The sequence below is a fragment of the Capricornis sumatraensis genome, chromosome 4, assembly GCF_032405125.1.
Source record: "Capricornis sumatraensis isolate serow.1 chromosome 4, serow.2, whole genome shotgun sequence".
NCBI classification, from domain to species: Eukaryota; Metazoa; Chordata; class Mammalia; order Artiodactyla; family Bovidae; genus Capricornis; species Capricornis sumatraensis.
In genome coordinates, this window is record NC_091072.1 from 119,965,560 (window position 1) to 120,035,424 (window position 69,865).

At 52.8% G+C, this 69,865-nt stretch overlaps 2 protein-coding genes across 4 annotated transcripts; both read right to left on the reverse strand.

Annotated features, from left to right (window-relative positions):
• Positions 1-13,601: 13,601 nt before the first annotated feature.
• Positions 13,602-29,096, reverse strand: MFNG (MFNG O-fucosylpeptide 3-beta-N-acetylglucosaminyltransferase). 2 transcript variants are annotated; one of them, XM_068970725.1, is made up of 8 exons: positions 28,643-29,096; positions 24,099-24,147; positions 23,635-23,737; positions 23,036-23,189; positions 20,014-20,099; positions 17,985-18,150; positions 16,172-16,257; positions 13,602-14,512 (listed from the first exon to the last, which is right to left on the reverse strand). In XM_068970725.1, the coding sequence occupies exons 1-8, from the start codon at positions 28,895-28,897 to the stop codon at positions 14,449-14,451; spliced, it is 963 nt and encodes a 320-aa protein (XP_068826826.1). In that variant the 5' UTR covers positions 28,898-29,096; the 3' UTR covers positions 13,602-14,448. The 2 variants fall into 2 exon arrangements, with proteins under 2 accessions (XP_068826826.1, XP_068826827.1); XM_068970726.1 differs by lacking the exon at positions 24,099-24,147 and having other exon boundaries at positions 28,636-29,096.
• Positions 29,097-33,136: 4,040 nt separating this feature from the next.
• Positions 33,137-59,462, reverse strand: CARD10 (caspase recruitment domain family member 10). Of its 2 annotated transcripts, XM_068970425.1 has the most exons (21): positions 59,439-59,462; positions 59,015-59,266; positions 58,064-58,201; positions 55,503-55,828; positions 51,230-51,421; positions 50,189-50,344; positions 49,459-49,584; positions 48,221-48,412; positions 46,415-46,549; positions 45,955-46,070; positions 45,121-45,149; positions 44,549-44,672; positions 39,059-39,218; positions 38,530-38,638; positions 37,840-38,083; positions 37,585-37,654; positions 36,455-36,557; positions 35,218-35,376; positions 35,008-35,123; positions 34,449-34,561; positions 33,137-34,220 (listed from the first exon to the last, which is right to left on the reverse strand). In XM_068970425.1, exons 2-21 carry the CDS (start codon positions 59,247-59,249, stop codon positions 33,980-33,982), a joined length of 3,084 nt encoding a protein of 1,027 aa, XP_068826526.1. In that variant the 5' UTR covers positions 59,250-59,266; positions 59,439-59,462; the 3' UTR covers positions 33,137-33,979. The 2 variants fall into 2 exon arrangements, with proteins under 2 accessions (XP_068826526.1, XP_068826527.1); XM_068970426.1 differs by lacking the exon at positions 51,230-51,421.
• Positions 59,463-69,865: the final 10,403 nt, after the last annotated feature.

Consider the following 69,865-nt stretch of genomic DNA (forward strand, 5'->3'; position numbering starts at 1 on the left):
GAACTGGAGGGGCCCTCACCAACCAGTGTCAGTGGTGCTCCATGCTGGTCACGGCGGCTGGAGCTGTTGACAGGCACAGGTGAGACAGCAAGGTGCTGGGCTGAACACAATACCTGCTGCAGAAGTAAAGGACAAGCTGGAGAATATTTGCATACCACAAAGAGAAAACACACGAAACGAATACTAGCCACATGGGGTAAGTCTCTTTCAGACTCGTCTTCCCCTGTCTTTGCCATGTGAAAACAGGTTTGTGGGTCTCCCGCAAGAGGAAAGAAAGTGTTAGTAGCTCAGTCTTGTCTGACTCCTTGTGACCCCATGGACTGTAGCCCACTGGGCTCTTCTGTCCACAGAATTCTCCAGGCAAGAATATTGGAGTGGGTTGCCATTTCCTACTCCAGTGGATCTTCCTGACCCAGGGATCGAACCCGGGTCTCCCACATTGCGTTCGGATTCTTTACCATCTGAGCCACCATGCAAGAAGGAACAGCATTAAACCCACACTGAGCCCACCCTATAGGGCTGTCCTACAACTCATGACCTAGTGGCTGGGTAGTAGGCAAGGGTACCAGCCAGCCTGGGTTCAAATTCCCGCTCCATGAACTGTGTGATCTCAAGGCAAATTCTTTACCCTCTTTGTGCCTTAGTTTCTTCATCTCTAAAATGGGCACCCTGGAAGTGAAGTGGTTAAGACTCCATGCTTCCAATGCAGGGAGTGAGGGTTCGATCCCTAGTCGGGGAATTAAGATTCCACATGCCATGCAGCACAACCAAAAAATAAAATAAAATGGGCATCATACGGTGGCTTTGAGGGTTTCAAGAGCTGACCTGGGAAGAGCTTGGTGCCTGATATGTAGGAGGAGATATTAAGTATTAGCCACAGTTGACATGTTTCTGCTGAGAACTCTCCCTCTTTATCACGTGTTTGTTATAGGAAACTGAATTTACTCACCAGTTTTGGAACATTTCATCCGTGGACTTCACACTTGCTGCTTCTGATTGTAATTAATCTTGTGTAGAGTCTCCTGGCACCAGGAGGAGCAACCCAAAGCTTTTCCTCTTGCTTAGGTTTACACAGGTAAAACTAACTGGTGATTATACGCAATTCATTTGTCAAACACAAGGTCAAGAATCTCAATTTGTCCCATGTCACCAAGGCAGCACCAGGAAGCGCCCTACATCCCAAGCCATCTCCCCTCTGACACTGACTGAAATGCCACCATTAGCACCAGAGAACCCCTAGGAGGAGAAGCAATTTAGGAGCAGAGCATCTTGTCTTTGTGTAAATGCACATATCCAGGTCAGCCAGGGGGAGCGAATCCTGGCAAGGGAAGGGAGGGAAGGAAACACCATGGGCAAATTTTTGGACCTTTTTGGGGGTAGTTGAGGATTCTGCAACCCCTAAAGGCTGTGAGCTCAGTCTCACCCACCTATACAAGTACATACACACACACACAGATAATCGCTTTACCCCAGCAGGAGGGGCTTAAGCGGCTATCTGGGCTAGCACCATCCCGCCCCCAGCTGCACCAGCACCTCTGCCCAAGGTGGGGTTCCCAGAGGCTCAGCAAGAAAGCCCTGCAACTGGAAGCTAAGTCCCACAGAGCCAGCTGCTAGCGGGGGTAACATGCAACCCGCTCTCTCTGTCACACACACTCACGTGCAGACACACAGTCGGAGACAAAACACCAGACACAGACGCATACTGAGCTGTCCTCCCAAAGGCAAGACAAATCAGGTGAGACCACACGGAATCGTCCTGTCTCAGAGAAAGCCACAGCTGCACCCTCCCAGAAACAAGGGGTACTTGCACACGGAGAAAACACTCACCCACAGACTGCTCCCTGGGGTCTCTCTGCCCTGTGCCCAGCTGGCGTTCTGCCCTCAGTCTTCTTCTCCTTGGAAGACAGACTTAATCGGGGTTCTCTGTCCTCCCCCATCCCCTTTCCCAGGTACGCGGGCTCCCCAGGAATTGTCACCCTCGCACACACCTCCGCTGCCAGGGGCTGCAGACAGGAGGTGCTCGGCTTCATGCTTCCCCCTCCCCCTTGTCTGGGGTTCACGCCTCAGCTCCTCTCCTCCGTGGAGCTGGCGGCTCTTCTTTTTCCAGCGAGTGCGTGAAAACACAGATTAGAGCAATTAGAGAAAAGTCATTGCAGGGCAAGGTAGAAGCCACCACCGCACCTGATTGCCAGCTCCAGCAAGGCGTGGTGAAGCACTGACTTACTCACACAGATTACAAATTGGAGCAAATTCCAAAGCAGGAAGGAGCAGAGAGGAGGGCTCCAAGTTCCATTTTAGATCTTCCTGTTTCTCTCCAAATCTATTATTTGCTGTTTGCAGCAGTTTTCACAGCCACGCTCCCAAGAGAGGCAGGTAGGGCAGAAATTATTTCAGCTCCATTTTATAGAAGGGAAAACTGAGGCCCAGGGGAAGAACAGTTGTAGCAGGCCCCATCCACCTGGACTGGTCTTCCTGGCTGTAGGTGGGGATCAGGGTGGCCCCAGTCCCCAGGAGCGACCCCCATGGCCCCCATCAGCCCTCTCCTTGCCCTGGAAAGAATCACAGAGGGTTGAGGTAGAGGACAGGCTCAGGATCAGCTGTAGTACACTGTCTGGTGCTTATGATGGCTCAGTATCTGCACACGGGGTGGCCTTGCCTTTCACCAAATGGCAGGATGGTTTCATCGAGGGCCGCTCTCACCAGCTGCTCCTGTGTAAATAGATGTACTGTGTGCTCCTTTCCCCTGTCAGGGAAGAGGGAAAGTTTCCTAGAATCTGAGTGCAGGGGCCCCATTTCCATGCCTCCTTATCCCATGCTGCTGCTGCTGCTGAGTCGCTTCAGTTGTGTCCGACTCTGTGCGACCCCATAGACAGCAGGCTATCAGGCTCCCCCGTCCCTGGGATTCTCCAGGCAAAAACACTGGAGTGGGTTGCCATTTCCTTCTCCAATGCATGAAAGTGAAAGGTGAAAGTGAAGTCGCTCAGCCCCCTGAGGCTCTTCAAAAGCCTAGCCTGGTGCCCCTCAGCAGCATGCCAGCCATCCTCCCCTTCCAGCCAGGCCCACTTTGCCCTGGCCCTGGCCTGGGTGAGAAGCCAGGAGTGAGGCAGGAGTGCCCCCTGGCGGCGATAGCCTACACTACCCACTGGGACTCCACCCCCAGGTCAGCAGTCAGGGCCTGACTGCTTTGGGTGAGGACGACTCCTTTCTGGTTCCAGCAGTAGGGAGTGTGGGAGGCTCCTGGGTGACTGATGGACACTAGGCATAGTCAAACAAGAAGGCAGGGGAGGATGCCCAGTATCAAGCATGGCCCATCAGAGGAGCTCAGGAAATATGGGATGGATGGATGAAAGAATGAGTGAACAGATACAGCAGTGAATTGTTTCCTAAAAGGTGGTATGAATATCACAAGTAATATACAAAGGACCTTTTAGTCAGTAGTTTACTTCTTAGATAGTAGTGTACCTTTTAGGTAATTCTTATTTATTTTAAGAATTATGTACCTATGTTGAAGTATGATAGATTTAATAGATCTGGCCGGTCAAATCCATTATATAAACTTTCTGTTTAAAACAAATGTCTTAGGACTTCCCTGGCAGTCCAGTGGCCTGGGATTTCCCCTTCCAATGCAGGGGTGAGGGTTCAATCAATCCCTGGTCTGCGAGCTGAGATCTCACATGCCTTGTGGCCAAAAAACCAAACATAAAACAGAAGCGATATTGTAACAAATTCAATACAGACTTTTAAAATGGTCCACAGTAAAAAAGTTTTTTTTAATTCACCCCAAAATGTCTTTAGGTGCGAAAAAAATTAGGCAAGTAACATATGGGTATCCTCAGTACCTAGCATAGAAGTTTCAATAAAAGTTCAAAAAAGGTTCAATAAAAATTCGTGTGACAAATGAATGAGGAGATGACCAGCAGGTGATGATGGTCTTTGTAAAGTAGAAACAGATGATCCCAAACTTTGCTGTAAAGTGAAATCTCCTGGGAAGTTTTTTTTTTTTTTTTTTTTAAATCCCTGGGCAGTTATGTGTCTGAACCTCAGGTGGCTGTGGAAGAAGCCAGTGTGTTCTGGACAGCTCCCAGAGAAGGGGAAAGCCCCAAAGCACCCAATTTAGGTGACTTCTAAGGCACATCATGGCTTCGCTGCCATTTGAGATAAATGCAACTGTCATCACTGGAGGAATCAGCAGTGCTTGGGTGATCCGGGGTTCCTTTGTTGGGTAAGAGGTTGGACTGGATGAACTTGAAGGCATCATGCAAGGAAAGAGAAGTGAGTTATTGTTTATGTAACCTAGTTTCTACATTAACACACAGTACAAAGTGAATTGTGTATTTACTATGGTTTTAACATATTATTTCTCATTTACTCACCCCGCACATCAAGTCTTATTTGACATATATATTATCAGTTAATATAAATATTACATTAGTTGCCATGAAGAGCATATAGAATTTGTGTCCTGAGTTGATTTATTAATACATGTTAGTTCTTCATTTACAGGCGTTTTCACCTCTGAAAAAAGTCCCCTTCTTCTTGAAAACTGTGTCTAGTTAATTATGAATATATATCAATATATTAATATATATTATTAATATATAATGTATATAATTAATATTATTATTAATATATGTTAATGTGGCCACAGTCTGTTTATCTGTTTTAATTGGATCCTGGCTTGATCACAACAACTTTCAGTTACTTTCTTAATTAGAAGCCAGAGGAGTGAGGGGTTGGCATTGGCTATGGAAAGTGTGCTGTTTGCTTCTAAATCCACATGTCACCTAGAAAGTGCAAGTTGAGTTAATATTTGATGTGAGAGTTGTTCCATGATCTTGTTAGATACCACTGATAACAGAAAAGAGTTTCCAGGCATGAATTTTCATGGCTGTACCTCTGGGGGGGAAATGGATAAAAATAAATTGTATCCTATTTGGAAAGATTGGCATACATATTGAGATTGAGTCTGATTTTTTAAATATCATTTTAATAGTATTAAGAAGCAGTTTTTTAACTTTGAATAGATTCCTTAAACATAAAACATGAATAGATTTGTCATAGCACAGGGTCAAAAATCACTGTTGATGGCAAGTTATTTGATATTAATTCCATTTTATGAACAAATGCAATTAAGTTGCAAATCCCTTAACAGAGGGCAGTGTTAGGCCAACATTTTAATCGGTATTAGGAAATGTCAGATTAGCATCCCCAAGGAAGAAGAAATCTTTGGCATAATGCTGAAAACTTAGTGTTAGTTTTAAAGCTGCACCTTGCTCTCTTACATAGCTACAGGAGTATAAACTGGTGCATACTTTCTCAAGGGCAATTGGACAGCATCCACCAAACTGACACATGCAACTTTTCTTAAATCCTACTGCAAGAATTTCTCTTCCAACATACTCACACCTGAGCATGATAACATGTGTAGGAGAAAATTCGTTATTGCATTGCTTGAACAACATATGATTGGAAACAACCTGAATACCCATCAATAGAGGACTGGTTAGTAAAAGAACTGTATAACTCTTCTTTGAGATACTACATGACTGCAAAAAAGAATGAGATCTCATCAACAAGAACAACAACAAAAAACAACCCAATTAAAAAGTGGGCAAAGGACTTGAAAAGACATTTCCCCAAAGAAGATATACAAATGGCAATAGGCATATTAAAAGATGCTTAAAATCACTAGCCATTCAGTTCAGTTCAGTTCAGTCGCTCAGTCGTGTCCGGCTCTTTGCAACCCCATGAATCGCAGCACGCCAGGCCTCCCTGTCCATCACCATCTCCCGGAGTTCCCTCAGACTCACGTCCATTGAGTCCGTGATGCCTTCCAGCCATCTCATCCTCGGTCATCCCCTTCTTCTCCTGCCCCCAATCCCTCCCAGCATCAGAGTCTTTTCCAATGAGTCAACTCTTCACATGAGGTGGCCAAAGTACTGGAGCTTCAGCTTTAGCATCATTCCTTCCAAAGAAATCCCAGGGCTGATCTCCTTCAGAATGGACTGGTTGGATCTCCTTGCAGTCCAAGGGACTCTCAAGAGTCTTCTCCAACACCACAGTTCAAAAGCATCAATTCTTTGGCGCTCAGCCTTCTTCACAGTCCAACTCTCACATCCATACATGACCACAGGAACCACCATAGCCTTGACTAGACGGACCTTAACCTCAGGGAGATGGTTCATACCCATTGACAAGACTTCATACTCATTAGGGTGACTGTTACTTAAAACACACACACACACAGAGAAAACATGCTGGTGAGGATATGGAGCAATTTGAACCCTGTACTTTGCTGGTGGGAATGTAAAATGGGGTGGCTGCTGTGGAAAACAGTATGTCAGTTCTTCAGAAAAAAAGGTACACAGAATGACCATATGATTCAGGAATTGCCCTCCTGGGTATAGTCCCAGAAGAATTCAAAGCAGACATGCAAACAGATATTTGTACACCATCATTCACAGCAGCATTGTTCACAATAGTCAAAAGATGGAAGCAACCCAAGTGTCTGTGGATGGATGAAGGGATAAACAAAATGTGACATATATAGGCAATGGAATAGTATGCAGCTGTGAAAAGGAATGGAGTTCTGGTACATGCTACAACATGGATGACCGTTACAAAAAAGTTTTGGTGATGTTTGTACAACATTGTAAATGTAATTAATATCACTAAAGTACACTTACATGGTTACAATGGAAATTTCATGTTATATATTTTAACACATTTTTTAAAATTAATAATGTAATTTCTTAAAGGCAAGGGTGGGGTCAGCCCTCTCGTTGAATATGAGCTGGCCATGGTTGATGTTGCTAGACTTCCTAAGCCAGATCATAAGAGGCAACCCAGCTTACTCTCTTGGCTGGAAGCCCTGAGCCAGCATGTAAGAAGTCCAGCTACCCTACAACATCATCACAGAGAGACCTCATAGAGAGAATAACAATAGCGATTGGAGTCTTCCCCACCCAGGCATCAGATGTCAGAGCCTTCAGATGATCCATCCCCAGCCGGAGCCACCCCAGTGAACACCAAGCAGAGCAGAGATGAAATTTCCTACGAAACCCGCCCAAATCACAGATGCATGAGCAAAATAAGTGGTGTCACTGCTTTAAGCCACTACATTTTGGGGTAGTTTGTTATGCGGCAATGGGTAAATATCACAGTAAACATACTAATGCATTAGAATTTATTTTTATTTAATTTAAAAATAATCAGATATAAATAAAACAGATTTGAACTACATAAATATCTCTTGCAAACCAACTGGTAAATTGGATGTTTTCAGTCTCACGGTCTGTACCCTGCTTCTATAAAATCATTAAAGATGCAGATCTGCTCACACTCAAATACTGAGCAAAGCTGGGGTGGGGGAGGGTCAATGGGCTGGAGAGAGGGGAACACAGATCCATCTGGAGACTTTTCCAAGAAGGCCAGGATATGGGTGGGAGAGAGAAAGGTCACTGGAGCTATGTAGCATGAAGGGACAGGTTTCTGACCCAGCAGGGCCAAATTAAAGACAAACAAACAGCAGGTCCTTGAAATAAAACCCAGAAGGCAGAGTTAAGAGTGACATAGATCACGCAAGACGGGGTTTCAGAAGGCTTGAGAAGGAGGTTATCCAGACAAAACTAGAGAATTTTAGACCAGGACCATTGAGAGGCTAAAAGTTTACTTGTTAAGCTTAGAAGAATTTAAAAATAAATCCATAATGTGTCCTCCAAAGATCCCCCACTGGCTCCTTCCTGCATGTGGCCCTCATCACTGCATCAGTTTCTAGAACTCCTGTTTATTCATTTACCTGCTTGCTGTATCTGCCTGTATTAGTATTAGGGTAGGCTGGGGCTTCCTGGATGGCTTCACCTGTAATGCAGGAGATGTGAGAGACGTGGTTTCGATCCCTGGGTCAGGAAGACCCTCTGGAAGAGGATCCAGTATTCTTGCCTGAAAAAAATCCCATGGACAAAGGAGCCTGGCAGGCCACAAAGAGTCAGACATGACTGAGCACAGACAGAGAGCACAGACAGGCTAAGTGTGGTGACAAACACCCCAAGACCCCAACTCAACACCAGTTTGTTTCTGGTTCTTCTAACAATTCAGTGCAGCTGTTTGGTGGACAGACTTCCACAAAGAGATTCTGGGACCTGGGCTCCTCCCATCTCCAGGCTCCTATAACCCAAAGTCCTCTCCATCCAGCCAGCGATGAGGACAGAGAGAGATCATCTCGTAGGGAAGAATTTTATGGGCCAGGCCTGCAAGTGGGACACATCCATCAGCCAGAACTCAGTCATATGGCCGGCCTCTCACTATAAGGGAGGCTGGAAATGTCATCTCACTGGAGGCCAGGAGTATTACTCTCCACCTCAGTTTACACCCCTTCCATGCCATCTCTCAAGCACCTTGACTCTCAATAGCCTTCACAGTGACTGTCAGCTCACCTGGCACAAATGTAATGTGAATGAATGAATGTGAATCTATGAGTGAATGAATGGTGCTGGGGCTGTGCCCCTGGAACCGGGCTGATGGAAGGATGTAATCACTCCCACTTGTCAGATTAGGAAACTAAGGCTCTGAAAGCTAAACAGCAGGCACAAGGCCACACATCTAGTCAGTGCTAGAACAAGGTCCCAAATCTCAAAAGCCTTTTCTGCCACATGTCTGTTCTCTCCACTCCCCAGGCTGCCTCTCCAGTAAGCACACTCGCTGACTCTGGGTCTGGTTATCTTCAAGGCTGCTATCCTTTCTAACAGTCAATGAACCATATTTGACAAGCTGTGGATTCCTTGGGGAGGCAGCTGTATCTTGCTCATCCTCAGGTGCCCCCTGGCTACCAGCACAGCCCTTGAACACAGTAGGTGCTGCACCACCTTTGGGGGATTAATTTGTTCACACTGGCTCAGGCATCATGCTTTGCTGCTTGCACAGTATGAGGGTCGCTTATAACTTGTAAAGAAATAGAGGGGATATTCATTATCCCGCCTCTTCCTGTGCAGTCAGCGCTGTCTCCCACAGCAGGACCAGTGCCCCCCCCCCCAAAACTCGCTCCTGAAGCACAGACGAGGGCCGCGTCACATGAGGGCCAAGGCCACAGATGTCTCATGGCTCCCATCAGGGTTACACCGTTAACTCCTGTCACATAACATAGAATGTCCTTGCCCCAGCTGGTCCCAGGAAAGAGAGGAGATGGGGCAGCTGTGTGAGGTTCTGTCCATGGTGCTGAACTCACCTCAACTTCCACCTTGTTTGCTAAGCCAGGAACTACTTAGGAACCAGGTGAAAACACAGATTCCTTGGCCCCTTCTTTGGAGATGTGAGTTCCGAGGATCTAAGATGGGGCCTTGGAATCTGTTTTTACCAAGAACCTGTGATTCTAATTCAACCAGTTTGGTACTAGCCTGAGGTTGACTCACTCAACTATTCTTTGGTCTGCGTGAAGTGCCTGCTATGTGCCCAGCACTGTGCCAGATAATATGAGGCACAGAGATGCATTGTGCCGGGTCTCTTCCCTGGGAGAATTTACACAGTCACTCAGGAGGAGATATAGGAAGGGAACGAGGGTGAGAACTCCCTGTGTTTCATGTGGACACAGTGCTAGGTACGTACATACTTCATTCACCTTTACCCTGCAAGGCGAGATAAGTAGGCACATGAAGACAGTAGTACTCACAACCACAACTAACATTTTCACTTTCCTTCGGGTCTCCCTAGACTTAAATGCAAGGCAGGATGTGACACGTTTCATTCATTCTGACGTCTTCCTGGCTCCAGACGGAGACCTTCCTGATTCCTGCTGCCCCTAGAATTGAGTCCTCCTTCTTCTGCCCTATGGTCACATTTCATCATCAATTACATGATAAGCTATGTTTTTAATACAGCTCCAGCTGGGATTTGAGCTCCCTTTTGAGAGTAGGGCTTACACCTGACTCTCCTGTGTAATCCCTAACACAGGGATCCCAAACACCCACACCAGAGGAGTTGAGCAGTAAACTCTTATTGGATAGATGACTAGGGGGAGTGGTAAGCGATGGCTGTGACTGTCACTGTGACTGCCCAAGGAAAGTGCTGCTGGGTTATGAAGCAGCTGGGACCAGTGCTCAGGACCAAAAGAAATCAGGATGGGCCTCAGAGAAACCAGGAAACACGCAAAATGCAAATCAGGAAGGGACCAGCTTCCAGTCAAGGTCTGCCTCTCCTTTCTCTGGTGTTTGGGGAGAACAGGAAGTAGAGTCAGGACAGCAGTGTCTGATGAGAACAGATGTTCTGTGGGCCTGAATGTGGGGCATGGAGGAAGGGGGAGGGGAGGGAGAAAGTTAAAAAAGGGAATGGGGAGGGCCATAGCCAGCAAAATAGAATATCCATAGCACTCTTATTTATTTAATTTTACTTTTTATGATGGAAAATTTCAAACATACACCCAAGTAAAGGAAATAGCAAGAGTGAACCCCCGTGTGCCCACCACCCTACTTCAACAACTATCCCCACTTTAACATCCTTATTTCATTCCTTGCCCCCAAGCATCTCCTTAAAAAAAATTATGGACAATATATCATTTCACCCAAATATATTTCAGAATACATCTCTCACATATTAGAATATTTCTGAAAAAGTAACCTCATTATCACAGCTAATAAAATTAGCAATTTCTTAAAACTATCTAATACGAAGTCCATTTTCAAATTTCCTTATTTTTCTCAAAAAAATGTCTTTTTAGGATCTATTTATTTGAACCAAGATCTTAACAAGATCCAGGCACTGTATTTTGCTGCTATGACTCCTAAATCTCTTTTAATGTCTAACATTCCTTCCTTCTTCCTTTTTTATGGTATTTTAGTTGTTGAAGAAACCAGGTCTTTGTCTGTAGAATTGTCCCCATTGTTGATTTGCTTGGTTGAACCCTCACAGTGTCATTTAACATGTTCTACTGTGCCCTCCCGCCATTTCCTGGAGACTGATATTTAGATCGAGAGGGTTGATATGCGGGGTCAATTACTTTGGCAAGCACACTTCCTGGGTGAAGCTGTGTCCTTCCTAGTGTGCCATATCAGGAGCGCTTAAGGTCAAATTTTTTTCCTTTGTGCGTGATACTAAAAAAAATGGTCAATGTTACCAATTTGATCTTTCCATTATAAAGCTTCCCCATCATCTTGTCCCCAAGGGATTTTAGCACCTTTCATAGAATCTTAAAACTGACAAGCTGGAAGAGCTCTGAGAAGCTCACTCACCCATTTTTCAACTCATCCCACAAATATTCGTTGAGTATGTGCCAGGTAGCAAGTAGCAGTGAGCAAAACCAACACGATCCCTGGGATCACAGAGATAACAGTCAGACAGGGGCGAGCAACAAATATACGAGCAAGCAGATGCACCAACAAGAGACGTGCCTGCAAGGTTCAGAGCCACCTGGGGAGCTACCCCAGGGCGAAGTGATGGCAGTCAGGCAGCCACTTTGTGGTGGGTGATCAAGGAAAGCCTCCCTAGGAGAGGATGTTGGGGCTTGGCAAGAGCTATCCAGCCATGCAGAGTTGGGGGACCATTCCAGGGAGAGCTGGGGCAGACAGAGAAACTGCAGACCCATGAGGAGTAATGAGGAGCAAGGCGGAGGGGGTCTGAGGGGGGGCCAGCGAGGAGGCTGCTATGGTAACGCTCTTCTCACTCCCTTTTACAGCTGAGAAGACTGAGTTCGAGGAGAGCTGGGAGACAGTGGTTACTGAGGAACCACCTGCCCCAGGAGCTTTTTGTGCAGCGTCTCAAAACCACACCTGCAGGCTACGTAGTTACTCTATTTCACAGGTGAGGACAGTGAATGGCGAAGTCAGGTGCTCAAGGGCTGAGAAGTAAAAGAATGGAGGGTTGAGCCCAGCCTGAGGCTCTCCCACCCTCCACGGTTGTCCCGCACTGATGACCACTGTGAAATCTCAAACCTTGGCCCTGGCTCCTAAAATCCCCATGACCTAGACCAAGGGCCTTCTCCCTCTTGGTGCCTCAGTTTCCTAACCTGTAAAATGGGAGTAATACTTGCCTGAGGGGTACAGCAAGGCCAAGACAAGGTGGTTCAACCTGCCTTCCCACCATACTCCCAGCCCCTGCCTGTGGGGCCCGCTCAGGTCACCCTAGCACAGCCTATAGGCAGCTTCTCCCTCCCCACACAGACTCACAAAGGGTTAATCCCAGGCTCCCTCCTTCCTCCATCCCAGTTCTGATCCTTGCTGACTCTGCTCCCCGCCCTATGTAGCTATTCTGAGACAATGGAGGCAGCAGATGGCCGAGTCCTGTTCCCTCCACCCGACCCTCAGGATCTGGGAACAACCCGTAAATCTGCTGTTGCTTCTAAAAGCGGGCCAGCCGGCAGCCCTCCATGCATGGGGTGGAGAGGACGGCGGCTGTAGAGTACACCATCCCATCCCTACAAGGCTGTGAGCCCAGAGGCCGCCCCACTCGGCTCGCAGCCCACACACCCAGCATTAGGTCAACTCAGAAAGAAAGGAAGCCCCACACCTGACAAGCACAGGGTGGCTCCTCTTGCGGTCAGACTCCTCCTTGGAAAAGAAGGGGTCAAGGCTTCAGTGTTCAGTGGTTCCATCTGCCCAGACAGAGCTGCGGCAGGGACAAGGTCCTTCGAGGGCTGGAGGACATGCCTCAAAGAAGCCCCCAGCCCTGGCTGCCTGGATCAAAGCCCCCCTGTCCCTCTGGACCTCTGCTCCCTCCTCCCTTCTGCCCTGAGCTCCACTGTGACCCCCAACCCCCCAACAGCTCTGAGCATGATGTGGGCTGCAAGCAGACACATCCTCTTCCTAGCCCTCCCCACAGACACGACCAGGCCTGAAATTTCACCATGATCACTTTCATTCAGTCATGCAAATTCTTTGGGACGTAAAATTTTAAGGGCACTTACCTTTACCTAGCTCCTACCTGGGCTGTCAAAGTGCCCCTTTATCTGATAGCAGAGGCTGAATCCCTCAGCTCCATTCTGCCTTCCCTGATTCTCTAGCCACCTCAACCCAGGCCCTGAAGGCAGAGAAAAGGAAGTATTGTCCTCAGTAAACCAGCACCTCACGACACACATATATTCACCCACATGCATATCACTCACACAGAGGTGTGACAGAGGTACACACACATCTATACATCCCACACACATCGGTAGGCACAGACAAGCATAGAAGGGTGCACGGGCACACCCTTACACATCCTAGCGCACCATGACACAGCACACACTACTAGTCATCACTGTTCACAGGCCGTTCCTTTCTCCATACCAGACTCTGTGCTATGGCCTTTACAAACCCTGCATCATTTCCCCTACAACCCGTGAAGTAAGTACTGCTTTTAACCCGTGAAGTAAGTACTGCTGTTCTCATCTATAAAATGAGCAAACAAGCCAGAGAGGCCAAGCAGATTCCCCCAGGTCACACAGCCAGCAAGAGCAGGGCAGGGCTGTCTAGGTCGGGGACCCAAACTCAACATCACTGAGACAGACAGATGAAAGATCCTCCCATCCTGCTCAGGAATGACTTTGACTGCATGTAACAGAAAACTGAACCAAGCAAGGCTTAAACAAATAAAGGTTTAATCTTCTTACAGAACCAGATGTTGGAAGAGGCAGCTGTGGAAATGATTGTCTTGGCATTCCCGTCATGGCAGCAAGGTGGCGGCCCTAGACCCAGACATCACACCCACATTTGCGGTAGGAAGATGGGGTATAGGGCTACAAAACTTTCCCCAGAAGCCTCTCTATTGGCTTTGCTTAAGTTGCACTAACAGAGATCTGGCTCTGGCCATAGCTGGGCCATGTAGTAGCTCCTAGTAGCAAGGGAAGCTGGGAAAGTGAGCAACAGGAACATCATGATGGGCTGGGACCCATTCTGATTCATCATCTGGGTCTGGATATGCTGATGCTCCAAACAACATCAGGTGGGGAGCAGGGGCTGGAGACTGGTCAGCAACAACATTATCTGCCACAGACTGTGGATTCTGCCCTTCTTCCACTTGGGTCCCCTCAGTGCTTGAGGATCCAGCCAAGGAAGCCAGGAGTAAATGGCCCAGTATTTGATCCCAGGAGAGGAATGGAGAGACCAGAGCTGCTGGCTCTGCACACCCAGGGGCCCAGGTAATTCTCTTGAGGGTTAGGATTCCTGAGCCCAAGTAGCTTAAGGACCTTCCATCCTCATTCAGTTCAGCCACCCAGGGCCCATGGAGGCCCAGCCATTGAGGCCTCTCTGGCCCTTACTTGGTGCCCCCCGTCCTGGGCTGTGCAACACACCTCCCAGGGGCTTGAGATGCATTTAGCACCAGTCATCATCCAATCCTGGTCTTGCTCATCTCTCAGAGGCCCTGCCAGGGACTGCCCCCTTACACACACACAAGACCTGCCACGGGCCCTCAAGGCTGCCTGGGAGGCTAAGGACAACCAGAGAGCCTCAGCCCAGTCTTTGCCCAGAGGTTCAGGGTTCATCAGGCCACCAGCTGTGGGCACCAGGGAGTATCCGGGTAGAGGAGACAATGGAGGGAGTGAAACCTGTGGAGAGACCAGAAATGAACAAGACAGTCACCCCCACAGGCTCGCAGGGGAGCATGTCACAGAGATGGTTTGGAGCAAGGTTTTTCCACCTTGGCACATGATGAATATTAGGAGCCAGATATAATTCTGTTGTGGGGACTGTCCTGGGCATTGTGGGTGCTCAGCAGCAGCCCTGTACTTCGCTCGCCAGATGCCAGCAGCATCCTCTGAGCTTTTTTTTTTTTTTTAACCTAATTTATTTATTTGGCTGTGCTGGGTCTCAGCTGTGGCACTCAGGACCTTCTATCTTCATTGCAACATGCAGGATCTTTAGTAGCAGCATGTGAGATCTAGATCCTCGACCAGGGATCAAACCCGGGCCCCTTGCACTGAGAGCGCAGAGTTTTAGCCACTGGATCCACAGGAAAGTCCCCACTGAGTCTTAACAATAAAAAATGTCCCCACACACTACCAAGTGTCCCTTGGCAGGGGTGCAAAATGGTCCCTGGTTGAGAATCACTGACGGGTAAACACTTCAAAAGCCAGAGAAACCATGAACAGCTGAGGCCATAGCCTCCGAGTGACCTGAATCCCCATCAAGCAGGAACCTGTGGATTCTAGAATCTTTAGGCTTTGAGAGAATTTAACACCAATTTTAAATCTCTTGACATACAGCCATAGCTTGCACACCTCTACTGATGAAAAGCTCACTCCATTAGAAAGCAGCTCTTTTCCTTTTGAAACTTGAATTCCTGCCATCCCCCCACCCCTGTATTGAGCCAGATTCTGTCTCCTTGTAACGTCCAACTTGTTCAATACAGTCCTGGGCCTGGCAGCCCGGGGACAGTGGTGAGACCTCTGCCTCCAAACAGATGGCTCTGCAGGATTTCAGGGGCAGGAGTGCATGCTCCCTTATGGGTTATGCACTTCAGGCAGGTCGAGAGTCTGGACAGAGCCTAGAAGTCCCAGGGGGTGGGGGGATGTCACCTCCCCAGATGAATCTGATGCCACTTTCCTCTTTTCTCCCACATTCCAGTCGCACTGGCTTCTTCTACTGCCTTGAGTAGGTCTTACTCCCCTGCCACAATATGTCACAGGCCAGGCTCTAAACGTCTCCACAGCAGTCGGTGCTAGGAGTGGGATGGAGGGGGCTGAGCTGAGCAGCCCTAATCTCCCTGGAGTGTGTTTGGGGGGAGAACTGGAGGTGCCTAGGTGGCATTTTAGCCCTCATTCCAACCCTCTGTCCATGGAAAAGTATCATCCAAGAAATGAAGAGTCTAAGAAAAAAATTTTTTTTTAATTTCCTTGGGTGTGGAGTTTCTCCAATGGGTGCCTGGAGTTTCTCCATGAGAGCATCTCCTTTGCTCAGTGAGCACAGTTAAGTCTTCTAGAGGTTCCTGAAGAATCCCAGAGGATCAGGCCTGGGAGATCCCCTTCAGATCCTTGATGCCCAGCCTCCTTGTGCTACAAATGGGGCAACTAAGGTACAGAGAGGCAAGGCAGGCACCTGCCTAAGGTCACACAGTAAGCCAATGGCAGAGCAGGGACTGGAATCCACTCCCAGCTCTGCTATCAGCTACTAGCCTCTCTCACTTCCCTCACTCCTGGTTCCCTTCTTTCTATCCCTGGCCTCAGGCCCCAGTCCTCCCATCCTACAGTATCAGCCCGCAGACCCACCTGGAGGGGTCCTCCTCAGGCGAGAAGGGGCCATGGAGCTTAATGACGTTGAGTTTCCCCTCAAAGACGCCGTAGCTAAGGGTGACCTGCGCAGAGAGAAGCAGAGAAGGCAATGAAGCAGGGCGGGGCAGCAGGGAGGAGTGTCTCACCAGGGACCCCACAAGGGGGCAGCATTTTAGTAGAAACAGAGAAGGTGTCTAAGACATTTTGAGTGGCACAGAAAGCCTGTCTCTGCACCTGAAATTCCACCATCAGTAATCGGTGTTTCACTGGGGGGTCCATCCCCTCCCATTCTCCCATAATCCCATTGGTGCCCCCAACAGTCTCATTTACTAAAGAAGCTGGAATGATCCCCTCATCTACAGATTGGGAAACTGAGGCTCAAGAGGGGAAGGTGCCTTTCCAGGAAGTTGCGCACCTGGATGGAGGTTTCCTGAGACCTACTCTAAGGCCTTAGCAATTCCTCAGGTCATTCCACAAGCAATGAGGCTGCGGATAAAGACTCCAGTCAAAATACAGTCAAGCACCGTGATTAAAGACTGTGGATTTGGGGGCCACCCACCAGGGTTCAAGTCCCTCTGTCCTGAACTGGCCACAGCTAGTTCCACTCTCTGGGCCTCAGTTTCTCCATCTGTAGAATGGGAATAATGTTAAGAATCATCCCCCTATGAATGTTATGAGGAACTAGAGAGTTAAAAAAGATAGGCCCCCAGCGTGGTATCTGGCACAGCAGGGGCTCAAACCCCAAACTTTAGGGAACACCCTGGTTTTGGCAGTCCAAAATCTGCCCCTCTTTCCTGGCTGTGGCCCTAATGGGACCAACCTGCACCCCAGTTGTAGGTCTGGTCAATCAACATAGCTCTAGGCTCTGGTAGGAAACAGGTCATGTGTCCCAAGTGAGCCATGTGACCAGTGAGCACCAGCCGTGCGGTCTGACAGAAGGAGGAGCTCTCTTCTCACTGGTGGGGTGGGGCTGCCATCTTGCCAGCGCAAGTAGCGGGCCTGCCTAAGAAAGAGGCCAGCACAGGGGAGGACACACGAGAGAGGGGACGGGATCTGAGCACCCAGATCTCACCAGATCTAGCAAGTCATCCACACCCGCACCTTCTCAGGTACACGGACCCATAAATGTCCTTTTCTGTTTAATTAGTCCATTGCCTTTCTGTCCCTTGCAGCTAGAAGGGCTCTGACTCATACCATGAGACAGAACCTCCCTGGGGGTCTTCCCAGCCAGGACCCCCTATGGGACTGGACACCCATGAGTTGGAGGGCAGTATCTGCAAGGCAGAGCCAGCTGGACCTCAGCAGAGTCACTACCTGCCAGGTGATGGGAGGGGCACCTACCCCTCCCCCAGCCTGACATTACAAATGGGTCATCCCTACTGAAGACCTGGTCTTTCCCAGTAACACCTGTGTGGGAAGGAAAAGCAGTAAGCAGTGGCCAGGTCGGCTCTGATGAAGGAGGAGGCCGTTGAAAAGTGCAGGACTGGCCCCTTCAGAGGGTGTGGTAAGGATGGGAGGTTGAAGAGAGGTGAGAAGGAAGAATGCAGCGTTCAGGGACCTGAGTGGTCTGAATCTCAAGATGAGCTTCCTCTCGTCTGTGCAGGTCCCTCCAGCTGGCATTTGAGAACCAGATCAAAGAACATTAGCACCACAAATGCCAACCCGTAAGGGTCAGAGGTGGAGAGCACTGAGTCACTGCGTGCCCTTAAGGGGGTCCTTTGCCATGCTGGGACTCAGTTTCCCCATTAAAGGAGAGAGCCCCGCCACACACACACCTCCCCTGTTGCCACCTGCCCCATAGCTGGCTCACCTGCTCTGGGAGCTGGGCAGCCTCCAGCAGCTGCAGGGTCTCCAGGTGGGAGTGGAAGAGGGGGCAGGACTGCAGGTGGCCGCCCAGCTTGCACTCAACGATGTAGCCCACAGTGCAGTCATCGGGCAGCCGGATGAGGGCAGATGTGTCCATGAAGTGGGAGCCACTGAGGAACAGAGCCATGCTGCAGCCAGTGGCCTAAGGCCCTTGATACCTAGAGCCCTTCCTGTCTCCCAGAAGACCCTCCCTCCACCACAGCCAGCTGGGAGAGAAGAGTACAGCTCTAGCATCTGTCCCCTGCATACTGTGTAGCCTCATGCAAGTTATAAACCTCAGAGAGCCTCAGTTTTCTCTTCTGTAAAATGGGCATGATAATAGCCAGAGCTGTTGTGAGGATTTTAAGTGGCGAAATGGTGAAATGAAGCCTTTTATAAATGTATCCTTTCCTTTTCTCTCTTTCTATCCATTCATTCATCCACTCATTCATTCATTTTTGAGTTTGAGCATCTACCTGGTGCCAGCCACTGATGACACAGAAGCTGAGGACACAGAGATGGGAAAGAAATGCTTCCCGCCCTCAACAGCAGCCTCCGTGCTGGAGTGAGACAGACAGATGAGCAGGTCATTTCAGAGGACTGGTGCTAAGTCAGAGGAAAGCACGAGGCCTGGGGACACAGGGAGGGCAAAGCAGGTTCCCAGAGGAGGTGGCAGCCTTTTGTTTTGCTCTTTATTTAATCATGGCAGTAGCAGATTCTAAACAGAGCCTTACAGGATGATCTGCAGTCAGCCAGGTGCCAAGCGGGGGAGGAGCAGTGTTCCTGGCAAGGGCATCACCTGACTGTGCACCCCACGAATGCCCTAGAGACTAGGCTGAGCAGCTTGCCCCGCTGCACAAGATGCCTGAGAGAGGGGTCCAGTGGGTACAGAATCCCATCCTTTGTCACCTTCCCCAGGCTGTGCCTGGGGGCTGCACTGCCCAGAGGGGGTACTTTTTTCTAACTCACACAAATGCACCATAGAGGGGGACAGAAGCCTAGATGGGGTATCCAGGTCACAGGGAGTCCCCTGGTCATGTGTATACACCTCTATCAACAGACCTTAGGACAGCATTCCTGACTCCTCCTGAGGGTACCCCCATCCAGGGCAGGGCAGGGCAGGTTGCTGCAGAGGCAAACCACGCAGGCCCTAGAGCCCAACCCAGCAGCTGGGAGACCTCGGGCCTGGGTGACCTTGAACCAATCACTTACTTAAGCTCTCAGCAACTTAGTTTTCTCAGCCAAGTAGAAAGAAGGCCAACGCCCCTTCCTCCCTGGGGGCTGTGATAATCTTAGCAAAGTACAGGCCTGGCTCAGTCAACCCTCAGTTCAAGGTGGTGACACTGATGTGGCTGTTAGTAACACCTGCCCAGCAGACCTCAAGAGACCTTTGTCATGCCCTCTCTAGAATACCAGTACTCCTACCCAGTACTGAGGGCTTCCACTACTCTCACAATCCCCCTCAGTCTGGCACCACTCTTCTAGGACCATTCCAGCTCAAATGCCACCTCTTCCAGGAAGCCTTCCCTCCTCTTCCCAGGTAGAAGGCCCTACTCCCTCCTCTGAGTGTTCCTCCACTTGGCCTTCACCTCCCTTGTGACAGTGATTGGTCAGAAGTGGGCTGAAAACAGAACCTAATATTGACTGGGCTCCTACCAGGTGCCAGCCCAGGCACTTTCTCATTTAACCCTTACAGTGACCACTGGCCACTGTATCATCAGGTCCATTTTACAGACGGGGCACTGAGGCTCCTAGAGGCTACACAGCTTGCCTGTGTGTAGCAGGGTGCACTAGGCAGTGTACCCCCAAGGGCAAGGCAACAGGTGACTTGCTCACCACTAGCTGTGTAACTCTGATGCAGTGGGAATGGGAGGTAGTGTCTCCTGAGCTCACGCTCAAGCCCCTCCTGCTACAAACACCCCACCCACACGCCAGCCGATTCCTCCTCTCTGCACACCTCTACCTCCCCCATCTGCCTGTAGGTCTCTGCTTACCTGGCCCAGGGGGCCATCTTCAAAGCCAGTTTGCGGTTGATGCAGAAGCCAGCACCCCCCGTGGCAAACCAGAACTGTACCAGCCTCTGTGGGGGAAGATGGGGAAAGCCAAAGTGTAGGGTGAGCCTAGGGGTGGGAGCAACAGCCAGGCCTCCCCTTCCTCACAACCAACACGGCTCAAAAGCTTTATATTTCACATCTCTAGTAGTCTTGCTATGAGGCTTCTCAGACTGCGCTCGTGGTAAAGAATCCGCCTGCCAATGCAGGACATGGAAGAGACACAGATTCGATTCCTGGGATGGGAAGATCCCCGAGGAGAACACGGCAAACCACTCCAGTATGCTTGCCTGGAGAATCCCATGAACCAAGGAGACTGGCGGGCTAAAGTCCATAGGGTCACAAAGAGTCGGACATGACTGAAGCGATTTAGTACGCATGCAGAGTCTTGTTACAACCTTAAATTATGCCCACGAAGGAACAAGAGAAGGGAAGGCAAACATTCAAGGGCTTGGAATGGGATCCGGCACGTGGTAAACACTAGTGGGTTTATCGATCAGCTTGTAAAGCCCTTGACATCTGAACCAATACCACCCTTTTAGGGTGTAAACCGTTTTCTGCCCTTGCCTAGCACCACCATGGCCCAAGATCTCTTCTATCTCCTCTGTGAGGACCTGTGAATTCACCCAGGAATTTCTGCAAGGCTTTTGAGAAACACTGTACCTTTCCAACTGCACCATCTCTTAGTCAAAGTGCCCTAAGGTTACCTTCTCCCAAGTCCACAGTTGCTGCCTCACTGATGCATGTTGCCTCGGGCTGGGCTATCTCCCTTGATTCAGCAGTGAGATGAGCACTGGACAGGAAGCGGGAAAGTCTGACACGGGGCTCCCCCCTCCACTGTACAGCTGTGTAACCTTGAAAGAGTCCCTGCCCCTCTCTGGACCTCAGATACGTCACCTGCGAGCACAACGTTGGCTCCAGTTCTGAAATCCGATGGTTCTCCAGGCCCAGAGGTGTCCTCCTCCTCCGAGATCTCTATGAGCTTACTTCTGGAAACTCTGCCCTCTTAGAGAGAAGTCAGGCCTCAACTAGGCAGAATGAATGGGTTCTTTGGGACCTAACAGGAGGCACCCAATAAACGCTTGCTGAATGAATTAATGAGAGCGGGGCTTCCACTCCCAGAGTAACCACAGTAACATCAGCAGCAACCATGTGAGCGCCTCGCCCCAAGCACTGACCATGTCAAGCCCTGTGCTACAGATCAGGTGACTGAGGTACACAGAACTAAGGTCACCTGCCGAGGTCCCAGAGCTGGGACTGACCCCAAGCCAAACCTCCTGCCCCCTTTGCCATCCGACTCTGGGGGGGCACCCACATTGTGAACTGGCCAGGACACTCTGGAGCAGTCCTGAGATCCTGCTGGTGGAGTGTCTGACAAGGAGGGCATCGGTGCACATTGTGGGCTTGAGGAGTGGGTGTGCCCAGCAGGGTCCTGTGCCTAGCACAGGAAAAACACTGCTCAGAGGTGAGGCTGGGCTGAGTCAGGTGCTCGTGCTCAGCCGCCAAGTCATGTCTGACTCTTCAGAATCCCATGGAGCTGAATCGGGTACTGGTGGAAAATACTCACTAGTATCTACCATGTGCCAGATCCCATTCCAAGCCCTTGAATGTTTGTGTGTGTGCTTAGTTGCTCAGTCATGTCTGACTCTTTGCAACCCCATGGACTGTAGCCCACCAAGCTCCTCTGTCCATGGGACTCTCCAGGCAAGAATACTGGAGTGGGCTGCCATTTGCTTCTCCAGGAGATCCTGGCCCTTGAATAGGTGGCCTCATTTAATTCTTTTGCTCACATCCACTCTGTGAGGTAGTGACTGTTTTCACTGATTCTACAGATGAGGAAACTGAGGCACAGAGAGGTGAGGTGACTTCAGTCAATGTCACAAAGCCAGGAGGGAGCGGGGCTAGGGAATGAGCTCTGGGAGTCAGGTTTCAGAGCAAAGCTCTCAAATCTTTAGATGAGGGAGAGGTGGTATGGGAACCTAGGGGACCCCTCGGCTCACCTGGCATCAGCTTGCTCATGCACACCACCCCTCAGGGCCCAGAAGGATTTAATTAGGGCTCAGAGGCTGATGAGCTGCAGATAATTAAGGTTTTGTGTTTCCTGCTCTTGGTTTCCCTCGAGAAGCAGATGGTGACCCTGAGAGGGAGAAAGCCCCATAGTGGGCCCAGCTCCCGCTCCAGACATTGCCTCTAGAGAGGGGGACCCTTGGCTTTCATGAAGGCCAAGGGTGCCCTAGGGGCCTGGGTCACCCCAAAGCCAGAATCCAGGTGGGTTCTGGGGACCAGGGGAATAACATGCAATATACGTATACTAAAAAATTCTTATTTCTCCAAAAGTCAAATTTAATAAATATCCCGGGCTTTTATTTGCTTCCTAAATCTGGCAACCTAAATCTGTCCATTCAGGTCTGGAGCTGAAGCGGGTGCTGGGGACCCTCTTGTGCCAGGTGCCAATACCCCTGTGGGTGATTAGTGAAATCTGAAGAGAGGAAAGCTGTCTAGGGGAAGGGAGGGTTCAGGGGCTCCCGGCAGCCGCAATTTGCCACCTGGCCCAACAGATTCAGCATTTTAACAATCCGTCCAACTACATGGTGATACCAGGTGGCTAGAAGCCTGATTGTGGAGCCTGGAGACCTCAGCTTAGCCCACTATGCTCACGGTATGACCAGGACAAGCCACTGCTCCTCAGTAATTGAGGCCCTACTCAGTGCCAGTCTTTGCTTTCCTAGCATTATGTCAATCTCCTCTCTCTCCTCTCTCAGTCTCATAAAGGAGGAGACAGGATTCAGAGGAGAAGCCACCAGCCCAGATACACAGTGATGCAGGCAATTCTGAAACCCAGAAAATCCACCCGCCCCCTGCAGAACCCCGCCCCTTCAGGGCCCCGCCCCCTGACCCCGCCCCGCGAAGGGCCTTGCCCCCCGACCCAGCGGCCAGTTCACAAAGGAGGCAACGAGGGACTCACTGTGCGGTTGTGAGGTTGCGGCTCCGAAGCGTGAATTGGCCGGTTCAGGCTAGGGCGGCCTACATAGACGTCGCGGGTCTGGGGGAAGGTTTTCAGCAACTTCAGCAGCGCCCTGGGGTTCAGGTAGTTGTCGTCATCCACATGGCAGAACCATCTGTGGGGATGGAATGGGGGACCTTGAACTTGGAAGGGGTTCCCATGAGCTGCCTGTCAGCCAGACTCCCCCTGCACCCTCACAGTCAGTCAACAAACAGATATGGGCTGGAGTGGGCTTAACACATAAGGCCTAGCCCTGTGCCAAGCAGCATCTCCTGTAAGCTCATAAGGAAGTTGTGCCCATTTCTCAGGTGGGAACCAAGACTCAGGAAGGTTAAGACACTTGCCCTAGGTCACACAGCCAGAACGGCAGGATTTGAACCCAGATGGCCTGACCAGAGGCAGATCCCAGGAGGCCCTATCTACATGTGATTCAGTTCACAGGATCCAGAACTTTACTTTTTTGACAAGACATCCCATTTAGATATGGGATGTCTTGAGTGGCCTGAGGCAAAGGTTACGCCTGCCCCCTAAGACCAAGGTGAAGACCAAGGTAGACTCACCTCAGCCCACTGGCCAAGAAGGCATCAAATTCCGCGGCCATCTTGCAGGACAGGGCAGGGTGGCTGTGCTCCGCAGAGCAGTTGGTGACCACAAGGTGGGACCCTAGAGAAGTAAGGACAAGTCAGCCCAGCTCCTCCCCACAGCCCTGCACAGTGTGAGAAGCAGAGCAAGGCAGGGCCTCAAAGAGCCTGGAGCAGTCCACCCACTCCCGTTTTACACAGGGGAAGCTGAAGACAGGGAGGGCTGGCTTGCCCAGAATCCTGAAACTAATGGACAGCATGCTGAGCTGGGACCCAGACGTTCACGGCTTTCCATTTCCAGGGGAGACTCCTGCTCCCCTCCTGGGCAAAGGGGGAATCCCTGTATACCAAGGGCAGACAGTCATGTTTCCTGGGAACCCCCAGGCAGCCACCCCAGCTTTCCCTGACAACAACTGAGGGGTCCCCATCCCACCCAGAGTTACCCAGTCTCTCCTGGAGGACTTCATCCTGGCTGTCAGTGAAGATGAACGTCTAAGAATGAGAAAAGAGTCAGGGCAGGGGTCAGCCCACAGCCAAGTCCAGGTGGATGCACACACAGCGGACCTCTGTCCTCCTTCAGTGATGGAAATGCACTCCTGTCACAGTCACGCACTCCTTTAGGACAAGAGGACTTTCTCAGCTACCCAACCCCCTCCCCCATACAACACACATAACCCAGCTTTTGTAGACACAACTTCAAGTTGTACATCAGCCCATCAATCTCACATTCAGCCCCCTTACAGACCAACACCCACCAGACCAGAGTCGCACACCCTTGGTAGAATCACACCTTCTTCAACCACACACACATCGCAGTCCCACTTGGCCACTCCACAATCACGTATACACGTGTGTGTCAGCAGACAGATTCTGGGACACCGAACCACTGAGGGAGACAGTCACAACTTTCACAGTCACCCAACCTCCGTGTGCAAGTGTTGGGGCCCTCACATGCCTCCCAGACTGAAGAGGTGCCCCACCCACAGCTTTTACATGTCTGGTCCCCCATGACTTCACTGACTCTCCAGACAGGTGTTGTGATTTGCAGATGGCAAAATGAAGGCTAAGTGATGAAACAAGGCTGTGTGGTTGGCAAGAGGTAAGGACATCTCCCCACTCTTAGCTCCCAGCACAGCCAGACATCCCCCCAGGAGCCCCACCCAGCAGGCACTCAGACCCAGCCTGAGGACACTGAGCACCTGAGCACCCCCAGACCTGAGCTCTTCTCACTCTACCCTATCTTACTGGGACCCAACATCTGGGGGTCACCATGCCTCCTCTCTTTCTCTCACACCCACATCCAGTCTGTCAGCAAATTCTATCCACCCAACTTTCAAACTAAAGAACTAAAGAGCCTCTTGATGAAAGTGAAAGAGGAGAGTGAAAAAGTTGGCTTAAAACTCAACATTCAGAAAACTAAGATCATGGCATCTGATCCCATCACTTCATGGGAAATAGATGGGGAAACAGTGGCAGACTTTATTTTTGGGGGCTCCAAAATCACTGCAGATGGTGATTGTAGCCATGAAATTAAAAGACGTTTGCTCCTTGGAAGAAAAGTTATGACCAACCTAGACAGCATATTAAAAAGCAGAGACATTACTTTGCCAACAAAGGTCCGTCTAGTCAAAGCTATGGTTTTTCCAGTAGTCATGTATGGATGTGAGAGTTGGGGCATAAAGAAAGCCAAATACCAAAGAATTGATACTTTTGAACCATGTTGTTGGAGAAGACTCTTGAGATTCCCTTGAACATCAAGGAGATACAACCAGTCCATCCTAAAGGAAATCAGTCCTGAATATTCATTGGAAAGACTGAAGCTGAAGCTGAAACTCCAATACTTTGGCCACCTGATGCAAAGAACTGACTTATTGGAAAAGACCCTGATGGTGGGAAAGATTGAAGGCAGGAAGAGAAGGGGAAGACAGAAGATGAGATGGTTGTATGGCATCACTGACTCAATGGATATGAGCTTGAGTAAACTCTGGGAGTTGGTGATGGACAGGGAAGCCTGGCATGCTGCAGTCCATGGGGTCACAAATAGTCGGACACAACTGAGTGACTGAACTGAACTGACTGAACTTTCAAACTGCTTGGGGTACACCCTCTCCCTGGGGTACAGCCTCCACGGTCAGCCCACGGTCCATCCCCTCCTCGTCACCTCCTGCCTGCTTTGCTGCAGTCCCCTTTTCCCTGTTCTCTCTGCTCCGTCCTGCTCCTCTCCAGGCTGTTTTCAACACAGCCCCCGGGGGAGCCTGTAAAGTAAGTCAGACTTTTCTTGCCCTGCTCTCCGGCAAACTTGTACCACCAAACAGTCACCAGATAGTGGAACTCTCTCCAGTCTGGAGTGTGGGCCAAATGGGCCAGGGAAGGCCTGGGAATGAGTTAGTGCAGAGAGGGGGAAGGAGAGGTCCCCGCAGCACGGTCTGGGGGCTGAGCAGGGCTCATGAGGCTGGTGTCAGTCCCCGGGAATTCTGAGGTTGGCACAGAGCAGTGGGCAGAGTTTTCTCTGAGCAGAGGGTTGCATTTGATTGTTTCTAGGAGGGATCCTGACAATGGTTAAAACCTTGCAGGAAAACAAAAGGACAGACAGCCTGCTGGGGTCAGGGGAGGGGGTGCCGGGGGCCATCTGCTGCAGAGGAGGGGAGATGTGGGGCTCTCATTGCTACCCCCACCCCTGCCCTCGAGGAATGTGAGGAAGAGAAAGGCTCCTCTGCATCGCAAAACATGCTTCCCCCAAGCCCGCCCCCTGTGCCTGGGACAAAGGCCACGCATGAGCCTGAGCCCGCTGCCACAAAGGCCCACCTGCCACCCGGCTGCCCTTAACCAGCTGGAGCGGGTGCCCAGCTCTGGAGTTAACCAGCTCAGGCCTGCTCCTGATGGCAGCGCTGAGAGAGGCTCTAATACCCTCCTACCCTGTGTGGCTGGGGAAACCAAGGGTTGAAAAGGGGACGGCCTTGGCCGAGGTCACAGGGAGAGATGAGCCAAAGGGTGGAAATGAAGGGGGCCCAGATGTAGTGATGAGGGTGGGTTTCCCTGTCTCCTCTCTTCTTCCTCAGTTTGAGTGTCTTGCCTTTTTTTTTTTCAGATCTGCCTTAAAGGACAAGATTTCTAGAGTCTGCCCATTCTGCTAGGGACAGGGGAGGAGGAAATGGGAATGTCCAGCTGAGTGAATACATCTCCTACCTCTGCTTACAAATGGAAATTTTTAAGTTTCCCCCTCTGAAAAATGGGAATATCAATACCTACCACTCAGGTTATTGTGAGGGTTCAGTAGAGTGATGCACCGACATGCTGTCCCTTAGATGCCGAGCAGTTGCCAGGTACTCACTCTGGCGGCCTGGTTAACATCTGGGATTGAGCTCAGAGCACAGAGAGGGTGTCTGCATGCCTCTCTGCTGCCAGCCTAGTCCTGCCAGGCCTGAACACCCAGGCTAAACGCCCAAGTGACCAGGCAGCCCTGTGGTCCCCAGTCTCAGCAGAGAAAGAAGGACCCCAGCCTAGAGGTGGGCCCACTAAGCTCTGCCCTCTTGGGCCTTTGGGGTGATGCTGGCAAGCTCTTCCTCCTCTCTGGCCTCAGTATCCTCATCCGGAGCAAGGGCACCATCGTAGAGATCAAGACGAAACAGGAAAGGGACTCCGACCACGTGAGGCCATGCTCCCGGGTACACACAGACACAGCGCCATAAACAGGAAGGCCTGCAGGGAGGGCCAGGTTTGGTGGCTTCCGCAAGCGGAACTAGAATCTCCCTCAGAAGAGAAGCTGTGCAGCGTCCCAGGGAAGAGTCTGAGGGGTGTTGGGGGTTCCAGCAAGGAAAAGGTTAATCCAGGGTGCCGGGATATCAGGACCAGGAAATCAGGGTAAAGGTGCCCCCTCCCCAGTTGGCCTTGGCCTCTTCCAGCACCACCTCCCCCCTCCTTGGTCTCCAGGAACCTCCAACCACCGCCCCCCCAAAGGCTCGTCACTTCCTCCCACTGAGCCAGCCGCCAAAGTAGGGACAGTGTATGTGTGTGTGTGTGTGTGTGCGCGCACGTGCGCACGCATGCAAATCTGCCCCTCTACCCCACTAGAGATGACTCTCAACACCCCCAAATCACTGACTTTGCCTGAGGAGGGCACTGGGTATGGGGCTGGAAGAGCCAGAGGGGACTCAGAGCTGCCTCCCCAGAAAGCCACACTCCGTCACACACTCGCCTCTTGTCATGGCACGTCTGACACTGGCTCCATGTGTGTGAGCACACACGCATGTGAACACACATACACATCCCCACCATACATGCCAGGCAGGCCTCTCGCTCATCACTGCTTTCACCACAGCACACACCCACTTCACCCATCCCTCAGAAACTGCCCCACAGGAAATGGAGCACAGGAGGTGAGATGCCACTGCCCTGGGGCACACCCTTGGCAGCAGAGGATGGGGGCAGGGGCTGTCAGGAATTCTGAAAGGATGCCCCCCACCCCTCTCCCCAAACAGGCCCCACCCAGACCATCCCATCCTCAGAGGCTCAGCCCTTGTGCTCCACCCTCAGCCAGGGCAAAGGACAGCACCCAGGGCCTGGCCTGGGGGCAGCCTGGCCAGGGCTCTTGTCAAAAGTCAGGACCTCGCAGAGGCCTCTGTCCAGCTGCCCAACACCCACCATTGCCCCCAAGGCCAGGGTGGGCAGGCACTAAGCCTGCTCCAGAACAACCAGGGAACGAAGGGACCCCCAGAAGGGACGTAGGAGCCCAGAGTAGCCTGGCTCCCAAAAGACCAAGCAGTGGGCCTGAGGAGTGCCTGGCTCCTGGGCTAGTGAGGGACTCACAGCCGCAGGAGACCCCCATCCTGGGAGGAAGGAGGAGCGGGAACACAGTCCAGGCAGGGCAGGTGGAAGGGCAGCTTCTCCCGTGGGGCTGCCAGAGAACCCTCAGGTCAGTGGTAGAAAGGCCTCTGTGAGCACTCAGACCAGGGGCCACTCCTGGGACCCGCAATCCCCCGCTTGTCACCTGTTCCCTGGTCCTGGAGACCCACGTGTTGAGCAGCAGCTCCAGGCGGGAGTGATGGAAGGCCTGGGTCGTCTTGACTGCAATGAAGACATCGTGGAGCTGCAGCTCGGAGGGCCGAGGGCTTGGCGGGCTCAGCTCGGGGGTGTCGGGCACACGCTGCGGGGACGGGCTTGAGCGGTACCGTAGGGAGAGGAGCCCCATGCACAGAAGGGTGAGGAGGACTCCGGCCAGGCCCCGGAGGAGCCGGCACTGCATTGGCCCTAGGGACCCAGACGGCTCAGCTCCCAAATCCCAACCAGACGGGGAGGGGAGGCTGGTCAGGATGGAGCCCCGGCAAAGGCAAAGGGCTGGCAGGCATGGCGGGCGGGCCGGGAGGGGAGAGGTGGGAGTCGGAGCTCCGGACCCGCAGGCCGAGCCACCGTAGCCCCGCCGCCGCCAGCCCTCCACCTGCTTGCTCCCCAGCCCTCCCGCCTGCGGCTCTGGGGCGCCTGGCCCCGCCCCTGCTTCCAGCGCAGCCCAGGGGCGGGGCCGGCCCAGGGGAGCCCAGAGGTGGCTGGAAAAGGCACCCGCAGAAGGCACAGCGCCTGGCTCTGCCAGCTGCTGCGGTGGGGGTGGGGGCAACGACAACCCCTCCGTGCCAGATGGAAGGGAGGGGCCCTCCAGCCTTCCCACTCCCCAGAGACCGTGGGCTTAGCTCATTCAACACCCAGTATCTTCGGTAGCCAGCCTCCCAGGTTTGGCTCCACACAGCTCCTCCTCCCCGGTGCACCCCTCCCTCCGCTAGCCCTGGCCATCCTCACCCACGTTTCGTCTACCGGGCTGAGTTTTATTTGCCTTTTAAGGGCTTCCCCAGTGGCTCAGTGGGTAAAGAATCCGCCTGCAATGCAGGAGACACAGGAGATGCAGGTTTGATTCCTGGGTTAGGAAGATCTCCTGGAGGAGGAAATGACAACCCACTCCAGTATTCTTGCCTGGAAAATCCCGTGGACAGAGGAGCCTGGTGGGATTCAGTCCATGGGATCACAAAGAGTCGGGCACGGCTGAGCAACTAAGCACATAGCCCATTAACAATATCTTATAGATTCATGTGGACAGCAAAGGGACTCAGCCATTCATATACATGTGTACCCATTCTCCCCCAAACTCCCCTCCTCTCTGGGCTGCCACATAACAGAGTTCCCTGTGCTCTACAGTAGGTCTTTATTCATTTAAGGCTTAGGCTCAAGTGGCCCTCCTCCAGGAAGTCTCCCAGCCTCTGGGGCCCCTACGGTGGTTAGCCCAGTTTCTTCCATCTTCACAACAGTGCTAAACTTATTTCCAGTTCATAGCTGAACTTACAAAGCTCAGAATGATCCAAGCTAAGCCAGCAGCTCAGCCACAGAGCCAGTGAACCCAGGTCTCCGGCCCTTGTCTGGCCGACAGAAGGCCCCTGAGTGTCCCTGTCCTGCTGTGACCCACTGCAGTCCATCTTGCTTGGCAGTCATTACTGCTTCCTGCTTCCCTGGTGGCTCAGAGGTTAAAGCGTCTGCCTCCAATGCGGGAGACCCAGTTTCGATCCCTGGGTCGGGAAGAGCCCCTGGAGAAGGAAATGGCAACCCACTCCAGTATTCTTGCCTGGAAAATCCCATGGACTGAGGAGCCTGGTGGGCTGCAGTCCACGGGGTCACAGAGTCGGACATGACTGAGTGACTTTACTTACTTACTTACTTACTCTCCCAGCCAGCCCAGTGGACAGAGGACTTTCTGTAGCTACCACCTCTGTCTTGGGTTTTTAAGTTAATTAATTTATTATTTTTGACTGTGCTGAGTGTTCATTGTGGTGCTCAGGCTTTCTCTAGTTGCAGTGAGCAGGGGTTTCTCTCCTTTCGGCTAGTAGGCTCTAGACCTCAGGCTCCGTAGTTGCAGCTCATGGGCTTAGCTGCTCCTTGGCATGTGGGATCTTCCTAGGTCAGGAATCGAGTCCATGTCCTCTGTGTTACAAGGTGAATTCTTAGCCACCAAAGAAATCCCTCGACCTTGTTTGGTACAAGGTCATTCATGTCTTGTCCTCCCTCTGCTGGAACCCTGATGGCTTCACAAATGCCAGGGATCAACACCTGCAGACCCTCTAAGGGTAGCCCCTGTTACCTCCAGTCCCAGCTCCTGCTCTTTTGCTTCCTCACTCCAAACCCAGTGGGCTGACCAGTTCAGGGACACGTCCACCTCAGGACCTTTGCCCATGGTTCCTGCCTGGGCCTCTCTCTGTTTAGTCGCTAAGTTGTGTCCAACCCTGCGGCCCCATGGAATGTAGCCCGCCAGGGTTCCCTGTCCATGGATGATTGCCCAGGCAAGAATACTGGAGTGGGTTGCCATTTTCTTCTCAAGAGGGTCTTCCCAACCCATGGATCAAACCCAAGTCTCCTGCGTCTCCTGCACCGCAGGCAGATTCTTTACCACTGAGCCCCCTGTGATATTGGTCTGGAGAAACAAATCAACTGGTTCTACCAACATGCTACCAAAAAACCTGAAAGCCTTAGCATTCACATCTCAGACTAGATGGAAGAGACAATTCTCTTTAAGCTACAGTTTCGTGATTATATAGAAAATCACTGACCTTGAGACAATAAATTCCTACTATACTACTACTAAGTATTTTAAAGTGATTTTTACCTCTTTGTAAAGAAGGGATCAAAATAATTAGGATTTTTTAAAATGAAAAATGAGATTCACTGGAAGTTAATAAAATGAATCAGTGACCCAACTCTGTGGACTCCAAAATAATTGGTTCTACCCAGGTTGCCAGGTCTAGAGATCCAGAGATCTAACTCTCCCATCACCCCACCTCCCTCAAGTCTACACAAATATCTTCTACATGAAGCCTTCCCAGACCACTTTATTTAAATTGCAGCTCCTCCCCCCTCCTTCCCAACTTTCCAGGCTCTTTCCCAGGGCCCCTTTTCTGCAGTGTTCTCTCCAAAACTACTTTTCATCTTCCAACATCCTATATATTTATTGTCTGTCTTCCTCATGAGAATATCAGGGCATGAATTTCTTTTTATTCACTGAATTCCTAGTACCTAGAACAGGACCTGGCATTCAAACATGGTAGGCACTCAAACATGGTAGGCACTCAAACTTTTCTTGTTAAACACAGGAAATACCAGATGCGTGGAGAATTGTATTAGCACTATAGAGGGAGAGAAAAGGAAAACCAACCCTTCTGAATCATCCTTCTATGGCCCAGCCCTGTGCCAGGCACCCTCACAGCCCATCTTCTCAGAATGGCATCTCCAAGGGATAAACCCATGCTTCATGCCATACAGACCAGGGTTCAAATCCCTAGCTGTGTGACTCTGAACAAGTTACTTCACCTCTCTGAACTTCACCTTCATTTGTAAGATGGGGATAAAAATAAGACTTGCGGTTGGTGGGCTTCTCCACCCCCATGCAAAGGGCACCTAACATGGGACCAGCCACTGGGCTCCTGCAACTTCACCCAGGCTCATATGTCCATAGACCAAGCACTGGGCCAAGAAGGGGGTGGTTTGCTTACCCCAATGAGCATAATCCAGTCTCCATGGCCAGGGAGCCAATAGCCACCCATAGAGACCCACCATCTGGCCACAAAGCAGAGCATGGCATGGCCCAGAATTCCCAAGGCCTGGGAAACTCAGGAGGCTTTGTGGAAATGATATCTGAGCCAGACTTTAAATGTAAGCAGCCCCCAACCCCTGGACTTGGACCTCTCAGCTTCATTTCCTACCACTCCCCAGTGGCCAATCTCAACCTATTTCCTGCCACTGAGCCATTGCTCGAGGTTCCCTCCACCTAGTCTATCCACTCCCCCCAACTCCCAGGAGCCTGCCCAAGTTCATCACTGTGACTGAGGAGAGTCCTAGGAGGACCAGGAACAACATAGGCATGTGAGTCCCTTACGTGCTTCCTGAAGAAAGGAATCCCACATCCCAAGCTCAAGCAGCACCTCCTCCAGTAAGCCTGCCTAGATTTCGCCCACTGGAAGTTCTCATCCTCTCCACAGTGAAGCAGTCTCACGGGCTTGGTAGCACACTGACTGACGGTTTGCTCTTAGTCTTCTGGATTCAGTGGCCGAGCCCCTTAGCCTAAGACCCGACCGTGCTGGCTAGGTATCCCCGCTCCAGGAGACATCTCTTTGACGATCAGACACAGGCAGGGCTGGGTGCAGGGGTGGCCCATCTGTGGGGCCCTTCTCCGGTCATTTGGGGGCAGGTAAGGTGATGCCAGCACAGATGGTAGGCAGCTCCAGGATGAGTCAGGAGAGAAATCTGACCCTCCCCATGAGCGAGCAGGAACCTCAAAGGTGGCATCAACCTGAGCTGGGGGTGGCAACAAGTGGGACGAGGGGAAGGGGGCCCAGGCCAGGGAGGCAAGCAAGCAAAAGGCCACCAGCTTCTATGACAAACTGTTTAATGTTCCATAATGTGCAGCTTCTGAGGGGAAAAAAAGCCCATTAAAAATCCACAAGCTGTACATTCTGGTAACAGAGCGGCTGGCCCCCTCCCCACCCATCCCTCTGAGAGGCAGGACAGGGAGGGGCGCAGGTGCTGTGAGAACATGGTCCTCGAGTGTGCTCACCAGGAACACACGCGGGTTAGTGCCTAAGGGTCACGGGGGTGGGGGCATGACATTTACACAGGGGAGAACCACAGACACACATGTGACACGAGGGTCACAGGTGACGATGGACTGGGGAGGCCACAACGCCCCCGTGGAGGTAAACACAAGAAATGTCAGCTGGACGGGTGGGTGTCACACACGACAGGCTCAGGGGCTCCTGTGAACAGAAGAGGCTGTGGAGGACTCCCCCAGTGGTCCAGCGACGAAGACTCTGTGCTTCCACTGCACAGGGCACAGGTTCAGTCCCTGATCAGGGAACAAAGATCCTGCATGCCACACAGTGAGGCCAAAAAAAAATAAGAGGCTGTGGAGCCAGGAGACCTTGTGAGCCGAGGGGAGGGGCAGACTCGAGTCCACCCTGTGGGATCTTGGGTGTGCAAACCAATGCACAGGACTGAGAACGCAGATGCTCTGAGGAGCGCCATGAGGGACAGGACACAGATGTGTGTTTGAGACCCACGAGAAGGGTCCGTGGAGACACAGGGCCAGGGGAAGGCCCAGAGCAGCAAGTACAGGGGTGGGAGGGAGCTCTGGCCAGGGGCTCCTGTGGGTGAGAGAGCCCACAGCCGAGGGCCCCGTGTCAACAGTCCCAGGGTTGAGGAAGGCTCAGGATGGGAGGACACTGCTCCACTGCAGATACCAGGGTCCCTGCTGGTGGCTTCTGGAGTGAGGGAGGAAGGTTCAGGCATTCCAGGGGGGCCCTCAGGCCTCGCTGCTGCTGCTGCTGCCGCCGCCTCTGGTGCTGCCACGCTCCACCCACACGAGGCGGGCCTGCTCCTGCAGGATGCGTCCCCGCACCACCTTGGCCAGCTCCTCTGAGTGGCCCCACTCGTGGGCGGGCACCTGCACCCAGGAGCAAGGCAGACCCCAGAGCACATGCTCCGAGCTCCGGCACTGCCGCAGCAGCTCGGAGTCCCGCCAGCCCGGCCGGCCCAGCAGACCCCTGCCAAGAGAGGACAGCAGGCCGTGGTCAGAGTGGGGGATGAAGACAGACAGTGAGACAGAGAGAAAGGAATGGACTAAGACATGGAGAGTCAGAGAGGGAGGATAGACAGAGGCAGTCAGAGTGACAGACAGAAGGCAAACGAAGAGATGGAGAGAGAGAGAGAGAGCAAGGCATCCAAACAGGAGGAAGTGCAGGGTCCCCACCCCTCCTCCCGGCCCAACTCACCTGACTTCCCGGACATTCTTCTCGGTCACCTCCACGTGGATGACGATGGGGTAGATCTCGTTCTGGACCAGCTCCCGCACGCCCCGAGCACCCAGCTCCAACAGGCAGTGCTTCTTCTCAGGGTAGGGGTGGTCAAGGCTACATTTTACTCCCAAGCCAGAGACCCTAGCCTCCCTGCCCCCTGACTGGGCCCCCATAACACAGCCCCCTACAGGGTCCAGCTTCCCCATCCACCTTGGCAATAAGGAAAGAACTGGAAGGGAAAGCCCAAGACTCAGGGAAAAAAGTCACTTTCCCTAGACCTTGATCTGCAGAGGGCGCTGACCCCACCCTTGGCAGCCCCAGGTGGCTCCCAGGGGAGCGGCAAGTCTGAGACAAGGATGAACAGATCAGATGTATCAGCCAAACTCTCCAGGGTGAGCCACTTGAGGCAGAGTGCCCCAGGCTACCCATTTCACAGGTGCGAAGACACCCATGGAAGGGAAGGGGCTTGCCCAGGGTCACCCTCTGCTCCTGGGCCCAGAGGGCACCACCCCCATGCCCCACCCCAAGCACCCACCTTCCCAACAGACTCCTGGATGGCACGGATCCTGCTGCCCAGACCAGGGGCAGCAGGCCGAGCCTTGGGGGCTCCGGGTGCTGACAGTGTGCACTGTTCCTCTCCGGAGAGGCTTTCTGCAAAGCACAGAAAGGCACAAATGAAGGGCCAGTGGGCTTGACTGCCCCACGGTACCACCTTGCCCTCCCATCTTCAAGTGCGCAGGCTCACCTGCTGGGCACACTTGGAAGTCCAGCCGGGAGCTGGGCAGGTCTAGGAGGTTGCGGATGAGCCGGGGAGCCAGGCACTCAGGCAAGAGCACCACGGGCCGCAGGGCAGACACCAGCAGGGGCCGCACCAGGCTGTAGGGTTTGAGGCTCTGCTCTGGCTCTGGGCATGGGAGGGGACAGGATGTAGACGAGATGAGGGTGCAGGCAGGGCCCCAGCTCCTCGCTGCTGGGATGGCCAGCCCCCTCAATACTCAGAACCCCAGTGCCTCCTCTCAAGGCCCCTATCTTCTTTCCCTTCCTAACACCCACTGCTGGACTTCACTGGGACGGTCCTCCTCCCCATCCCAGGCCTCACCCGTGCCCCCTACAGGCCATTCTCCTCTCGGCAGCTGGGGCAGGCTTCAACGCTGAAGTCAGATCCTGTAACTCCCCTGTGTTCAATGCACCAGTAACTTCCCACAACTCTCAGGAAGAAGGCCACATCCTCCACGTGGGTGACCCAGCCCTGCCGGAGCTGGGGAGGCAGCAAGCCACAGATCCCCTCACTACAAGCTCTATTCCGACCTCACAGATCAGCAGCTGTAATCACAGGACCTCTGCATACCCTGGTGGCCCAGTTAACTCTCCTGTCAGAGCCTAGGACATGCCTTCCCAAGTTCCCAGGTGGGCAGGGACCCCCTCCTACCTCCCCCCTCCTCTCTGGCACAATGCATGACCGGAGTTATGTGCCTGCTGTACTCTGTGTCCTCCAAGCATACGACACATAGCCATGCCTCTGAGTCTTTGCCTTCTACCTGGCATGCAGTCTTCATCCTTGAAAGCCCCAGTTCAAACAATCTCCCTTCCAGGAAACCTAACCAGCCTTACCCTCAGAATTGCTATTTGTTCCTCTGGGCTCCCCTAACCCCCCACCCTCCTTCCTCCAGGAACTCTCTCTGGGGTCATCACGGCACCTGCCACCATACCCAGGCAAAAGGCACAGCTGTGCACACTGTGCCAGATAAAAACAGGCCCATGCTTACCCGTGCCTCACCCCTGGTCACACCTGGACACACACCAGCTCCCTCCAACCTCGTGGCCCATCTCCCACCAGGTCCCTGGCCTGCACCCTGCCCCCGACTGGAACCCTCCCACAAGCCCTTCAAGGCCAAAGGGAACACCAAGGCCAAAGGACACCCAGATGGGCACAGTCCTGAAGCCCGTAGGCAATGGCTGCACCTTTCCACCTGGGCACACACCTGAGCAGGGCTCCAGCAGCAGCTGCTCTGGGGAGTCCCCAGGAGGACTCCCCACATGCTTGGGCTTCACCAGTCGCAGCTGGTCCAGGGCACGCTTCTTTAGCTGGTGAGGGAGTAGAAAAAGAGGGGCACCTGAGAGCTCAGCTCCGTCCCATCCTCAGGGAGAAAGGGCAGTTCAGCACAAGAACCCCCTCTCTATCTGGCTGTCCCCTGCCCCCACCTGGCCCAGTACAGCCCCCGAGACAGAGGCGGGTGACCATTACTAGGAATCCAGGGAAGTAAGGCTGCTAGAGCTAGTTAGAGCTAGAAGAGCCTTAGGTCTGCCCCCACGTTACAGGTCAGAAATCGAGGCCAAGAAGGACCTAATAAGATGTAAGAGACAAACTCTGGGGTCTCTTCCAATTAATCAGCAGTGTAGGATGAATATAGAAAAACCGAAATCGACACTGCTAATTATAACAATCGTGGTGGTTGTTGTTCAGTTGCTCAGTCATGTCTGACTCTTTGCGACCCCATGGATATCAATAGTTGACAGGTGTTAAATAATGTGACAATGGGACAAACACTAACTAGATCCCACATGCATGAACCCACGAGACAGGCACGGGTTCCCCATTTTACAGATGATGAAACAGCCTCATGAGAGGGTCAGGTGGTCGGCCAAGGTCACACAGCAAAGAAGGAGCAGAGCTGAGATGCAAACTCCAGAGGCCTGCCTCTAAAGCCCAGGTTCTTCACCTTCTCTTTAGTACCATGGTCTCTTGAAATATTTAACCTCTCCGAGCCTTGCTCTGCCTAGGCGCATGGTCCAGGGATCAGAGAAGGGAGTGTGACTATTGTTCTGTTAAGTGCTCACCACATGCCACCCATACTCCTGAGCACCGGGCATAATGCCTCACTTCCCCCTGTCAACTACCTGGACTGGAGCCCTATTGCTATTCTCTTTGATGGACATGCTGGGAATAGGATCAACCAAGTCTGGGTGAAGACGCAACCAAAATGCTCATCAAGAAGATGAGCAATCAAGTGGCTGGGGTCTCCTCCCCCAGCTTCCAGAGAATGGAGCCTGTCCTCTCCCTTTTGGCTCCCCCTCCCGAAGCCCTCACCCTGTCCTCCGCAGCCCAGCTTACATTACTGCGGGGGCCCCGGTGTCGGCTGGATGGCAGGCATTTCTCCTGAACTTCCAGGAGCTGCTGGGCTCTGGCGGGAGAGGGTGGGGGAAAAGGGAGGTCATGTCATGAGTTTGCAGGGAGGTGGGGAGTTCTTCACCTTCTCTCCTCCAGCCCCCTCCCCCAATCCTGTCCCAGAGGATGGCGAGGGACTGCGGGAGGGGGCCGAGAGTCCCCCATCCCAGTCCCGGCTCCCAGGGCCGCGGGCTGTGTCACCTCTGATAGTTGGGCACGGTGCCCCGGTCCAGGTCTCGCAGGGTAAGGGGGTCAACCCGTGCGCAGAACCACTCCTGCCGTCGCTTATATGCCGGGTCCACCAGCCGCAGTATCTCCTGAGCTCTCACACACAGGGCGTGGGGGTCAGCACGCTCAGGCAGGGTGAGGTTGGCTCGAATGTAGAAGGGCTCAGCTCCTGGCTCCTTCACCCAGGCATCCAGGGCCTCGTGGAAGGACTGGCAGGCTGAGTGTGGACAAGGCAGGGGGCAGCAATAAGGACAAGGGAAGGAGAAAGTCAAGCATTAACCTCAGAAAGGCCATACCTTCCCCTTCTTAAAATGAGAGTCCAAGGCCCAGGGAGGGAGGGGATTGGCCCCAAGCCACCAAGCCCACTGGGGACAGAACCAGGACCCAAACCCAGGTTCCTGGACTCCTATCCAGAGCTCCTTTCACTGTAAGTTGCTTACTGAGGACAAGACAGAGGAAGAGCATAAGAAGAGACAACTAGCAAGGGGACAGTGGTGTAGAAGGGAAGAGCAGTAACAGGAGTCAGGAGGCGAGGCATCCCCCTCCCAGGCCGGGGCTGTCCCACCCACACTATGGACTGGAGGAGCCTTCTCGTGAGCCCTCAGTTCTGACCTTCCAGGACTCCTAAGTCCTCAGTGCCTGCCCACCCCAGGCCAAGTTTACCCTTGAAGTCCATCAGTGGGAGCGTGGACGTCTGTTTCCAGGGCAAGGTTCTCTGCTGGGCCTCGCCTTCCAGCCCTGCCCCCTCCAAACCAGCAGCCTCTGCCCTTGGCTGGGAGAAAACCCAGACAGGAAGGAAACTGAGCTAGCTTCCCAGGACAGCCCTGAGGCCAAAGAACACCGCGTGTGGGGGTGACCATGTCTCAAAATTCTGATGCTCCCACCTTACAGGGTGTGTACCCAGCCAGACCCTGCTCCCTGCAACTGGCCTCCCCACCCAGCGTGGCTGTCTGGTCTTTTCCATGTGTAAGGGTGGGGATCTGTCCAGGTGCTATCAGTCTGCCCCACCTCCCAGCCCTGCCCAATCAGATTTCACTTAATGCTGGCTGAGGCGGGGCTAACCGATGAGCCCACCTCTGCTTCGACCAATCTCCAGAAACTCCGCCCAATGATCTAGATCCACCAATCAGAGGGAGCCCAGCCCCAGCTAATGTACCAATTCCACCCCCAGCTCAGAGGGGCGGGGCCTCACCTCTCTTGGTTCTACCCTGGCCGACCCTGGCCCAGAGAGCACCCTCCGCACAACAGCCCCAGACCAGCTGTCCCCGAGGAATGACAGGCTATCTGGGCCCTTGTCCTGGGGCTCAGGTCCCCCCGGGGGACTCCAGCCAGACACTCGGATAGCCAGAGACCTGAGCAGAGAGAAAGGAGATGAATTAGCGTTTAGTCAGTATGTTGATTCAGTTCAATATCCTTGGAGAACTATAGTGATGCCCCAAAGATGCCAAGACTGCCACCCCAGGCCACTGCACCCGCTGGAATGCTCTTTCCCTTCTTTTCCCTGGCAAATTCTGCTTATCCTTCATTGTTCAGGTCAAAAGCAACCTCTCCTTCCCAAAACCCTCAAACCCCTGCACACAGTGAGGTGAAGCTTCTTGCTGGAGCACCCCGTTTTTCTATTTTCCCCTTGGTTTCCTCCCTCAATAAAATGCCTTGAGAATCAGCCCTCTATCATGTTTGGCTCTGGATCCCTACCACCAATCACAAGTGTCTGGCACATCTGGCAGATGACTAATAAAAGCTTGTTATGCTCATAGTCTAGGGCAGGAGGTCACCCTTAAATCATAACAGATCAAGGATGGTTACTGCTGGCAGTAGGAGCATAAAGGGAGGGGCTTCCCAGAGGAAGCAGCAGCTAGGCTATATGAGGGTGAAGAATAGAAGTACTTCTGGAACAGACAGAATCCTATGGTTCCAGACCAAAGAGCTGGTATAGGCAGAAGTGTGGAGAAAAGGATACAATGCAGAAGAATTTAATAACAACAATAATAACAGTAGCATCAGACACTTACTGGGTGCTTCCCATGTACTAGACACCATGCTACACTCCTTGCCCTAATTAACTAATTTAACATCCTGGGAAACAGCTCCCAGGAAAGGCAAGCTGGAGCCAGCCTATGGAGGGCAAGGAATGAAGGTATCTGACCTTCCTCTGGTGGTCAGTGGGTACCACTGACAGTCAGGACAGAGTCACCAAATCCCTGTCATAGGAGGACTCTGCCTATCCCTGGATGAGAAGTGGTGAAGCCCTGTGGCCAGACTCAGAGAGAACTGACCACAAGTCTCCCCATGACCCCTCCTCCATGGTTCTAGGGAAGGGGAGAGGTCAGGCTCTGTGGGTGTGCCCCAAATAGAGAGGGAGCCCAGGAAAAGCTTGGTCATTCACTCACCTCCCCATCTACCCTGGCAGCTTCAGCCACACAGCCATACTGCCCCCTGCTGCCTGCCCAGGGTGGGCAAGGCTGCAAAGACCTTAACCCAATCAGTACCCATGCAGGGGAAGACCCTGGCCCTTGGGAGTCTAGCCTGGCTCCTGCCCCCTCAGTCAAAATAGAGGACCAAGACCCAGGGGCTAGGGATAGACATGGGTGCTGGGGACATCTGGGCTGCCTTTACAGGCTCCTTCAGCCTCGGGACTGTCCTGGCCATATCGATTGGGCACAGAAAGGCCTGGACAGAGATGGGAGGCCTGAGGCTGGGCCTGGCTATGCTGCCCAATGGCTGAAGCCACAGCTATCAGCTGCAACCCCAGTACTAACTGTGCTCTAGCCTTTGTAAGCGAGCTGGCCACTTGATTCTATCTCCACATCCATAAAGCAAGGACAATGATGACACTCACTTCCCACTGTGGGTGTGAGGCTTAGACAAATATAGAGATAATGTAGGTAGAGGTGGAAACCAGAGGGCTCCAGGGCTTTCCAACTGAATGGGTTATGAAATTCACTGGGTCATGACCAGCACTGTTTTTGAATGGAATGGAACAGAAAATACAAGCCTGCCTCCCTTCAAGTAAATCCAACTATCTTCCTGTGACCCTTTTGTTCCAGGCACTTGTACTGGGTTTCTCCTGCAGCGGGATGCCATCAGAAGAGTTTGAGAAATGTGGTGTGGAGGGCATCAGCAGGAACTCTGGGGCCAGGAGGCCTCTGGTTCTCAGCAGTCCCATCTGTGTCTATCTACCTCGTTGTACAACTCAGTAAGTTTAAACACTGGATGTTGCTGAACAGTGCCTGATAAAAGCTAGACATTTACTATCACCAGTTGTGATTCAGGACAAGTCACCTCTCTGTGGTCCAGCTTCTCCTCACCCAATTTCAAACCCACAGACAGATGACCACTGTTGGCTTCTCCAGTTGAGGGCCCAGCGAGAAGACTGCATTCAGGCCCTCCAGGTCCATCTGCTCAATCCCTACCCATGCCTGCATGCCACGCCCCCTCCCTGCAATTCCAGCATCAGGGCAATTCCTCAGTCGTTCCACCTTTTCAGGCTCAGAGACCCAGCTTGGGCATCCTCTCCTTCAGGATGCCCTTGCCCACCTTCCTGAGGGACCAAGTGACTTCTCTGAGCCTGCACAGCCCCAGGCTACTACCTGGGGGCTCACAGGGCAGGATCCAGATCAGGTCTCTCAGACTCAGACCTCAGCAGACAAGTGGGTGGGGAAGAAAAGGGAACATGGAGAGGGCAGGGGTTGCCTGCTCCAACCTCTCAGGAGCTCTTAGGTTTCTGGCAACAAGATCTAATTGATCCCAGTCCTGCCTGTGGGAAGGATGCGGGTCCTCATCCACCAGGAGAGGGCTCCCAATCCTATCCCCCAGTGTCAGCTCAGGAGTCAGGTCACAGGGGAACAACAGGAACTGGGCCAAGTCCTTCACTCTGCCAACCCTGAGCATCATGAGTTAGGTGTCTTGGATGAGTGCTGCCCTACACCCTAGGGCACTGTGGGAAGATCCCTAGGTTCATAGGTCAAGGACCTATGAAGCTGAGATGTAAGCATGTCACACAGATTACCTCACTGAATCCTCCCAACCACCCTACGGAAGCCATCTGTAATTACCCCAACATAAGAGAAGAGGCAAACTGAAGCCAGGGGAAGTTACAATTGCCAAGGGTTACACAGCTGGTGGGTGGTGGAGTTAGACAATGACCTACCCAAACCTTCCCTGTGCGAGGTCAGCCAATGCCGGAGATCCTGTCTTTGTAACAAGAGCGGGCAGGTATGGCCCTTCCCAGGAGATAACACCCCGATACTCTCCCAGTGTCCTCCCCACCCAACATGTCACTTTCACTCTTTTCCACCTGCCTTACCATCCTCCGTCCTGGCCCAAGGCTCTGGAAGCCAAGAGGGGCAGGGGAGAGCAAAGAGCTACAACGCCCAACACACAGGGAGCACTCAACACAGGTGGAGGTTAAAGCAGCTTCAGTGGGGACTTCCGTGGTAGTACAGTGGTTAAGAATCTGCCTGACAAGGCAGGGGACACGGATTTGATCCCTGTTCTGGGAAGAATCCACATGCCATGAGGCAACTAAGCCTGTGCGTGACTATTGAGCCTGAGCTCCAAGAGGGGGGCACCACAATGAGAAGCCTGCACACCAAAACTGGAGAGTAGCCCCCTCTTGCTGCAACTAGAGAAAGCCCGTGTGCAGCAATGAATATCCAGCACAGTCAAAAACAAATAAAAGTTTTTTAAAAAAACTCAAGTAGCTGTGACGAGGGGAAGGGACTCTGGAATCCCCAGCTCCACCACCAAGTGGCCATGGGACACATTCCTGACTCTGAGCCTCATTATCATCTGTATATGGGGCTTGCAGGGCTACTCCGAGGATTAAGCCACAACAGCACCAACAATAACTAAGAGCTACCTTCCCACTCACTATGGGCCAAGCACTGCATTTAGCACTCTAGTAAGAATATGAGAACCTCCACAATGACCCCAAGGGACAGGTACTACTGCGAGCCCATTTTACAGAGCAGAAAACTGAGGTAATGAGAAATTAAACGAGTTGCTCAAGGCCCCACAGTAGCAAGTGACAGAGCCAGGGTTTCAGCTGGCTCACAAGTCTGGATCCCGCGTGTGCTCTGACCTGTAGCCCTGCCTCCAGCCCAGGCCATGTGCAAACAGTGCTCCCCAGTCCATTAGGACTTGTACATCCCTGAACCCCCATGAGCCCACCCCCTTCTCTCTCAGTCCCCCAACCCTGCCCCAACCCCTCAATATGTGTTCCTCCCCCATCTCCCTCCTCCCCAGGAACTGCGTGGGCATCAGAGGTGGTCCCATGATCACATGGGCCAGAACCTCCAGCTCCCTCTGTGGCGGAGGCCCTTGGATAGCAGCCAGGACCCCTGCTGCAGGCCTGAGCAGAGGAAGGGAGGAAGGGCCGAGGCAGGCAGGAAGGGAGGTGCCTCCACCCCTTCCCCCAGAAGCACGTCCTGCACAGTGACAAACAATGTCACACTGGGCCCTATGCCGAACCGTGAGAGTGGGGGCAGGGGCCTGGCCAAGCTGCTTCCAGGAGGCAGGAGGCTCCCGGTGCTGCTCTGCCCTGATTTCTTGAGCGACCTGTCCTCTGTAAGCAGCATCCCCACATTCCAGCTATGACATTCAGTGCTTCCTATGCCCTCCCCAAAACCCAAATCTGGTCAGGCCACTCTGGAGCTTGGCCCTGGCACGTCCCAGCTGTGTGACCTCGGGCAAGTCTCTTAACCTCTCTGAGCCTCGGTTTCCTCCTCTATAAAAAAGGGGTAATCATAATAGAGCCTGCCTCCCAGGACAGAGGGAATGTTGTAAAGCAGCCAGGAGCCGGCCTTGCGTTTAGTAATAGCTAAGCACCATCCCCCGCTCCCCTCGCCGCCCAGGTTTCCCAGGGTGCACAGCACCACACTTCTCCAGCCTGACTCACAAAGCCTGCCCTAGCCTCGACTTTCATCTTTCCCCCTTCCCCCGTCCCTGTCCTCACGCTCCAGTCACCACCGAACGCTAGGACTGACCCTGGACAGCCTCTGTTCTCTTCTTTCCGTATCACCCAGCTGCCCTCCTGGCCTGCTCTCTCCTGGCTGCGTTCAAAGGCCACATACTCAGATCAGCCTCCTCCATCGCCTGTCCTCCTGAGATCATGGACCAGGAGAGCCATGCACCCACCCAAACGCACAGAGCACATGGCCTGCAGCATGCTGGGAGCCGCCAAGGCTCGTGTCTCCAGTCGTGGGCATGGGGCCAGCTCAGCTGCAGGGAGCCACAAATGACAAACTACCACCACCCCACCCCACCCTCAGCACAAAGTCTGCTGGGAGGCTCAGTCCTGCTGGGAGATCTGAGCAGGGACAGGCACGCAGTACAAGTAACAGTTGCCACCTACCAAGCACTCACCACATGCCTGGCAAAGCAGGGTGCTTGGCTGCCACAAATCCTAAGCCTCCAAACACCACCTGCAGAAGACATTGCTGTGCCCTTTACCCCAATGAGGAAACTGAGGCCCAGAGAGGTGAAATAACCAGCCCAAGCCTCCCAGACAATGGTGACAGCATATGAATTCAACGTCTGCCTCTGTGCAAAAACCCAACAGTCTGACAGAGGCATGAGCAAGGGCTTCTCTGCTGCTCCCTCCCACCTCACCCCTGCTCACCCTTCTCTGGGGATCCGGACCAGCCCCCCAGCTCCACCCCGCCGCAGGTGACTGCAGTACCTGTTGAAGAGATCCAGGCCACAGCCTCTGGCCAGAAGGCTGTCCGGCTTTCCCAAAGGCCACACGCTGTCGGAGGACGAGGACGAGGAGAGGCCCGGGGACCAGGGCTTGAGCGTCACACTCCCTGGGGAGGAGGGGTGAGGTTCAGGGGTGCCAGCAGACCAGTGAGGGAGGGTTGGGTCCATGAGAAGGGGTTGAGCCCCTTGAGCCCAGAGATGGCTCAGGGCCCAGAGACCTTGGCAGGTTGGAGGCCCTGGGAACACACTGGACTCACAGGGCTCAGGGCTGGGCCTGGGTTGAGCAGGGCGACCCTTCAGTTTCCTGGAAGAAGGTGGAGGGCGGGCTGGAACTGAGTAGCTCCACAGAGCACAGCTGAGACCAGGAGAGAGGATCAGGATGGGCCCAGGATGAGAAGTGGGAATCAACTCCCCCAGGGCCTTCTGAGCACAGCCTCCCTGCTTAGGGGACAGCAGAGCCTCAGGGAGGGGGCACAGGCCAAGGGCAGCATAGGTAGCACCGGCCTCAGGTGGGTTCCCAGACGAGCCCTCCCCGGGGAGCCCCGGGGCCTTTACCTGTGATGTCTGACATGCTGCTGAAGGACCTGGGCAGAGAGAGGGCAGGAGGGGCCAGCACTGAGCGCGGTGGGCATCCAGCCCCATCCCCTGCTCCTGTGCCCGTGCTGCCCCAGTGTCTGGCAACCCCCAAGCACATGCACGCTAGACTCCTAAAGTCACAGGGCAAGATGCTAATATTCTGACTGTGCAACTGTGCCCATGTCCCTCCACCTAGAAGGCCACCCCTTCTGGTCTGTAACGCCTCTCCCTCTAGGAAGCCTGCCCTAACCTCTCATGCCTCATCCCAACTCTACTTTCTACTGTCATTTGTAGCTCCAGGGTCTGCCTCCCACACTAGACCATGACCTTCCCATCGCACACTCATCATGGCGGGTTCACTCATTACATCAAGCCAATGACGGGGGACACATGCCAGGTGGCAGGCTATCTCCTGCCCTCAGTCCTGGCACCAATCATATGGCTCAGTTTATCTGGCCCCCATTTTCTGCTGCTGCCTGAACCTGCAGCCTTTCTTGCCTGAGATCCTTGACCCCTGAGAACCTCCTCCATGTCTCCTAGTCCTGAACACCCAGGCTTCCCCCTGGATTAAGGCTCTTTGAGGCTTAACCTCCAGTGACTCTTATGTCAGGGTACTCAGCAGGGACTGAGCCCACTCTGCCCTTTGACCTTGTCTTAACCCCTTGGTTACGCATATGAATCCTGGGACCTGGGTTTCCATAGCTCCAGTTATTTAAGGGCAGCAAAGGGAGGTGACAGCCTAGACCTGACCCTGGCATCAGGGATTCTGGGAGGCAAGAGTAGTAACCTCCCACCCCGGGTCTCTTCCTTTACCTCTTAGGGGGCGCAGGGTCTTCCTCTCGCTGCCGGCGGAGGATGGAGCCAGCACTGGGTGGAAAGGGCAGGATGGAGAGGCGATTGATCTCCTTCTCGTTGTCCATGGCCTCCTCCTGCAAAGTCACAGCAGGGCCTGGTCACCCCCACAGCACCCACCCACAGCTCATTGTGCCAAGTTTGTGCTCATTTCACAGACAGGAACTTGAGCCCAGAGTGGACAGGCGGGCTCTGCGAAGTTTTGGTATGTGAATGGCTCCCCAGGTCTCCTGGCGCCCGAGCCTAGGCCCAGCACTGAGCCAGCCTCTTTGGGAGTTTCAACAAGGCGCTTAGCTTTTGTGGGCCTCAATTTCCTCTCATGGGAAATGGAATGGTCAGCAAACTGGAGAGCCCCCTGTGTGTCAGTAATAGTATGATGGCCACTGTACCCCCCACATCTGGGCTAGGGCAGGCGTCTTACCGAGGTGTGGGGCTCGGGCCCTCCCACGACAGCCGCCTCCCCCGCTGCTTCTGGGCCTCCCAGTGGGGATGGGAACTCGCTGAGGCTCCAGGTGCTGCTGAGGTTGGAGCACAGGGAATGGGAAGAGGCGCAGGCCTGGAGAGGAAAAGGAGAGGGAGCGGTCAGCAGCGCTGGGCCGGGGCCAGCCACCACCATTTGCTCAACGCCCGAGTGCTGGAAACAGGGATGACGTGGGGAAGGAGGGAGCTGCATTCCTGCCCTCATGGAGCTCATAGCCTAGTGGAGGAGACAAACTATAAACAAGCAGGCAGATGAAGGAATTAAGGCTCAGCTTCCAAAAGAGCTGGGAAGGAAGGTACCTGGGGTGGGGAAGGCACTCAAAGGGCCCACCCGGCCAGGGGGTCATCAGAGTGTTTTCCAGGGAAAGTGTGGTTAGAACTGAGAACTCAAGGATAAGTACGTGTTCAAGTCGGGGAGGCAGATGGAACAGTCAGAGCAAAGGGCCTGAGGCAGGACTGACACATTCTAGGAATTAAAAAGCTGTGACTGGGGGAAGGGATAGTGTGGGATCAACAATGTACACACTGCTATATTTTAAATGGATAACCAACAAGGTCCTACTGTACAGTATATGGAATTCTGTTCAATGTCCTGTAGCATCTTGGAGGGGAAGGAAGTATGGGGGAGAACGGATACACATATATGTACGGCTGAGTCCCTTTGCTGTCCACCTGAAAACATCACAATATTATTAATTGGCTATATGCCAATACAAAACAAAAAGTTTAATTAAAAAAAAAAAAAAAAAAGTTGAGACTGAGAGAACCAGGCTTGAGGTAGACAACTAAGGGAACCACCCTGTAGGACTTCTAGGGCAAAGTAAGCCACTGAGGATATTTAAAAGTCAAAAATCACAGATTTATGCTTCTTTTGTTCTGTTTCTTTAGGTAGTACACTCCTGGTGGACTGATCCTCTTTAAGCAAACCCAAGATAGGAAAAAGGCTTCCCCGATGGCTCAGTGGGTAAAGAATTCGCCTGCAATGCAGAAGACACAGGAGATGTGGGTTCAGTCGCTGGGTCAGGAAGATCCCCTGGAGGAGGAAAATGGCAACCCACTCCAGCACGCTTGCTTGAAAAATTCCATGAAAAGATGAGCCTGATGGGCTACAGTCCAAAGGGTCACCAAGAGTCAGATATAACTGAGCAACTAAGTACACACACAAAATAGGAAAAGCCTTTCTTTTCCTATCTTGACAGAGATCTGAGAGCCAGAGTCTGATTTATAAGGGATCTGGGGGCTCGGCTCCACTGTTGGATGGCTATGTGATCCTGGGCCAGCCTCTGACCCTCTCTGGGCCCTGTGCGATGAGGCAACTGTACTAGTCGGTCTCTGAGGAACTTCTAGGGCACATATTTTGCATTCTAAGATGCTCACCAGCCCTCAGGGAGCTGGGGTTCTCCAAGCATATGATAAGACAAGCTTCAAACTGTTTTTCGCGCCCCAGGTGTAACCTTAGAAACCCAGAGGCCCCTACACTCCTGTCCTGTTCCCTGATATACCAACCCCCACCCATCCGAGCTGCATTTTGTCCACCTTGGCCAACAGCCCCCTCCAAGACTGGCATGTTCTTGACCTCGAATGATGACTCCAGCCAGGACCCACATGTTTCCTCCCAGAGCCTGCATCTTCCCAGACCCAGGTGGGCACTCCCAATGAGTCCCCCACGTCCCCACCCCCGGTTGAGGTCTCTCACCAGGTCTTACTCTGGCTGAGAGTTCCAGCTTGGACTCCTGACTCTGCTCACCTTGAGATGGGGCCCCCCCTGGACCCGCTGTAGCTGCACCTCCAGCAGGGCCTTGGCGCCCTCCAGGCTGGTGAGCGCCGTCAGCAGCTCATCCCGCTCCACCTCCAGGCCTCGGACCTGCTTCCGGTACTGGTCCTTCTCAATGAGGCTCTGCGAGTACTGCAGCTGAATACGGTCTCGGCTCTGGATGGCCTGGCAAGAGTGGGCAAGGAGGGAACTGGGGCCAGGAGCCAAAGGTGACATGCTAGCTTAGCTGTCCTGGCCTCTGACCTCTCAGATCAGGCCAGGGGGTGGGGGGGCGGGGTGGGTAGCAACAGGACCGGCAGCTAATGCACGCTTGTGCCCTGTGCTAAATATTGGCTCATTTAATCTTCACACTAACTCTTCAAGTTAGAGAGCCTCCTTATTTTCATTTTACAGGCAGGGACACCAAGCCAGCAGGGACACAGCTGCAGAGTCCAGGCTCGTACCATTTCCCAGAAACAACTCAAAACTCTTCTATGGGACACAGTGTATGGGGGACTTTATTCCCAGCTTCCAGGGTTCAAAACCCAGCCCAGTGCACCCAAAGAACTTTTCCACACAATGTAGACCAGGGTGCCCAAGAGCTGGGTCCATGCCCACGGGGACCTACCACCCACTGTCTCAGAGGGAGCAGGGGTGAGAGTCTCAGGGGCTAGGAGCAACCAGGTGAAGTGCAGATTCTTGGGCCCATCCCAGACCGGGGTTGAAACCCGAAATCTGTGTTTTCACCAGGCCCCCCAAGGCTCATGTGTAGATGCCAACTGCTCCAGGGATTCCAGGGATTCGAACAAGGACAAAACCTGCTGCCCTCCCCGCTGCATGGGGAGCTCAGACGAGGAGGGCTGGGGGCCTTGGCCCACCCCTCAGGAGGTGAAGGACTGGTAGCCAGGGCCTGGGAGCCAGACCTTTTGAGAATCTTTTCACCAACAAACATTTGAAAGCCTTGCTCTTGATGTGAGGAGAACAAGGATTCAGATGCAAAGACCACCCACACCAGCTTTCACACCTGTCCCAGGAGCCCAGCGAGACAGATGTGTTGAGAGGGCAGGGCTGGCATACATCAGCACTCAGGTCCCCTGTCTGTTTCTCCTGGCCTACTTGGCCCATCCTAAACTGACCAGTATACTGTTTGTCTGCGATTCCAGTCCCACCTGCCTCTCCCCATATTCCCCTGGATGGGAACGAGGACTGGCCACACAGCAGGCAGGGCTCACCTGGTCCCGCTCCTTCTCGATCTCCTCCAGCTGGGCCAGGACGGTGGCCATGCGGTGCTTGTACAGGTCACAGTCCTTCTGCAGCGTACGGTGCTTCAGCCGCAGGTCCTCCATCTCCTGCAGATACTGTGGGTGCAGCAGGGTGGAGCAGGATGGGACACACCCGGGTCAGACTCCAGGGCTGGGGACCATGGGCAGGAGCCCAGCAGGTCCAGGGAAAGGCCTGAGCCCCTGTAATGAATGCCCACCTCCCCAGCTGGGTGGCCTGGGCTGCTAACTGACATCTCCTCACTGGGCCTCAGCTGCCTGATCTGTAAAATGGGGACAACAACCCATCCCAACCCACGTGGGCCTCCTCATTGCAACTGCAGTCTGCCCCCTTAACCCACTCTGCTTCCTCCACAGCACTCATCACCCTCCATGACATGAATTGAGGGACTGTGGATTATACATAAAGTGTCCTGTTTGTCTCCCCTGCTAGAATCTGTCCCCCCAGGAGAAGGGACCTTTGTTTTATTCACAGATGGACCTCAACACATATTTGAGGACAAACGAATGCACAGCTCTTGGCATGGGACCTGGCACACAGCAGATGCTCGGGGAAAGCTGGCTGAAGTAAACGGGTGATGCGCATTCCCACCCCCCCCAACTCCCCAGGAGCTTCCCCAGGCTGTGAGCTAAAAGGCAAGTGGGGGCAAGGCAGGGGGTGTATGGGGAACGTGGACATCACCTTGTCCCGCAGCTCCTCAGCCCATTGCAGCTCCCCCTGCACAGCATGCAGCTTCTGGCACAGCTCCTGCCGGCTGTCCTGCGCCTCACGCCAGTCATGCTCCAGGATGTCTAGGAGGATGCGCTCGGAGCCTGGGGCCCCTGGCCGGCTTGCCTCCTGCGGGGGCGGGTGTCAGAGCTCAGTGCTGCCTCAGCCCTGGCTCCGGGCCCATCCTGAGTGTAGGGTGAGGGGGAACACATACTAGCTCTGCCCCCTTGGCCGAGAGCCTTGGCCTCTCTGAACTCCGGCTTCCCCTTCTGCTGAGTGGGTGTGGCCCCAGCAGCTCTGCCCACCCTCCAGGGAGCATCTGGGGTACAAATGAGGTAAGTGGATGAGGGCGTGCTTGGACAAGTTGGACCAGGATCTTATTCCTCAACAAGAACCAGGCCTGTTCTCTCTTGCTCTGGCCCCAACCCACTAGCCAGGACAGAAGATGGGTAATATTTCCAAGACCTATTTCTACCTTCCTCCTCTGGCCTGACAAGGGGTTTTCACAGGGTCTGAGCCTGGCCCAGGCAGGGAGACCATGGGCCAAAGATCCAGTCCCCAGACCCACATCCTAGCTAGACACCCCCAACCCTATAAAATACACCAGAGCCCTAGCTTCCTCCCCAACTTCCTGTGAGGAGTGATGGCCAGCTGGCAGGCCCATGCTGTCCCTGACCTGCCACAGGACACTGAGCAAGCCCTAGGGCCACCCAGACCTCAGAGGTCTCAACCTTTCCACAGTCAGACTCCTTTACAAATCCAGGGAAAACTGGGGGCCCACTGCCCAAAAAAAAGCTCACACACAAAATCAGATGCACAGTTTCAAGGAGTTCAGAGGCTTCCTGAGTCCCCCGTCCCCCAGCCCCAGACCCCAGACTCAACACCCAGGGAGAGCTGAGGGCCTCCACTCAGAGCTTAAGAGGCCAGCCAGATCTCAGATCCCTGGATCTAGAATCCTCATTTTCCAGGCCTCAGGGGGACAAGTGAGCAGGAGGGTCTCCCCTCCCCCCGTACCTGCTGCAGGCCTTCCTGCAGCTCCTGCAGTGAGGCCACCAGCCGCTGGTTCTCAGCACGGAGCTCCAAAACCAGGTCCGCACTGTCGGGCTCTTTCTCTTTCTCCTCAGCCCCAGGGAGTGGCCCCCTGGCCCTTCGCAGCTGCGTGCACTCTTCCTCCAGCCGGCTCACGTTGAGCTTGAGCTGATCCACCTGGGGCCCAGGACACAGGTCAGCTCAGGGAGGGAGCACCAGCCAGGCCAGAGGGGAGACAGAGGTCCCGCTCCTGCATCCGGGGTGCCTCCCTCATTCCCAGAGGGGCCCAAGCAGGCATCCTCCCTGGACATGTCTACAAAGAAGCAACAGGCTGGACCAATATGACAAGGCCAAGCCACCCTCCCAGGGGAATCTGCCTCAAGCACTTGTGGGTGGATGGGCCAGATCACAACACACTTGTCTGTCCTGCAGTTCTGACATTGAGCACAGGCAACTGAGCCCAGCACCAGCATAATGGACAGGAAGGAGGGCTGCACCAAGAACAGGAGGACCCAGGGGCTGGGCCCAGCTTGGCCTCTAACTTCGTGTGGCCTTGGGCAAGTCATGGCCCCTCTCTGTGCCTCAGTCTCCTCATCTCCCAGGGGAATAAGGAGGAAGACAGTTTTGAGGGTCTCACCCAGCCCAAGAGCCAGGAAGTCCCCCCTCAGAAAGCCTCCCTGCTCAACATACATGCACAGAACAGCCATGAGTCTGATCCTCCCTTAGAGATATTCCTACCAGAGCCTCCATGAGGGATGGTTATGCTATTGGTTCACTCCCAACACAAATTCCAAATCTGGGGTCCAGGTTTCAATTGTACCATTTTACCCTCCATCATCCTGAGCAACTCACTTACCTCCTCTGGGCCTCAGTTTCCCCATCAGTAAAATGGACCTATTCAATCCCCCTGCTCTTGCTCCACCATCTGCCTCCCAAAGTCACTGCAGGCATCAAACAAGACAGCAGGTGGATAGACACCTTTAAACTACAGAACTGATGGGGGTGTAACAGTGGCTATTTTTACAGCTTTGAATAAAATCCCTCCCCCCACTGTTACCAGTTCAGTGTGGGCAGCCAGAAACTGATCAAGGGGGCTGTGTGGGTGGCTGAGTGGTGGCCACGGCAGAGATGTATGAGCAGCTGGCTGGATTATGAGTGTACTTAGCCCAAGTGATTTTCCAAATTCATGTGGGGTCTGAGGTGGCTAGACAGCGACGTGAGGAGAAGCAGGTGGCAGGCCACGAAATGAAGTCATTGTTGGAAAACGACACAGTGACCTCTGGGGCTACACTCAGGCATGCTGATGTCTGGTGCCCTAGGAGCACCCTGGCCTTGCTTGGAAAGGACTCCCAGCCTCCCAGCCTCCAGAGCCTGGCATAGCATTCTCCAACCCCCGCCACCCCACACACGCAAGGATCTGGAGACTGGGTCAGGCAGTTCCATGAATTAACAGCCCACTCCTCCTCCGCAGAGGACTCAGAAAGAAATTCATGACTCTCACATTCCTTTCCCCTCACAAAACCCGCTTTGTGAGCCGCTGGAGAAAGACAGCTAGTTACAAGGGCAAATGTGGTCACACCCTCTCCAGCAAACTACAGCCACACACCCCGACCTCCTGCCTGACCCGAGGCCGGCAGGCTTCCCAGATGAGCTCAGGAGACAGGGCACCTGGGAGTCTCCGCCGAACACCAGGAAATAACAGATGCATTTAATCCTGGTATACAAACTCACTTAGCACAAAATTATAGCGTTCATTCCTCTAAGTTTATGTTGCTTAGAAATAACAGCTCATTAAATTTGCACCTTATAAAATACAGTATTAAATAACAGCCACCACACACCTGTCTGGGGGGGAGGGAACCCAAGCTGCCAGGAAAAAGCATGATCAGCTGCTCTGTTCATCTCCACCTGCAAAGCCTTTGTTAATTGCAGAAAAGCTCCAATAAATTAAGGCAAGTGTACAATAGCTACATTTAAAGAAAAGCTTATCTATTAATTGAATTTCATCCCTTACCCTCCATCAGCTAAACCGGAAAAAAAGCAGCTGTTCTCTGCCCACTGGCAGATTTCTTTACCCCTAGAGCCATCCTAGACCTTCCCCAGTGGCTCAGCGGTAAAGAATCCGCCTGCAGTGCAGGGGACGCAGGAGACGTGGGTTTGGTCCCTGTGTCAGGAAGATTCCCTGGGTCAGGAAGATCCCCTTGAGAAGGGAAATGGCAATCCACTCCAGTATTCTTGCTTGGAAAATTCCATGGACAGAGGAGCCTGGCAGGCTACAGTCCATGGGGTCACAAAAGAGTTGGACACAAGTGAGTGACTAAGCACACACATAGTGTGCACATTTCAGCACCTAGAGCTGAAATGCTGACACACAGGGAACCTCCAACACCTCATCATCCCTCTACCCAACCCCAGGAGGCTCCAGACAGGTGCACACACACACAAGGCACCCCCCACCCAGACACATGCACATATCCACCACTTCAGCAGACCCAACTTACAATCACATGCAACCCAAAGGCGAGACAAACTGTGCTGGCCACAGCCCCTCCCAGCACCCAGGGACCAGTGGCCATCACACTGTCCTCTCTGAGCAGGCTCTCCCCACTCCCAGCAGTGCCCAGAGTAAAGTCAGAAATTCTCCATCTTGGAACCCTGGGAAAGTACTCCAACCAACCTGTCTGTGCCTCAGTTTTTTCATTCATACATGGGGATAATAACAGGGCTCTACCTGACCCCCATTCCAGTGGAGTTCCCAGGAAATTATAGGAGTTGATGGACATCAAGCCCGGAGGACCATGCCTACTACACAGGCGATGCTATATTGCTATGATGTCACTGCATCCTGACCTCCCACTTCAAGGATGAGGAACCTGAGGCTCAAGTGGGCCTGGCAGCCTGGGTCCATGAAGCTGGGGCCTCAACAACCCCCAGTCAGGACTCCTTACCCCAGATGTCCCCCCCAACCCGCAATGGCACCCACAGTCACAGGCTCCAGCACACCAGTGCTCTCACACTTACAGGCTCATTGTGGACATGCGACCTACTGTCCACGGCCACCTCTCACCCCCTGGGGTGCCCCAGCCACAGTTGAGGCTCATGGGGTCAGGGGGCTTCAGATCCCACCATCAAAATCCCCCAATGGAACCTTGTGCAGTACTGCCAAGGACAGCCTACTGTGTGCCACCTGTGTGCTCAGTCACTTCACTCGTAGCCCACCAGGTTCCTCTGTCCATGGGGTTCTCCAGGCAAGAATACTGGAGTGGATTGTCATTTTCTCCTTCAGGGGATCTTCCCCACCCAGGGATCAAACCCTGCATCTCTTGCCTTGGCCGCAGGCACTGTCAAATCCTTGAGACAACTCTCTGCAGCAGTAAAATCCCAGCTTTATCCCCATGTGAAGACCCAATAAGACACCAAGAAAGAGAGGCTCAGTTTCTCAGCTTGTAAGAGGCATGGCCTCGTTCGCTTATAGGGAGAACTGGGTGAGACTTCGTCTGGATGGGAGCAAGAGAAGAGCGTCCCGAGGCAGAAGCCAGCAGGGGCACCAGGCAGCCCTGGTTCACATCCGGGCTGTGCCACTTGCTGCTCTATGACCTTAAGCGAGTCCCTTTACAATCTGCACCTGTGTCTGTACTTCAAAACGAGAACGTGGTACATGGTATGTTTGTGAGATTACATGATGTGATGCGTGTAACCTACATAGCATAGAGTCATACTTAATAATATCGATAACAATGGCTGACCAATCCAGGTTTCGAGCACTAACCCTGCACCAGGCCCTGTACACGTCTTAAATTCTGTGTCTTAAATCTGAGGAATACTTCTACCTCAAGGTCTCTCTGCCTCAGCACTTGCAGACCTTTTGGACTGGACAGTTCTTGGTTGTGGAGCTCTCCTGGGCTCCAAGGACATTTAACAGTGTCCCTGGCCTCTACTCACTAGACGCCAGTAACACACTCCTGGTTGTGATGATCAAAAGTGTTCCCAGACATGGCTAAAAAGTTGCTAGGGGCAGGAGGAGCAAAATCAACCCCAGTTGAGAACCACAGTCATAACTCAATGAAATAAGCACTATCAATATCCCCATGTTACAGATGAGAAAACTGAAGCACAGGGTGGAGAAGGGACTTGCCCATGGACCAGTAGCCAGCAGATGGTGGCTCTGGGACACCAGCCGGCTACCATATTACCATCATTTTTTGCAAAGCTGCCCCTTTCCCGTGGCACACCCCACCCCAACCTCCCCAGGGCCTACCGCCAGCTGCAAGTCCCTGCTGCGCAGCACGGCTGAGTTCTTCTCCTCGCTGAGCTGTGCCAGGCGCATAGCGATCATGTAGTTCTCATCCTTAAGCCGCAGAAGCTCCAGGCTCCCGGCCTCCCAGTCCTCCCGCAGCCGCTGGCAGCGCTCCTGAGCCTGCTGTTGCTCCCGAAGCCGCTGCTCCAGCCCTGCTCGCTCCTCCTCCAGCACCCGGCCCCGGGCCTGCAGCTGCTGCTCCCGCTGCAGCTGGCTCTTTCGAGCCTCCCGCAGCCGCCGCACCTCTGTCATCAGGAACTGGGTCAGGCCCTCAGGCCCTTCCTCATCTGCCAAGGACAGGGCAGAGAAAAGTCGGGTCAGGCAAATAAAATCCAGCAAGATGGCAGACCACATGGAAAAACCCAAACTGGAAAAACACTAGAAGAAAATATTGGAACCCATTTTTACAATATGAGGACAGGGAAAGGCTTCCTAAACAAGGCAAAAATAAAAAAAACTATAAGAGATTTCTGAATGATGACAGATGTAAGAAGCAAAGTTAAAAGACAAGTAACAGAGTAGGAGAAAATCCAACACATGACACAGAGTCACACTATATAAAGAGCTCCTACAAATCAATAGCAAACAACAAAATAAAAATATGGCCAGAAACTATCAAATTGCAAATTCCCAAGCAAAAAACGACTGGTAAACATAGGAAAGGGCTTCCCTGATAGGTCAGCTGGTAAAGAATCCACCTGCAATGCAGGAGAGCCCAATTCAGTTCCTGGGTAGGGAAGATACCCTGGAAAAGGGATAGGCTACCCATTCCAGTATTCATGGGCTTCCCTGGTGGCTCAGACAGTAAAGAATCCACCTGCAATTCGGGAGACCTGGGTTTCATTCCTGGGTTGGGAAGATCCCCTGGAGAAGGGAATGGCAACCCACTCTAGTATTCTTGCCTGGAGAATCCCCATGGACAGAGGAGACTGGTGGGCTACAGCCCATGGGGTCACAAAGAGTTGGACACAACTGAGCATGTATGCATGCAGATATGCAATGAGGAACATATTTTCCTATGTTTGTGCTGAGCTGTGCTTAGTCACTCAGTTGTGTCCCACTCTGGTCTGTCCCACTCCACGGTCTGCTGCTGCTGCTGCCGCTAAGTCGCTTCAGTCGTGTCCGACTCTGTGCGACCCCATAGACGGCAGCCCACCAGGCTCCGCCATCCCTGGGATTCTCCAGCCAAGAACACTGGAGTGGGTTGCCATTTCCTTCTCCAGTGCATGGAAGTGAAAAGTGAATGTGAAGTCACTCAGTCGTGTCCGACTCTTAGTGACCCTATGGACTGCAGCCTACCAGGCTCCTCCATCCATGGGATTTTCCAGGCAAGAGCGCTACATATGTATATTAATTTATGTTATCTTCACAACACTTAAGGTAGGTACTATTTATTGCACCCATTTTAAAGACAGACAAATCCAGGCACAGAAATGTCAAGCCATTTGCCCAAGGCTAACTAACCTGTTGAGTAAGCTGAATACATCTCTCAACAAAGTGCAAACTTAAAACAACAACATATTATTTTTCATATATCTAACCACAAAAAATATTTTAAAATGACCCCCAGGATGAATGAGGGTATAACAAAAAGGGTGCTCATACACTGCTGGAGGGACCCATGCTGTGTGTGTGCTAGTCTCTCAGTCATGTCCGACTCTGGGCGAGCCCATGGACTGTAGCCCACCAGGTTCCTCTGTCCATGGGATTCTCCAGGCAAGAATGCTGAAAGTGGGTTGCCATTCCCATCTCCAGGGGATCTTCCCAACCCAGGGATGGAACCCAGGTCTCCTGCACTGCAGGCAGATTCTTTACAGACTGAGTCACCAGGGAAGCTACACATTCTCTGAGAAATATGACTTCTCAGAACTTCTCCTGAGACACACATGTGCCCAAAGATGCATCTAGAAGGTGTTCCCAACACTGTAATATTTGCAAATAACACATCAATAAAGGATGTGTTAAATAACTATGGCACATTACTAACAAACACGATGCAGTCATTAAAAACAAGCATAACAGAATCACACTGGTGGTGGGGGGGGGAATGAATCACAAAAATCAGTTGTTCCAAGAAAAAATGAAATACAGAACAAGACATGTAAGATGATCCCCTGTGTATGTGTGTGCATGTGTGTATAATTGCCAAAGTGTTACCAGCAGAGAAGAGCTGACAGAAGTAAAGATCTTTGCTGTTTATTCTCATCTCATGGCATGTTTGAATTTTTTACAGAAGAAACTGCCAACTGGTACTTGTCAGCCACATACATGTCTGAGAACAATTTCAGGGGGAAAGAGCTACGTTAAGTGTGTGGGCTCTGAATTTAGACTCTAACTGCATTACAAACCCAGCCCCACACTCAGCCGGCTGGGGAGGCCTTGGGCAGACAGTTTCAGCTGTCTCTGTGCCTCAGTTTCCTTGCCTGTTCAATGGCCACAATAGGAGTGCCCCCCTCACAGGGAGGGGGTAAGGAATCTGCGCTGGCACCCATGCTGCTAGCACCCACAGCAGACCCACTCACCGAGGATCATGGAGCAGCGCTGGGCAGGCTCTCGGCCAGTGAGCAGTGTGAAGTGCTCGGGGTAGTAGAACTCCAGGGCTTCCAGGAAGGCCTCATAGCCCCTCTTCCCCCGGCAGCGCAAGATGTCCATCAGGCGCCCTGGAGAATGAGGGGTGGGTGTCCAAGGGTCAAGGTGAGGGCTGCCCCCAGCGCCTAGCTGCTTTCTCCCCGCCCCCGCCCCCGACTACTCCAGGGCCCACATTCCCCAGATCTCTGAACCAGTGACACACACTGTGGCCTGACTCAACACATCAGAGGAGATAGCCTGTCTGCTGCAGCCAGGAGAATCAGGACCCACTCGCCCACCATCACCAGTGGCAAGTGTGTTTCAACAGCACCTCAAGCCCCTGCCTGCCCTCCACACAGATACAGGGCCAGCAAACAGAGCCTGCCTTTACAACGGCACAGAAAAGCCCCCTCCATCCTCAAAGGCAAACCAAAATATCTATCCCGTTGACCAGTGCCTGAAATTCCACCATCAGACCCTCATTGCTTCGCCAGCTCCGTTCAGGGGCACAACCTACGGGAGAAGGCACCCTCAAAAAACTGGGATGGGAAAATAAAGAAAAATAACTCTCCGAGAAGTATGTGACACACAGAAAGCGGGGGACAAGGAGAACCTATGAAAGCAAAGGACACAGGAACGAGGCCAAGTCCACCAGCTGTGACCGGGAGGTCCCAAGCCCGGCCTGAACCGCAACTACAGCCAACCCCTTACTCTAAGGTGGGCCGAGGAGGCGGGAGAGAAATCCAGGCGCGGTGTGGACACGGGGACACGCTAAAGGAGGCAGGATGGCGGACACAGCAACCATCCCACCCTACCGGTGTGGACACCGAGGTCCCGGGGATCAGAGCCCTTGGCCGGTCGGCCCCAAGAAGGCCCCAGGGAAGGCCGCGCCCCCCACGGCTCACCGGTGCGGTTGACACGGCACGGGAAGCGGTAGGTGCTCAGCACCTCCTCCTCGTCCTGCTCGTCGATGACCCGGCATTGGCGCAGATACGGCGTGAGCTTGGCTGGGTTGAGGGTGCGCGTCAGCCGGTGCCGGACGCCCTCGATCCGCTCCCACAGCGCGTCCTCCTCCGCCTCGGACCCGGACCCGGCCCCAGCCTCCTCCTCGGCCTCCCCAGCCTCGGCTCCGCCCGGCATGGCCGCGTCCTCGGGGTCTGCGGGCCAGAGGCGCGCGAGGGTCAGCGCGGACGCCGGGGGCGGGGTGCGCCGACCGATCCCAGCTCCGGGCGTCGTCCGCAGGACCCCTCGTATCCCCCCGGCTTTCCCCCGGCTTCCCGCTCCCCGTCCGCCCCGAGGATGCCCGGCCCCCGAAACCCCGGGACTCACCCCGCACGCCAGAGCCGCCTCGCACTCCCGGGTCGGCGCTCGGGCGGCGGCTCCTCCGGCGCAGGGGGGCGGGGTCGGCGGCGCCCCCGGCCCCGCCCCCGGCCCCGCCACCGCCCGGGCTGCCCGGACCTCCCCACATCGCCGCCCGGGTCCGGGCCAAGCGTCCGGACGGCCAGCCACCCGCACGTCCGCCCGCAAGCCCGGCTCCCTGCCGTCCGGCCGCCGCGCGCCTCCCCCCGCTTCCTGTTTCCCGCCGGCTCTCCCGGCCCTGGCTCGGCAGGGTCCGGGCGGCCCGCCCACACCTGCCCGGCCTCGGGGCGGGGCGGCGCCGGCGGGACACGCACGCTGACAACCTCCAGCGCGCCGCCACACACCTTTTCCCGCGCGCACGGGGCACTGGGCACACGGCGTCGGCTCCTCAGCGCCCAGTCCGCCGCTCGCACCTGGCACCTGGCGCCGACTTTGGCTCGCAGCGTACACGGCGACCACAGGGCATAGCAGTCACTCCGGCACACGGCACATTAGCAAACCGTGTGCTGGGAATTAAAACGTCCCACACAGCCTACACATCACCCCAGCCCCGTGCAGATGCCACACCCCCAGCGCAATTCTATCTGTTCGTCTCAAGAAATGACCATGCAGTGTGGAGCCAGGCCACCCCGTCCCCAGGGTCTCTCCCAGGCCCTGAGGACTTCTGTGGCTGGGCTCAGCTGGGAGAGCACTGCTCCGGGAGCAGGAGATCCAGATCCCACTCCAGCCTCCAACCTACCCTTGTCTCTGTGTCCCCAAATAAATTGTCAGTTCTGGCACCTCCTCTCAAGCTAAAGGGCTGCCCCTGGGTGGGCAGCAAAAGACAGGAGTTATGGCTGCCTTCTCAGAGATCAGAGTCGGAACTCTCTGGGCACCAGCCAGGTCCCTCCTACATAGTTTCACTGGAGAACATGAAGATCCAGAGACCCACTTCCCAACGGGTGTTCCTCTAGATGCTAGACCCAGAAACACTTGGGAGTGTTGCTGTAGTCCAAGCAAGGAATCTACACTCCCCAACCCCCTTGTGGTAATCACTTACCACAATAAAGTGAACACCCACATCAGCTGGCATGGCGATACCATCTCTTCATGGGTCAGATACTGCCAGTGGGGCCTGCTGAAAGTGAGGAGCAGAGGGGCAGGAAAGAGCTGTGAGCTCCCCAAACTTCTTCCATGCTCTCTGAATTTAATGCCATGTGCATTTGTGCTATGTATCCAAAGAAATAAAAGTTTTCAACAAATGAAGGCCAAAAAACATGGTCAAGAAACTGGCTTACCTTTATATACCCTAGTGTTGTTTCCCAAACTTAACCAATTTTTGTTTTTTTGTTTGGAGATCACCGGTTTTCATCGTGGGGGTGGGGGTGGGGGATGGGGAATGCTTTGGAAGTACTGGATTCTAGTGCAAATTCTTCACAGAGGAGGAAGCAGAGGCCCAGGTGGGCAAGGAACTTGACCAAATTTACACAGCGAGAAAGCAGTGGGACCAGGCCAGGACCCAGCCCCAGGCTCTGAGCCCAGGCACACACCAGGCCTTCCTCCCAGTGGCTTCCTGTCACCCTCCCACTAGCAACCCTGTTCATTGTGAATACTTTTTAACTTGACCAGGAGAATGGGATGAAAGTCTTAGAAAATGCTTCTGTGGTTAATTATTTCCTCATTAAGAAGCCTAAGCTGAGCCTAGAGATAAGACATAGAAACCAAGAGGCCTGCAAGTAAGTGGACAAAGAAGTGACCAGCAGGAGGTCACTGGATGCCCAGCAGTCCCAGAGAGGCTGTTGTTGCTGTGGGCTCCACAGTCATACTCACATACAGTTACACACACTCATCGACACACATGCACGTGCCCACAGTGGGCCTCTAGCTGAGTGGGAGACAAGAAGGCACACAGCTGCCCTCCCCACAGGGCAAAGCCCCCTCATTCATCTGTCCCTGGGCATCCCCAGCACTGGGAGTGGAAGTGTGCAATTCAACATCACCTCCTGTTAGGTCCTTGGTGGGTTTGCTACATTCATTTCACTACAGTCACACCAGGAAGGCAGGAACTGCGGTAGGGAGACAGAGGGTCTAGACCTCACATTAGGGGCCCTGGGTCTTAACCCAGGCTCACTGTCATGAGTGCTATTCTTCTGAGCCTCAATTTCCTTGTCTGCAGAAGGCAGGTGGTGAGTAATTCCAGCCACACCTAGAGAGCAAGACTGTTTAGGAGCAGAGAAATTGCCCAAGGGCCTACATTTGACTTTAATTATGTCTCCTTGAGCAAATTCCTTTCCCACTCAATTTCTACATCTGTACAGTGGACACAATGGTTCCCCCTATGCAAAGACTGTCTCTAAGCTACAGTTCCTTCATTTGTGAAATGGGCACTGGGCAAACAGTGCTCTTCCTGCTTCCTAGCAAAGGCCCCATATTGCAAACCAATCCAATGTCCCACCACCTCTGACCCTGCTGATGGTCCAAGCCGCTAACCTGCCCACCCATGGGATGCTAGACTATAGTCTACTCTGCAGCCAGAGGGATCACTTTAAAAACAGTTGATACTCTCCAGAGGTTTTCCTACCAAACTGGAATATAATGTAAATTGCTCCTAGACACTGCCAGCTGCCCCACCCCATCCCTTCCATCTGCCTCCCTCCCTCACTAGCCTCATTCTGTTCCTGAAACTGGTAAGCTCTTCTCACCTCAGGGCTTCTGTTCAGCCTGTTTCCTCTGCCTGAAATGCTTGTCCCTCAGCTCCTCATGCAGAGGGCTCCTTCTCATTATTCAAGTCTTGGATCAAAGGTCACCTCCCTTGGCACAGGAGCACACAGGCACACAGGCAGAGCTCACCCTGCATGGCTCCTATGTACCCCCTCAAGCCACTCTGCTTGTTTTCTCCATCAGACATCTCCCCATTCCTGGGTGACTTTACCTGTTTGTTGCCTGCTTCTGCTCCAAGAATAGAAATGTCTTGGTCAGCAGGAGTACACTGGAAAGTTCCAAGAACAGTGAGGATGAAAAGTGGAGGACAGGAGAGGAGATCAGAGAAGGCAGGGAGTGGGGGAAAGATATAGGGCAGAAGGCCATTCAGGAGACTGTCAAGACGTTCCCTTTTATCTGTAGTAATTCAGTGGGCCTTTGAACAACATGGGTTTGAACTGGCACAGGTCCACGTATATACAGATTTTCTCCAGTAAGTATTTACTACAGTAGTATATCATCCTTTGTTGGTTGAATCCAAGAATGCAGAACCTAGGATATGGAGGGCTGGCTATAAAGTTCTAAGAGGATTTTCAACTGCAAAGGGGTGGGTGCCCCTAACCCCCACGTTGTTCAAAGATCAGCTGTACTAGATTATTATCATCTCCCTCAAATCAGTCTCAAAGCCCACAGAAGCGAGCATGCACTTTTTCATTCACTCCTTCAGGAAGGGCCCCAGCCCCGCACCTTCTCCATTCCTCTTAGGCAGCCTCTGATTGCACTCCAGGAACTGGAGTCTTGATTTCTCTTGCCTGCTAGACAGGAAATGTGCATGTGCGGTGGACCCGGGCTCCCCACCCCACCCCCAGACTGATCTCACCTTGTCTGGCCATCTCTTCACCAAGTGCAGGGCCTGGGTCGCATCAATGCATACGTGGCAGCACTCAGCAGGGGACCTGGCACACGGTAAGTATTCAGCAGGAGACTGATGAATGGACCTGGCAACGGGAGAATTCTTTTTGATGGGCTTCAAGACACAAGAGCCAGATTGCCCGGGGTTCAATTCCAGTATAACACATGCTAGTGATTCTAGGCAAGTCACAATCTAACTTTTCTCTACGCTTCATCTGAGGGGCCGTAATGCACATGCTCAATTGAATTCATCTAACAATGTCTCTTCCTCTCCCACTGCCCAGGATCCCCCTAGGGTCACTCTGTGCAGAAGGCCAGAGGGGCCCTGCTTCCCTGAGGTGGGGAAGGAAGGAGGAGGCTGGGGAGTCTTTTCTGACCAATCGCAGGAATCTGGGCCAGAAGGGTATTTAAAACTATCACCTTACATTAGCTGTAAAAAAAAAGAAGGAAGTCCTACCATTTGCAACAACATGGATGGACCTGGGGGCATTACATCAAGTGAAATAAGTCAGACAAAGACAAGTACTGTGTGATTTCGCTTGTATGTGGAAACCAAAATAACTGAACTCATGGAAACAGAACAGACCGGTGGTTGCCAAGGGTGGGGGCTGGGGGCAGATAAAAATGAGTGAAGGGAGTCAAAATGTACAAACTTCCAGTTAGAAAGATAAATAAGCGCTGGGGATGAAATATACAACACGGTGATTATAGCTAACAATACTCTTTTGTATAGCTGAAAGCTGCTACCAGAGTAGATCTTTGAAGTCCTCTTTGGAAGAAAAAAGCATTTTGCAGCAATGGGAGGTGATGGATGTGAACTAAACTTCTTGTGGCAATCCTTTCACAATTTATACATGTATCAAATCATTGTGTTGCACACCTTCAACTAATACAGTGTTGTGTACCAATTATATCTGAAAGAACTTTCAGCTACTGTGAGGCTGGGGGAGATCCCTCCCAGGATATCAGATCTCACTGTCCTCCCAGCCTTTCACCTCTCTCTCAATAAAATGGCTTGATTCCTCCCCTCTCTCCCCAAATTATACCTGAATGAAACTAGGGAAATAAGACTATCATTTTATAGAAATTGGGGGAACTGACGGCCAAGGCTTTGGTAGCCTGGGTAAGCCTGGGTTCTAGAAGACAGTGACCACAGGGCAACCTGAGGCAGAATGGCTGCAGGGAATGGCTGGCAGGAACCGTGTTCCAGCATCACATTATTGAGCTGGAGACTCCAGGGGGACCAGAAGGAGAAGAGGTAGCCATGTCCCTACTTTCTCTTGGCAGCAGCGGAGTAGAAAGGCAACTCACACTTGTCCCCATTCAGGTCAGTTACAGAGGTCTGTGCGTGCCTGACCTTCGCCTCTCCAGGGCTGGGAGCTGGGCTGGGCTGAAGGGTCCAGTTCAGGAGTCCTGGATTGGGCAAAGACAGAAAAAAGCAGCCAGAAATTGAATATGAGCTTCTCGTACTCCCATCCCTACCCTCAACCATGGCTGTAGCACCCAGCCACACCACGGGTTCCCTCTGCCTCGGTTTGCCCCTCTGCATCACAGGGAAATTGGGAGGGAGATGTTGACCCCAGCAAGTCACTGACCACCCTCCTGAGAGAAGATGGAGACCCCAAGGGGGATGCAGGACACAGCCAAGGCTTCCATGGGAACACAGCCATCCGCCAGCTCTCCAGGGAGCGTATCCCAGAGGAGACAGCCACTCAGGAACGTTGCCTGGGGGCCCTGAATTCCAGAGAAAGGCCTGCTGAACTGCCTGGGCTGAGTCAGGAGGAAAGGGCGGGCCAGGGGACCCGCCAGCTCTGAGTCACTGGGGCTGCACTGACTTGCGTGCCTTCCTCTGCGGGCTGCTGGAACCAAATGAGGGATTCTGCAGAACTGGGTTCAAATTCTAGCCAGGCCACTCCAGTGAGGTCGTGCCCTGGGACAGTGGAGACAATAAGGGTGTCATTAAATGAATGAGTATGTAACAGGCTTGACACAAAGCTGTCACTCAACAGCAACAATACCAAATAGTTTTGAGCTCTTATTACATACAGGACATCTATATATTAAAAATTTCCAGAATTAGCTCCTAATTAACAAACAGCGAGACATGTGGAGTCACATGGACGGTGTTGCTGGTGCTGTGCTAAGTGTGGGGTTGCCCGCCCACAGTCGCTCCTTCTCTTCTCCACCCCACGCCCCCAGGCCCGCCTGCACACACTGTTCCCTGCCCAGGCTCTGTCCGCAGTCTGTTTCGTGCCCTGGGCCAAGCCCTTTAAACTAAGTTGCTCCCAAAGGTAAGAAGAACAAGTCTTCTGCCCTGGGGGCATCAAAACCTAAAGCTGGGGAAGAGACAAGTGAGGGCAGGGCCGTCCAGGCAGAAGGAACAGCTAGTGCAAAGACTCAGGGGCAGGAAATCTCACGTTCTGTTCCCACAGGGCCCTCATTCCCCTCACTTGCTGGGACTTGCACCATTTCGAGCCATCAGTTCTACTCACCGTGGTCCCCATGACTCAGACCCCACCCCAGAGGAGGAGGTGAGGTGTGGGGGCGGTCCTACCAGGCAAGCTGGTGAATAATCATCCACTGGCCTGCAGTGCTCACAGAGAGAGCTCAGACCCCTGCTGAACCGGACCATCTCACGTAAGCCAGGTGGAGGCCTCTTCCTCCTCCAAGACCCTGCCCAGGGGGCGGGGCCTCTTACTCCCCCAGGACCCAGACCGGGGGGCGGGGCCTCTTACCCTACAGAGCTGGGGAAGAAACCCAGGCTCAGTTAGTCAGTTCAGTCGCTCAGTCATGTCCGATTCTTTACGACAACCATAAATCGCAGCACGCCAGGCCTCGCTGTCCATGACCAACTCCTCGAGTTTACCCAAACTCATATCCATCGAGTCAGTAATGCCATCCAGCCATCTCATCCTCTGTCGACGCCTTCTCCTCCTGCCCCCAATCCCTCCCAGCATCAGAGCCTTTTCCAATGAGTCAACTCTTCGCATGAGGTGGCCAAACTATTGGAGTTTCAGCTTCAGCATCAGTCCTTCCAATGAACACCCAGGAGTGATCTCCTTTAGGATGGACTGGTTGGATCTCCTTGCAGTCCAAGGGACTCTCAAGAGTCTTCTCCAACACCACAGTTCAAAAGCATCAATTCATCGGAGCTCAGCTTTCTTCACAGTCCAACTCTCACATTCATACATGACCACAGGAAAAACCATAGCCTTGACTAGATGGACCTTTGTTGGCAAAGTAATGTCTTTGCTTTTTAATATGCTATCTAGGTTGGTCATAAATTTCCTTCCAAGGAGCAAGCGTCTTTGAATTTCATGGCTGCAATCACATCTGCAGTGATTTTGGAGCCCCCAAAAATAAAGTCTGACACTGTTTCCACTGTTTCCCCATCTATTTCCCATGAAGTGATGGGACCGGATGCCATGATCTTCATTTTCTGATTGTTGAGCTTTAAGCCAACACTTTTGCTCTCCTCTTTCACTTTCATCAAGTGGCTTTTTACTTCCTCTTCACTTTCTGCCGTAAGGGTGGTATCATCTGCATATCTGAGGTTATTGACATTTCTCCCGGCAATATTGATACCAGTTTGTGCTTCTTCCAGCCCAGCATTTCTCACGATGTACTCTACATAGAAGTTGAATAACCAGGGTGACAATATACAGCCTTGACGTACTCCTTTTCCTATTTGGAACCAGTCTGTTGTTCCATGTCCAGTTCTAACTGTTGCCTTCTGACCTGCATCCAGGTTTCCCAAGAGGCAGGTCAGGTGGTCTGGTATTCCCATCTCTTTCAGAATTTTCCATGGTTTATTGTGATCCACACAGTCAAAGACTTTGGCATAGTCAATCAAGCAGAAATAGATGTTTTTCTGGAACTCTCTTGCTTTTTCCATGATCCAGCGGATGTTGGCAATTTGATCTCTGGTTCCTCTGCCTTTTCTAAAACCAGCTTGAACATCTGGAAGTTCACGGTTCACATACTGCTGAAGCCTGGCTTGGAGAATTTTGAGCATTACTTTACTAGCATGTGGGATGAGTGCAACTGTGCGGTAGTTTGAGCGTTCTTTGGCATTGCCTTTATTTGTAATTGGAATGAAAACTGACCTTTTCCAGTCCTGTGGCCACTCCTGAGTTTTCCAAATTTGCTGGCATATTGAGTGCAGCACTTTCACAGCATCATCTTTCAGGTTTTGAAATAGCTCAGCTGGGATTCTATCACCTCCATTAGCTTTGTTCATAGTGATGCTTTCTAAGGCCCACTTGACTTCAAATTCCAGGATGTCTGCCTCTAGGTGAGTGATCACACCATCGTGATTGTCTGGATCATGAAGATCTTTTTTGTACAGTTTTTCTGTGTATTCTTGCCACCTCTTCTTAATATCTTCTGCTTCTGTTAGGTCCAGACCATTTCTGTCCTTTATGGAGCCCATCTTTGCATGAAATGTTCCCTTGGTATCTCTAATTTTCTTGAAGAGATCTCTAGTCTTTTCCATTCTACTGTTTTCCTCTATTTCTTTGCATTGATCACGGAGGAAGGCTTTCTTATCTCTCCTTGCTATTCTTTGCAACTCTGCATTCAGATGCTTATGTCTTTCCTTTTCTCCTTTGCTTTTTGCGTCTCTTCTTTTCACAGCTATATATAAGGCCTCCTCAGACAGCCATTCTGCTTTTTTTTGCATTTCTTTTCCATGGGGATGGTCTTAATCCCTGTCTCTTGTACAATGTCACAAACCTCCGTCCATAGTTCATGAGGCACTCTATCTATCAGATCTAGTCCCTTAAATCTATTTCTCACTTCCACTGTATGATCATGAGGAATTTGATTTAGGTCATATGTGAATGGTCTAGTGGTTTTCCCTACTTTCTTCAATTTCAGTCTGAATTTGACAATAAGGAGTTCATGATATGAGCCAGTCAGCTCCCGGTCTTGCTTTTGCTGACTGTATAGAGCTTCTCCATCTTTAGCTGCAAAGAATATAATCAATCTGATTTCGGTGTTGACCATCTGGTGATGTCCATGTGTAGAGTCTCCTTTTGTGTTGTTGGAAGAGGGTATTTGCTATGACCAGTGTGATCTCTTGGCAAAATGCTATTAGTCTTTGCCCTGCTTCATTCCATACTCCAAGGCCAAATTTGCCTGTTACTCCAGGTGTTTCTTGACTTCCTACTTTTGCATTCCAGTCTCCTATAATGAAAAGGACATCTTTTGGGGGTGTTAGTTCTAAAAGGTCTTGAAGGTCTTCATAGAACCATTCAACTTCAGCTTCTTCAGTGTTACTGGTTGGGCCATAGACTTGGATTACCGTGATATTGAATGGTTTGCCTTGGAAACGAACAGAGATCATTCTGGCATTTTTGAGACTGCATCCAAGTACTGCATTTCAGACTCTTTTGTTGACCGTGATGGCTGCTCCATTTCTTCTGAAGGATTCCTGCCCACAGTAGTAGATATAATGGTCATCTGAGTTAAAAGCACCCATTCCAGTCCATTTCAATTCACTGATTCCTAGAATGTCGACGTTCCCTCTTGCCATCTCCTGTTAGACCACTTGCAGTTTGCCTTGATTCATGGACCTGACATTCCAGGTTCCTATGCAATATTGCTCTTTACAGCATCGGACCTTGCTTCTATCACCAGTCACATCCACATCTGGGTATTGTTTTTGCTTTGGCTCCATCCCTTCATTCTTTCTGGAGTTATATATTGGGCACCTACCGACGTGGGGAGTTCCTCTTTCAGTATCCTATCATTTTGCCTTTTCATACTGTTCATGGGGTTCTCAAGGCAAGAATACTGAAGTGGTTTGCCATTCCCTTCTCCAGTGGACCACATTCTGTCTGACCTCTCCACCACGACCCATTTGTCTTGGGTGGCCCCACCTGGCATGGCTTAGTTTCATTGAGTTAGACAAGGCTGTGGTCCATGTGATCAGATTGGCTAGTTTTCTGTGACTATGGTTTCAGACTGCCTGCCCTCTGATGCCCTCTCGCAACACCTACTGTCTTAGTTGGTTTTCTCTTACCTTGGACGTGGGATATCTCTTCAGGGCTGCTCCAGCAAAGTGCAGCCGCTGCTTCTTACCTTGGAGGAGGTCACCCCTCCTGACCTTGAACATGGAGTAGCTCCTCTCAGCCCTCCCCATGCAACCGCCGCTCCTGGACATGGGTTTGCTCCTCTCGGCCGTTGCCCCTGAGCTTGAACGTAGGGTAGCTCCTCTCAGCTGCTCCTGTGCCATCGCAGCCTGGTGCTCTCAGTCACTGCCCTAGGCTTAGGTAAGGCCAAAGGCTGAGCTTCCCGCCCCAGCCAGGAACGTGTTGACTTCTACATGCTTTTGGGAGAGTGAGCAACCTCAGTGTGGATGAGAAAACCAGGTTTAACTCTTACTTGGCCTCCCATTTGTTACTGTACTTTGGGGAGCAGGAACCTCCTTTCCTGACCTCATTTTCCAACTCCCCTGCAGTAAATGTAGCCTAATGAAATGAACCTGCAGCATGGCACAAGCTCTGGAGCCTGCATTTAAACACCTCTCAGTGCCTCAGTCTCCTTATCTGTAAAATGGGGAGAATAGAACCTATCAAATAGGGTTGTCTTGACGATGAATATTTCAGCATGCTTGTTGTTTGCCAGGCCACACTGAGTGCTTTCCATAGATTAATCCCTTTAATCCTCAGGACAGACCTGGGAAGTAGCCACAATTATTACTCCCATTTTATGGATGAGAACACTGAGGCTCCAGTTAAGTACCTCTCCCAAGGGCACCCAGCTGGGAAGTGGGAACTCTAGAATTTGAACTCAGACACAGT

What these genes read in the sequence shown, in the direction of transcription:
- MFNG (XM_068970725.1), bottom strand. Translation starts at nt 28,897, where the DNA reads ATGCAGTGCCGGCTCCTCCGGGGCCTGGCCGGAGTCCTCCTCACCCTT. An exon ending in TTCTTGGCCAGTGGGCTGAG is followed by an intron (nt 23,190 to 23,634) that starts GTGAGTCTACCT and finishes CCATCCCCACAG; the next exon opens with ATGGTTCTGCCATGTGGATG. An exon ending in AAGATGGCCCCCTGGGCCAG is followed by an intron (nt 18,151 to 20,013) that starts GTAAGCAGAGAC and finishes TCTGTTCCTCAG; the next exon opens with TGGCTCCCACTTCATGGACA.
- CARD10 (XM_068970425.1), bottom strand. Translation starts at nt 59,249, where the DNA reads ATGCCGGGCGGAGCCGAGGCTGGGGAGGCCGAGGAGGAGGCTGGGGCC. An exon ending in GCAGGGACTTGCAGCTGGCG is followed by an intron (nt 51,422 to 55,502) that starts GTAGGCCCTGGG and finishes CCTGGGCCCCAG; the next exon opens with GTGGATCAGCTCAAGCTCAA. An exon ending in CAGCATGTCAGACATCACAG is followed by an intron (nt 44,673 to 45,120) that starts GTAAAGGCCCCG and finishes CCTCCTCCCCAG; the next exon opens with GGAGTGTGACGCTCAAGCCC.